The 65,123-nt window shown below is 47.7% G+C and overlaps 2 protein-coding genes across 2 annotated transcripts in view; both read left to right on the forward strand.

The window, feature by feature from the left end:
* P4HTM (prolyl 4-hydroxylase, transmembrane) overlaps positions 1–11,736 on the forward strand; it is a 54,491-nt gene extending 42,755 nt beyond the window's left edge. The window contains exons 6-9 of the mRNA XM_075321497.1: positions 4,773–4,958; positions 5,100–5,190; positions 5,686–5,809; positions 7,712–11,736. Coding sequence (XP_075177612.1) covers positions 4,773–4,958; positions 5,100–5,190; positions 5,686–5,809; positions 7,712–7,929 — 619 coding nt within the window. The 3' untranslated portion in view covers positions 7,930–11,736. The remainder of the gene's footprint in view (positions 1–4,772; positions 4,959–5,099; positions 5,191–5,685; positions 5,810–7,711) is intronic.
* Positions 11,737–21,623: 9,887 nt separating this feature from the next.
* UQCRC1 (ubiquinol-cytochrome c reductase core protein 1) lies at positions 21,624–50,994 on the forward strand. The gene is made up of 13 exons (XM_075321498.1): positions 21,624–21,710; positions 24,913–25,053; positions 26,305–26,391; positions 34,234–34,363; positions 34,567–34,765; positions 40,713–40,792; positions 40,898–41,013; positions 41,291–41,434; positions 46,755–46,915; positions 49,888–49,973; positions 50,054–50,142; positions 50,541–50,616; positions 50,760–50,994. Exons 1-13 carry the CDS (start codon positions 21,648–21,650, stop codon positions 50,822–50,824), a joined length of 1,437 nt encoding a protein of 478 aa, XP_075177613.1. The 5' UTR covers positions 21,624–21,647; the 3' UTR covers positions 50,825–50,994.
* Positions 50,995–65,123: the final 14,129 nt, after the last annotated feature.

A 65,123-nucleotide genomic window follows, 5' to 3' on the forward strand; every position in this document is an offset into this window, starting at 1 on the left:
GAAATACTTTGGCGTAGTGTTGGGGCTCTATTGCATTGATCAATTCAGTAGCTAAATTTCTCTTGATTCATATGTTCATGGCAGTAATGCAGATTCCATTTTTCACATTTTCACTCTACATATAGCTATTGGATTTTTCAAGTCAGTATTCACACAGCAGTTTCTGCTATTCCATGTATTCCCCTTACATAGTCACTGGTGTGCATACCTTATCTCCCCATACAGACAAAGAGACAGACTGACAGGAAAAGAGACAGACTGACAGGGAAAGAGACAGACTGACAGGGAAAGAGACGGACAGGGAAAGAGGGAAAGAGAGAGACAAGTTAAGAGACAGACACAGACAGGTAAAGAGACAGACACAGACAAAGAGACAGAGACAGACACAGGGAAACAGACAGGAAAAGAGAGGGAAAGAGACAGACAGGGGAAGAGACAGACAGGGGAAGAGGCGGACAGACAGGGGAAGAGGCGGACAGACAGGGGAAGAGGCGGACAGACAGGGGAAGAGGCGGACAGACAGGGGAAGAGGCGGACAGACAGGGGAAGAGGCGGACAGACAGGGGAAGAGGCGGACAGACAGGGGAAGAGGCGGACAGACAGGGGAAGAGGCGGACAGACAGGGGAAGAGGCGGACAGACAGGGGAAGAGGCGGACAGACAGGGGAAGAGGCGGACAGACAGGGGAAGAGGCGGACAGACAGGGGAAGAGGCGGACAGACAGGGGAAGAGGCGGACAGACAGGGGAAGAGGCGGACAGACAGGGGAAGAGGCGGACAGACAGGGGAAGAGGCGGACAGACAGGGGAAGAGGCGGACAGACAGGGGAAGAGGCGGACAGACAGGGGAAGAGGCGGACAGACAGGGGAAGAGGCGGACAGACAGGGGAAGAGGCGGACAGACAGGGGAAGAGGCGGACAGACAGGGGAAGAGGCGGACAGACAGGGGAAGAGGCGGACAGACAGGGGAAGAGGCGGACAGACAGGGGAAGAGGCGGACAGACAGGGGAAGAGGCGGACAGACAGGGGAAGAGGCGGACAGACAGGGGAAGAGGCGGACAGACAGGGGAAGAGGCGGACAGACAGGGGAAGAGGCGGACAGACAGGGGAAGAGGCGGACAGACAGAGGGGGAGAATGGGAGAGAAACAGAGAGACAGTTACTATCCCGGACATTAATAATACATTCTATTTATATATTCTATCCTGGGAATGTTAATACATTCTATTTTGTTAACAGCAGTTATTAACCCGGGCGAAGCCGGGTAGTACAGCTAGTAGTATAATAATAATATAATATAATCATTTATATAGCGCTGTTAATTCCACAGCGCTTTGCATACATTGGCAACACTGTCCCCTTTGGGGCTCACAATCTAGGTTCCCTATCAGTATGTTTTTTGGAGTATAATGAAGTCTCACTTCTTGCTTTACGTGGTAGCAATTAATGGCCGCCCATAATGTGTGTTAAATCTCCAATCCGCTCCCGATCGCCCCCCGTCAGGCTCCGACCAGTGATTCTATCCGTTAGTAATTAATGGAGGCACATCCCGCACTGGGGATCGCAGAGCCGGTGAAATCTGTCCTCTGCATAATCCGCTCAGAGCGTCTGTTTACTGAGCCTAATGTAGTGTTAATTGAGGGACACCGAGGAAATGACAATCCGGCCTTTAATTATCCGCAAACACGGCCGCCCCTCTGTTTACTTTCATTCACTTTGTCCTAATTAATACGATGCTTCGAGGAGAGGGATTTATTAGGGTCAAATTCACACAAGCAGTTAATAATGCAGAAAACCTAAAAAATGCCACAAAGCAAAATGCTGCACTTGGAGATATTTTATCACTCGTTATCATAAGAATCTGAGGAAACTGCAAGTGCTGAGAAAAAAAGCTATATCACATCTGCTGGGGGCATCCAAATCCTGGGACCCCCACCGAGACCGGGGCTCTGGAGATGTAATTGGCCTCGGCTTTCTCCGGGGATTCCATAGAAAATTAATGCGTTGGTGGGTCTCCGCTCAATTTAGAAGCGGCTGCGCAGAGCCCCGATCTTCGGATCTATGGGGTTCCCAGTGGTCAGCGATTATTAAGCCTATCCAAGAGTAGGGGGATGACTTAATGACTTGCTACAAATCCCTTTAAGTGCCAATTTGCACAATCTGGGGGATTAAAGTGCATTTTTGGGGGGGAGGGGGATTTTCTGCACATTTCACCGCTTGCGTTGCAAAGTGTGACGTTTCTTGAAATGCAACAGTTAAAGGGATTCTGTCACCAGGCTTTTGCCACCTAATCTGAGAGCAGCATAATGTAGGGGCAGAGATCCTGATTCCAGTGATGTGTCACTTACTGGGCTGCTTTGTGTAGTTTTGATAAAATCACAGTTTAGTCAGCAGTAGATTATCATTACAGGACTACTTGGCGTGCTGCAGGTAGCCCAGCATATTCATGAGCTCTGTATAACTGCTAGATCTGAAGCAGAGAAAACATTAATGTTATCAAAAATGACAGCACACAGCTCAGTAAGTGACACATCGCAGGAATCAGGGTCTCTGCCCCTACATTATGCTGCTCTCAGATGGGGGAGCAAAACCCCGGTGACAGATTCCCTTTAATTGAATGGTGCTAAGCTGCAATATCGGGCATGACCACAATAGTGGCGCTGTTTTTGGGAAAACTTAAAAAAAAAAAAAAAAAAAAACCACGTCCAAACTCTTAAGGCCCTGTGCACACTAGGCCGTTTTTACCCGCGGTTTTACCCGTGGTTTTGCTGCGGAAATTTCTTGAGAAATGTTTAAAATCTTTCTGCAGACATTTCCCAGCAAAACCAATGGGAAAAAAATATCTGTGCGCACGCTGCGTTTTTTTCTCAAGAAAATTCCTTCTGAAGATTTTCTTGAGAAAATTTCTTGAGAAAATGTGCATGTCACTTCTTTTCCGCAGGTACCTGCGGTATTTCACTCCATTCACTGTAATGCAATCGCGAAATACCGGGGGTATACCGCAGGTAGCAAATGATGTGCGGTATACCCCCGGTATAGCCGCGATTTACCTGCGGTAATGCTCATCACTGCCTGCGGTTTTGCAGGAAGTGATGTCATTATGACAGAAGAGGAGAAGCGGAGCAGAGTAAACACACACGTCACACTCCCTGGACGCCGCACAGAAGCGCTTCCGTGTGATGTCCGGCGGGTGCCCGTACAGTCTGTGTCCCGCTCCAGCCCCGCGGCTGCCTGCCCTGCAGTGTGTCAGTGTCTGCCCGCAGTATCAGCAGCTTGTCACCCTGCAGTGCGTGCAGCCGCGGGGATGACAGGCGCTGCTGTCAGGAGGTGAGATGAGATCATTACCTGCTGTGAGGATCTCCTGCCTCCTGACGTCACCGCTGTCACTGGCGTCTATGCCCGTGGCCCGAGACTGTCGCTAGCGGTGACGTCACGGGCTCTCGCGATACTGATGAGAACGCGGCGGGCATAGAAGGCAGTGACAGCGCTGATGGCAGGACTGCAGGAGATCATCACAGCAGGTAATGATCTCATCTAACCTCCTGACAGCTGCGCTTGTCATCCCCTGCAGTGACCTGGGCTGACCTATTGATGTTAGCTCAGGTCACTGCATTACTCTCCCAGCCAATGGGGAACCTTCTGTTCTTCATTGACTGGGACAGTGACTATGGTATGGATCGCCATGGGACCCTCTTATTGGATTACACCAGACCCGGATTTGATTGTTCTTGTCAATAAATTGGTGAAAGAGGGAATGTGGGGAGTGTTTTTTCAAATAAAACTTTTTTTGTTGTCTATTTTATATTTCTTACTGACTGGGTTGGTGATGTCGGGTATCTGATAGACGCGTGACATCACTAACCCTCGGGCCTGATGCCAGGTGACATTACACATCTGGCATCAACCCCATATATTACCCCGTTTGCCACCGCACCAGGGCAACGGGATGAGTTGGGGCGACGCGCCAGGATTGGCACGTCTAATGGATGCGCCACTTCTGGGGCGGCTGCAGCCTGCTATTTTTAGGCTGGGGAGTGTCCAATAACAGTGGACCTCCCTAGTCTGAGAATATCAGACCCCAGCTGTCCGCTTTACCTTGGCTGGTGATCCAATTTGGGGGGGACCCAACGTTTTTTGTTTTAAATTATTTATTTAATGTAAAATAACAGCGTGGGGTGCCCTCTGTTTTGGATTACCAGCCAAGGTGAAGCTGCCAGCTGTGGTTTGCAGGCTGCAGCCGTCTGCTTTACCCTAGCTGGCTACAAAAGATGGGGGGACCTCACGTCATTTTTTTTTTTATTTATTTATTTTTTGGCTAAATACAAGGCTAGGCACCCTTTAGTGCCATATGAAAGTCACTAAAGGGTGCCAGCTTAGAATATGCAGGGGGGTGGGACATTATATAGGTCTTTCTCATCTATCTATCTATCTATCTATCTATCTATCTAATCTATCTATCCATCTTTCCCTCTATCCATTATCTGTCTATCGATTATCTATTTATTATCTATATTATTTATTGCAGTTCAGCATAAAAAAACCGCAAGGACCAACCTGTGGAAAATCCGCGGCAATAACGCAGCAAAATCGCGGCAAAAACGCATGCGTTTTTCCCGCGGTTTTGGTGCTTTTTTTACCGCAGGTGCGGTAATCTTCAACTCCCAGAAGTTTCTCAAGAAATTTCCTTGAGAAAAATCACTTTTCTAGTGCGCACATAGCCTAAAAGGGCTTATTCACATGACAATATTACTTATCTTTGGTTTATTCGCTCTCTAGTGTCATCAGGTTAACCCATCTGCCCCCTGACGTGGTGGAGAACAGTGAGCCCCTGCAGGTAGTGCGGTACAACACCGGCGGCCATTACCATGCCCACATGGACAGCGGGCCAGTGTTTCCGGAGACGGCGTGCGCCCACACCAAGCTAACAACCAATGAAAGCTCGCCCTTTGAAACCTCATGTCGGTAAGAGCCCCCTGATACCCCTGACACCCGCCCTGTAAGGAGGAACTCTGCATTTACTGATGTAGTAATACTTCCCCCTGCTGGGCATATACACGTATGACATGTTTGTGCCCAGGCTCACCCTCCATGCTTTCTTCTCAGGTACGTCACCGTTCTCTTCTATCTAAACAACGTCACCGGTGGCGGAGAGACCACATTCCCCATTGCAGATAACAGGACCTACGAGGAGCTGGTGAGCAGCCGCCCTGCTATCCATCGCCCAAAAACCTCCGCTAATAGTGCCCCCCTCCACTAGCGCTGTGTCCCCTTCATTCTCAGAGGTTGGCTCTCCACCAATTGTAAAGTGATGGCGTCCTAGCCATGTGTGACCGCTCTGTAAAATCTGACTACCTGATATAAAAGGGTTTTCCCAAAATCATAGGTTACCTCCAGCAACCGTCCTGAAAGGAGCAGGGACTCTGCCTCTGTTCATTGTCTATAGGATGGATGGATATAGCAGCCTATCAGTACCATAGACAATGAATGGAGCGGAGGCCGAGCATGTACCCATGCTCCATTTAGGATGGGGTTCTCTAGAATCTCTGTAGAGCTTGGGGGTCCCAGCGACACATCCCAAGGATAGGGGATAATTTGCAATTTTGGGGAACCCCTTTAATTTTCTTATTAAATGCCCATTTCATATACACGTCATATCTTTTTTTGATGTTTTTTGTCGCTTTTCTTACAGTCCTTAATCCAGAATGACATTGATCTGAGAGACACGCGGAAGCATTGCGACAAGGGGAACCTGAGAATAAAGCCGCGGCAGGGCACAGCCGTCTTCTGGTACAATTACTTGTCCAATGGCAAAGGTACGCAGGTTACATTACCATCACCAGCATCGGAGCCCAGGAACTGGTGACTGGATGTATCGCGTCTCGTCAAACCCCATGTTGTAATGATTGGTTTCCACCAAGGGTTAGGGAGGCGGAAAAAGATGGAAGTTTTTGCATTTATGTCTCATGCAAAAGTGATCCAATAGTTGTGGTACCTGGCCCTTCATAGAGTGCACTAATAAAACTGCCACCACTAGAGGGAGCCTAGGAGCTCTCTGCATACAGCGAACCCCAGCCTCACCTCACTATTTGTGTCTATACTGGTCGGTTTGGTTCACACTTAAAATCAGTTTATTTTTACATTTTCCAAAGAAAATGTGTGAACCCAACCCTGGAAGTAGTTCTGCTTTATTCTGTGCTTTATATATTTTTAGCGTGCTCAGAACACCATTTTGTTTTGTTAATAAAGAGTTATAAATACCCTATATAGTCACAGTCGAACATTTTACAATCATGGCTGCCTGCAGTCACCACTAGAGGGCGCCAATGAATTTCCTATATACTGTCAGCTCTTAGGCTCCTCCTAGTGGTGGCTGCAGGCAGACAGAATGTTATATTTAAAGGGGTTATCCACTACTTTTACATTAAAGGCCTATCCTTGGGGTAGGTCATCAATGTCTAATCTGCCGGGGTGCAACACCCCGCAACCCCGTCGATCAGCTGTATTCGGTCCCAGCGGTGGCAGCCGGAAATGCTCAGTTCCGGAGTTGCTCCGTCATCTGATAGCGACCGCGGCTGGGTACTGCACATCCTCCTCCTATTGTTTAGAATGGGAGGTGGATGTGCAGTAACCGGCTGTGGTCGCTATCAGGAGATGGAGAAGCTCCGGAACTGAGCACTTCCGGCTGCCGCCGCTGTGACTGAGCACAGCTGATCGGCGGGGGTGCGGGGTGTCGAACCCTGGCTGATCACACATTGATGACCTATCCTAAGGATAGACCATCAATGTAAAAGTAGTGGACAACCCCTTTAATTATAAAATTCTGCCTGCCTGCAGCCACCAGTAGGGGGAGCCTAAGAACTGACTGTTGCGACTTATGCAGGAGATTTGGAGCTCTGTGTCAGACAGCTAAGACTAAGATATCTCTGCCTTATTGTTACTGGACACTTGCACCTCTTAGTTCATAACTGGTGCTGTGGATGTTGGAAGTTCACAGTGTAAGGAGCTGGTGCTGTGGATGTTGGAAGTTCACAGTGTAAGGAGCTGGTGCTGTGGATGTTGGAAGTTCACAGTGTAAGGAGCTGGTGCTGTGGATGTTGGAAGCTCACAGTGTAAGGAGCTGGTGCTGTGGATGTTGGAAGCTCACAGTGTAAGGAGCTGGTGCTGTGGATGTTGGAAGTTCACAGTGTAAGGAGCTGGTGCTGTGGATGTTGGAAGCTCACAGTGTAAGGAGCTGGTGCTGTGGATGTTGGAAGCTCACAGTGTAAGGAGCTGGTGCTGTGGATGTTGAAGTTCACAGTGTAAGGAGCTGGTGCTGTGGATGTTGAAGTTCACAGTGTAAGGAGCTGGTGCTGTGGATGTTGAAGTTCACAGTGTAAGGAGCTGGTGCTGTGGATGTTGGAAGCTCACAGTGTAAGGAGCTGGTGCTGTGGATGTTGGAAGTTCACAGTGTAAGGAGTTGGAATACTCCAGGTCTGTACTGTTCATTCTCAGATACTGTAGCTCAGCTCCTGTTGAAGTGAATGTGATCTGCGCTGCGGTACCTAAGAATAAGGACGACAGTATATGGAGCTCAAGCACCAGATATCAGGTGATCCATGGGGGAACCGGGTGTTGGACCCCCACCAATCTGATATTAATGACTTATCTTATGAATAATCCCATCAGCATCTTACTTCTGAACATCCCCTTTAAGCTTTATTTTTTCCCATTATTAGGCTGGGTCGGTGACGTGGATGAGTTTGCTCTCCACGGCGGCTGCCTCGTGACAGAGGGAACCAAATGGATTGCAAACAACTGGATCAACGTGGATCCCAACAAGTCGCGGCAGCTGTGGTTCCAGCAGGAGATGGCCCGATACGCCAAAGACGAGCTAGAAAGCCAGAAGGAGTGGACGGTGGACAAGTCGTACAAGGACATCCATGTGGACTTATAGGATGGGGAGAGCATGGCTAGAGGCTGACGTGGGGACGGAGCACAGGCATCCTTCCTCCGTCCTCTACACGCCCCGTCCTTCTTGCTCCACGTCCTGGCCTTCGAGCTGCGAGCTTTCAGTGGGGGGGGCTGCCATCAGGGCCCCAGTATGGAGGCGATGGTGAAAGTCTGCATGGCTGGTTACACAGGGAGGATAGTACAGACGGGCTCATCAGACAGGGCAGCCGGATACGTCGCGCTGAGCTGGAGCCACTGGCTTCTCGTTACACGCAGCCAGGTTCCATTTTTCCGTAAAATTTCCAATATTGCATGTCTAGAGACCCCCAATCACCACCGAACACCCTTCGTGAGTCACCGCTGCCATGAGTGTGTCATATCTGGATGACCAGGGGTTAAAAAGAAAATAGCTGCCTTGCAGATGCATGTCTACGGCTGATCCCTATGACAACACTTCCAGTCCTGCGCTCTTAAAGGGGACTTTTTTATAGATGCAAATCAGGATTCACATCAGTGTCCACATCAGAAGGGTGCGGACTTTGGTGTAAATTGTGATCTCCATCCCAAAAGCTGAAGTCCAAGAGGGTCAAAATAGAGACAGGCTATTACAAGGTAGTGTGGATCATCAGTATTTATTAGGAAGCTATAAAATATCTTCACAGAACATATTAAAGTCATTTTAGACCCATTATTTTAGCAGATACAACAGTCCAAATCCCCCACATTGAGAGAAGCGATGCAATTCTGTCTGCCTGCAGCCACCACTAGAGGGAGCTCACTGCTTTATGTACTTTGTGCAGGGAGCTCCATCTAGTGGTGGTTGCAGGGAAACACAATTTTATCATTTAATTCTATGTCTACGCAGGGGATTTGGTTCTTTGTAAACGGAGAGTACGGTATACAGATAAAAATATATAAGAAATGTCATCACAGAATGATGGATCTATTACGACAAGCTTTTGTCTTGTACTCAGGAGTTGAGGAAAGAACAATCTCATCAGTGCATGTGTAAAAAATGCTTTATCATCAGACGGGGGTCACTTTTTTTTGCATTTGCACCCAAAGAACAACAGATTTATTTATTTATTGAACATAATCAGGGTTTAATTAAGGATGAATGTTGATGAGGAGTTTTCCGTATTCAGCGGGGTTCCACTTTATTGGAAAAAAAAGGCAAAAGCGCTGAAACAAAACCCACCCTCTTTTCTATTTATTTTTCTATTTATTCATAATTGTACTTTTTTTGAGATCTGTAGCTTTAATATGTTATCATAAAGGAGGAATGGTGAGAAGATTACATATCCCGAAAACGGAGATCCCATGGGAATCATTGCAATGAAGGATCGGATATGATCGTGCAAGCTGCTGTAATCACAGTGTTATTCATTATGTCTGGCTTTTATGTTCATATCAATATTTACGGTGATGATTAATTTATTAATATTTCTAAAGATTAAAGCTTCATATTTTTTCTGATACAGGGCTCCAAATCCCCAGCATAGAAGAAAAGAGTTATAGGAAACTTCCTTCTTTCAATAAATGTTCACTACCTTCAGCCACCACTAGAGGGAGCTCACTACAGGCAGTTTCATGATTGCGTTCAACGTGTAACTCTCAATGCCGTAATCTTGAGCTCCCCCTAGTGGTGACTGCAAGTAGCAAAATTATAATCTTAGGTTTTACATTTTTTGTTTTTATCTACCCTTCTTCTAATAGATTTTTAGTTTTCCTTTGAAATGGCTTTATATGGACTTTTCAATATATGAGGACCTTTTTCAGTTTATTTTTGTTTGTTTTTTTTTAAATCAGAGGAAACAATCTGATTTTTTTAAAAGGATCTGTCACAAGTGTTTTGTCATTTTCTGAAAGCCATATTTTTTTTTATTTTTCCGTTGCTGGTGTGTGCAAAATACTTTGCTTCTATGCCCTTGGAACTCCAAACTAATAAGATTTGTTTTACAAGCGCTTGGAGAAATCAACGCAGCACAGGGTAGCATAATATACTGAGAGTTTCTGGGTTTTTTTACATCATGTGACCAGTTTATTTAGTACCTCAAACAAAGAAATTACTATGCACCAATAATAGCCACATATGTGATAAGTTTATATAGTACCTTAAACAAAAAATTACCATGCACCAATAAGAGCCGCATATGTGACCAGTTTATACAGTACCTCAAACAAAGAAATTACCATGCACCAATAAGAGCCGCATATGTGACCAGTTTATACAGTACCTCAAACAAAGAAATTACCATGCACCAATAATAGCCACATATGTGATAAGTTTATATAGTACCTTAAACAAAAAATTACCATGCATCAATAAGAACCGCATATGTGACCAGTTTATATAGTACCTCAAACAAAGAAATTACCATGCACCAATAAGAGCCACACATGTGACCAGTTTATATAGTACCTCAAACAAAGAAATTACCATGCACCAATAATAGCCACATATGTGACCAGTTTATATAGTACCTCAAACAAAGAAATTACCATGCACCAATAATAGCCACATATGTGATAAGTTTATATAGTACCTTAAACAAAAAATTACCATGCACCAATAAGAGCCGCATATGTGACCAGTTTATACAGTACCTCAAAGAAATTACCATGCACCAATAATAGCCACATATGTGATAAGTTTATATAGTACCTTAAACAAAAAATTACCATGCACCAATAAGAGCCGCATATGTGACCAGTTTATACAGTACCTCAAAGAAATTACCATGCACCAATAATAGCCACATATGTGATAAGTTTATATAGTACCTTAAACAAAAAATTACCATGCACCAATAAGAGCCGCATATGTGACCAGTTTATACAGTACCTCAAAGAAATTACCATGCACCAATAATAGCCACATATGTGATAAGTTTATATAGTAACTTAAACAAAAATTACCATGCATCAATAAGAACCGCACATATGACCAGTTTATATAGTACCTCAAACAAAGAAATGACCATGCACCAATAAGAGCCACACATGTGACCAGTTTATATAGTACCTCAAACAAAGAATTTACCATGCACCAATAAGAGTAGCAGGGGTGTGTGCAGAAATGTGAAAGTTCCCCGCCCATCAGTGTTATCTGAGCTCTATGACATCATTCAGTTATGAGACAAGATGGTTTCTATAGAATACAACATGGCTTGTATTCTCTCACACTGGACTTTTTTTTTTTTTTCATGGCAAGCTGTAGTTTCTTTTTTTTAAGTAGATGAGGCATTTTTATCACTTTTTATTGTATTTTTGGGGGAGACTTAGTGAACGAAAAAGGCTTTTCAGCTTTTTAGCTGTTGAAAAGAGAGGTACATTGTGTTGTGGCCCTGAGCAGTACAGCCGCTTTTAAGAGGAGCGAGTCTGCAGTACCATTCACGGCCACTAGTAGTCACTGATCCGCTTCTAATCCGCAAATCTGGGACCAGTGGAAAAGGTGCTGGGAGTCCGAATACCAGTGATGAGGGGACGTCAGTGATTTTATTAACCCCATCAGCTTTTGTCTGCAGGGGATTTGGAGCTAGAAAGCTAAAAACTGCTTTAATATTGGAAATGTTTCAATTCTGCTCTAGTTTACTGATTTATGTCTCTGTCACTTTGTCTGCGAAGCCTGAAACGCGTGGGGAGACTGCACATCTACACTGTTTACACCTCGGAGCAGGAGAGATCATAAGAGCCATCTCACTTGTTATTTATTTGCACGTTTCACTTTGTCGTTGTTTCCTCCGTTCATGATGTTGTTTGTTCTGCTGTTTAAATTATTAAAAAATAAATAAACTATTTATATGGTAAATGTCCTGCGCCTGTCATTGTACACCGCAAAATATTCCACCTGCTACAAAGTGACGGACACCACTAAAGTCAGGTCTTATTTATTTATTTTTTTGGGACAAAGCGATTTGAGGAAAGAGAAATAAAAATATTTAAAAAAAAAAAAATCTAATGCTCATTCTTCTTCATCCAGTTTGATCTCCGTCAATTATTTTGCAAAAGAAACTGCACCTGATAAAGAGAACATAACACCAAGTATATCACATAGAGCAAGAAGAGAAACCATAGGGGACAAGAACAGAAGAGAGAGAGCGATCGACAGTCAAGTGATGTCCCATCAACTCCATATAATATTACAAGAGATGCAGCAAAAGTCGCCATTACTAATATCCTGTATGTGATAATATCAGAGTATAGGGGAAGAAGGAGATCATTGCTCCTACAGTGCTGGCCAAAAGTATTGGCACCCCTGCAATTCTGTCAGATAACACTCAGTTTCTTCTTGAAAATGATTGCAATCACAAATTCTTTGGTATTATTATCTTCATTTAATTTGTCTTCAATGAAAAAAAACAACACATTTGTCATAAAGCCAAATTGGATATACAGTGCCTACAAGTAGTATTCAAGCCCCTGCAGATTTAGCAGGTTTACACATTCGGAATTGACTTGGCATTGTGACATTTGGACTGTAGATCAGCCTGGAAGTGTGAAATGCACTGCAGCAAAAAAGAATGTTTATTTCTTTTTTTTTAAAATTGTGAAAAGTTTATTCAGAGGGTCATTTATTATTCAACCCCTCAAACCACCAGAATTCTGTTTGGTTCCCCTAATGTATTAAGAAGTATTTCAGGCACAAAGAACAATGAGCTTCACATGTTTGGATTAATTATCTCTTTTTCCAGCCTTTTCTGACTAATTAAGACCCTCCCCAAACTTGTGAACAGCACTCATACTTGGTCAACATGGGAAAGACAAAGGAGCATTCCAAGGCCATCAGAGACAAGATCGTGGAGGGTCACAAGGCTGGCAAGGGGTACAAAACCCTTACCAAGGAGTTGGGCCTACCTGTCTCCACTGTTGGGAGCATCATCCGGAAGTGGAAGGCTTATGGAACTACTGTTAGCCTTCCACGGCCTGGACAGCCTTTGAAAGTGTCCACCCGTGCCGAGGCCAGGCTTGTCCGAAGAGTCAAGGCTAACCCAAGGACAACAAGGAAGGAGCTCCGGGAAGAGCTCATGGCAGTGGGGACATTGGTTTCAGTCAATACCATAAGTAACGTACTCCACCGCAATGGTCTCCGTTCCAGAAGAGCCCGTAAGGTACCTTTTACTTTCAAAGCGTCATGTCAAGGCTCGTCTACAGTTTGCTCATGATCACTTGGAGGACTCTGAGACAGACTGGTTCAAGGTTCTCTGGTCTGATGAGACCAAGATCGAGATCTTTGGTGCCAACCACACACGTGACGTTTGGAGACTGGATGGCACTGCATACGACCCCAAGAATACCATCCCTACAGTCAAGCATGGTGGTGGCAGCATCATGCTGTGGGGCTGTTTCTCAGCCAAGGGGCCTGGCCATCTGGTCCGCATCCATGAGAAGATGGATAGCACGGCCTACCTGGAGATTTTGGCCAAGAACCTCCGCTCCTCCATCAAGGATCTTAAGATGGGTCGTCATTTCATCTTCCAACAAGACAACGACCCAAAGCACACAGCCAAGAAAACCAAGGCCTGGTTCAAGAGGGAAAAAATCAAGGTGTTGCAGTGGCCTAGTCAGTCTCCTGACCTTAACCCAATTGAAAACTTGTGGAAGGAGCTCAAGATTAAAGTCCACATGAGACACCCAAAGAACCTAGATAATTTGGAGAAGATCTGCATGGAGGAGTTGGCCAAGATAACTCCAGAGACCTGTGCCGGCCTGATCAGGTCTTATAAAAGACGATTATTAGCTGTAATTGCAAACAAGGGTTATTCCACAAAATATTAAACCTAGGGGTTGAATAATAATTGATCCACACTTTTATGTTGAAAATGTATTAAAATTTAACTGAGCAACATAACTTGTTGGTTTGTAAGATTTATGCATCTGTTAATAAATCCTGCTCTTGTTTGAAGTTTGCAGGCTCTAACTTATTTGCATCTTATCAAACCTGCTAAATCTGCAGGGGGTTGAATACTAGGCACTGTAATTGTACACCAAACATAAAAAAGGGGGTGGACAAAAGTATTGGCACTGTTTGAAAAATCATGTGCTGCTTCTGTAATTTGTGTAATTAACAGCACCTGTAACTTACCTGTGGCACCTAACAGGTGTTGGCAATAACTAAATCACACTTGCAGCCAGTTGACATGGATTAAAGTTGACTCAACCTCTGTCCTGTGTCCTTGTGTGCACCACATTGAGCATGGAGAAAAGAAAGACCAAAGAACTGTCTGAGGACTTGAGAATCCAAATTGTGAGGAAGCATGAGCAATCTCAAGGCTACAAGTCCATCTCCAAAGACCTGAAAGTTCCTGTGTCTACGGTGCGCAGTGTCATCAAGAAGTGTAAAGCCCATGGCACTGTGGCTAACCTCCCTAGATGTGGAAGGAAAAGAAAAATTGATGAGAGATTTCAACGCCAGATTGTGCGGATGGTGGATAAAGAACCTCGACTAACATCCAAACAAGTTCAAGCTGCCCTGCAGTCCGAGGGTACAACAGTGTCAACCCGTACTATCCGTTGGCGTCTGAATGAAAAGGGGCTGTATGGTAGGATACCCAGGAAGACCCCACTTCTTACCCTGAGACATAAAAAAAGCCAGGCTGGAGTTTGCCAAAACTTACCTCAGAAAGCCTAAAACGTTTTGGAAGAATGTTCTCTGGTCAGATGAGACAAAAGTAAAGCTTTTTGGGAAAAGCCATCAACATAGAGTTTACAGGAAAAAAAAAAAAGAAGCATTCAAAAAAAAGAACACTGTCCCTACAGTCAAACATGGCGGCGGTTCCCTGATGTTTTTGGGTTGCTTTGCTGCCTCTGGCACTGGACTGCTTGACTGTGTGCATGGGATTATGAAGTCTGAAGACTACCAACAAATTTTGCAGCATAATGTAGGGCCCAGTGTGACAAAGCTGGGTCTCCCTCAGAGGTCATGGGTCTTCCAGCAGGACAATGACCCAAAACACACTTCAAAAAGCACTAGAAAATGGTTTGAGAGAAAGCACTGGAGACTACTAAAGTGGCCAGCAATGAGTCCAGACCTGAACCCCATAGAACACCTGTGGAGAGATCTCAAAATGGCAGAGAAGGCCCCCTTCAAATCTCAGGGACCTGGAGCCGTTTGCCAAAGAAGAATGGTCTAAAATTCCTGCAGAGCATTGTAAGAAACTCATTGATGGTTACCGGAAGCGGTTGTTCGCAGTTATTTTGGCTAATGGTTGTGCAACCAAGTATTAGGCTAAGGGTGCCAATACTTTTGTCTGGCCCATTTTTGGAGTTTTGTATGAAACGATCAATGATTTGATTTTTGTTTCATTCTCTTTTGTGTTTTTTTCATTGAAGACAAATTAAAGGAAGATAATAGCAAAGAATTTGTGATTGCAATTATTTTCAGGAAGAAACTGAGTATTCTCTGACAGAATTGCAGGGGTGCCAATACTTTTGGCCAGCACTGTATATCTTACCTGTAAGGCACTTTGTATGTAGTTACAAGTGCAGCTCAATAAATTAGAATATCATCAAAAAGTTAATTTTAGTAATTCAATAAAAAAAGGGAAACATTATATAGAGTCATTACACACAGAGGGATCTATTCCTATATATTATATAGAGTCATTACACACAGAGGGATCTATTCCTATATATTATATAGAGTCATTACACACAGAGGGATCTATTCCTATATATTATATAGAGTCATTACACACAGAGGGATCTATTCCTATATATTATATAGAGTCATTACACACAGAGGGATCTATTCCTATATATTATATAGAGTCATTACACACAGAGGGATCTATTTCTAAATATTATATAGAGTCATTACACACAGAGGGATCTATTCCAAGTGTTTATTTCTGTTAATGTTGATGATTATGGCTTACAGCCAATGAAAAGCCAAAATTCATTATCTCAGAAAATTAGAATATTATATAAGACCAACTGAAGAAATTATGTTACACTCAGAAATGTTGGCGCCTACTGAAAAGTCTGTACAGTAAATGCCTCAATACTTGGTCGCGGCTCCTTTTGCATGAATTCCTGCATCAATGCGGCAATGTGGCAGGAGGCGATCAGTCTGTGGCACTTCTGAGGGGTTATGGAAGCCCAGGTTGCTTTGATAGCCGCCTTCAGCTCGTCTGCACTGTTGGCTCTGGTGTCTCTCATAGATTCTCTATGGGGTTTAGGTCAGACGAGTTTGGTGGCCAATCAAACACAGTGATACTGTGGTTGGTAAACCAGGTATTGGTACTTTTGTCAGTCTGGACAGGGGCCGAGTCCTGCTGGAAAATGACATTTCCATCTCCATAAAGCTTGTCAGCAGAGGGAAGCATGAAGTGCTGTAAAATTTCCTGGTAGACGGCTGCGCTGACTTTGTTTTTGATAACACACAGTGGATCTACACCAGCAGATGACATGGCTCCCCAAACCATCACTGTCTGTGGAGACTTCACACTAGACCTCAGCAGCTTGGATTGTGGCCTCTCCACTCTTCCTCCAGACTTTGGGACCGCGATTTCCAAATGAAATGTAAAATTTACTTTCATCTGAAAACACCACCTTGGACACTGAGAACAGTCCAGATCTTTTCCTCCTTGGCCCAGGTAAGATGCTTCTGGCGTTGTCTTTTGGTCATGAGTGGCCTGACACAAGGAATGTGACATTTGTAGCCCATGTCCTGGACACGTCTGTGTGTGGTGCCTCTTGACACACTGACTCCAGCAGCGTCCACTCCTTGTCCACTCCCCCAAATCTTTGAATGGCCTTTTAACAATCCTATCAAGGCTGCAGTTATCCCAGTTACTTGTGCACCTTTTTCTACCACACTGTTTCCTTCCACTCAACTTTCCAGTAATATGCTTGGATACAGCCAGGGCTGCCACTAGGAATTTTAGGGCCCCATACTGGCAATTTTTGGGCCCCCCTACATAGGGAGCAGTATTGTACTAGTTATATTCTTGTACATAGGGGCAGTATTATAGTAGGTATATTCTTGTACATAGTGGCAGTATTATAGTAGGTATATTCTTGTACATAGGGGCAGTATTATAGTAGGTATATTCTTGTACATAGGGGCAGTATTATAGTAGGTATATTCTTGTGCATAGAGGCAGTATTATAGTAGTTATATTCTTGTACATAGGGGCAGTATTATAGTAGTTATATTCTTGTACATAGGAGCAGTATTATAGTAGGTATATTCTTGTACATAGGGGCAGTATTATAGTAGTTATATTCTTGTACATAGGAGCAGTATTATAGTAGGTATATTCTTGTACATAGGAGCAGTATTATAGTAGGTACAGTTAGGTCCAGAAATATTTGGACAGTGACACAAGTTTTGTTATTTTAGCTGTTTACAAAAACATGTTCAGAAATACAATTATATATATAATATGGGCTGAAAGTGCACTCTCCCAGCTGCAATATGAGAGTTTTCACATCCAAATCGGAGAAAGGGTTTAGGAATCATAGCTCTGTAATGCATAGCCTCCTCTTTTTCAAGGGACCAAAAGTAATTGGACAAGGGACTCTAAGGGCTGCAATTAACTCTGAAGGCGTCTCCCCCGTTAACCTGTAATCAATGAAGTAGTTAAAAGGTCTGGGGTTGATTACAGGTGTGTGGTTTTGCATTTGGAAGCTGTTGCTGTGACCAGACAACATGCGGTCTAAGGAACTCTCAATTGAGGTGAAGCAGAACATCCTGAGGCTGAAAAAAAAGAAAAAATCCATCAGAGAGATAGCAGACATGCTTGGAGTAGCAAAATCAACAGTCGGGTACATTCTGAGAAAAAAGGAATTGACTGGTGAGCTTGGGAACTCAAAAAGGCCTGGGCGTCCACGGATGACAACAGTGGTGGATGATCGCCGCATACTTTCTTTGGTGAAGAAGAACCCGTTCACAACATCAACTGAAGTCCAGAACACTCTCAGTGAAGTAGGTGTATCTGTCTCTAAGTCAACAGTAAAGAGAAGACTCCATGAAAGTAAATACAAAGGGTTCACATCTAGATGCAAACCATTCATCAATTCCAAAAATAGACAGGCCAGAGTTAAATTTGCTGAAAAACACCTCATGAAGCCAGCTCAGTTCTGGAAAAGTATTCTATGGACAGATGAGACAAAGATCAACCTGTACCAGAATGATGGGAAGAAAAAAGTTTGGAGAAGAAAGGGAACGGCACATGATCCAAGGCACACCACATCCTCTGTAAAACATGGTGGAGGCAACGTGATGGCATGGGCATGCATGGCTTTCAATGGCACTGGGTCACTTGTGTTTATTGATGACATAACAGCAGACAAGAGTAGCCGGATGAATTCTGAAGTGTACAGGGATATACTTTCAGCCCAGATTCAGCCAAATGCCGCAAAGTTGATCGGACGGCGCTTCATAGTACAGATGGACAATGACCCCAAGCATACATCCAAAGCTACCCAGGAGTTCATGAGTGCAAAAAAGTGGAACATTCTGCAATGGCCAAGTCAATCACCAGATCTTAACCCAATTGAGCATGCATTTCACTTGCTCAAATCCAGACTTAAGACGGAAAGACCCACAAACAAGCAAGACCTGAAGGCTGCGGCTGTAAAGGCCTGGCAAAGCATTAAGAAGGAGGAAACCCAGCGTTTGGTGATGTCCATGGGTTCCAGACTTAAGGCAGTGATTGCCTCCAAAGGATTCGCAACAAAATATTGAAAATAAAAATATTTTGTTTGGGTTTGGTTTATTTGTCCAATTACTTTTGACCTCCTAAAATGTGGAGTGTTTGTAAAGAAATGTGACAATTCCTACAATTTCTATCAGATATTTTTGTTCAAACCTTCAAATTAAACGTTACAATCTGCACTTGAATTCTGTTGTAGAGGTTTCATTTCAAATCCAATGTGGTGGCATGCAGAGCCCAACTCGCGAAAATTGTGTCACTGTCCAAATATTTCTGGACCTAACTGTATATTCTTGTACATAGGGGCAGTATTATAGTAGGTATATTCTTGTACATAGGGGCAGTATTATGGTAGTTATATTCATGTACATAGGAGCAGTATTATAGTAGTTATATTCTTGTACATAGTGGGCAGTATTATGGTAGTTATATTCATGTACATAGGGGCAGTATTATAGTAGGTATATTCTTGTACATAGGGGGCAGTATTATAGTAGGTATATTCTTGTACATAGGGGCAGTATTATAGTAGGTATATTCTTGTACATAGGGGTAGTATTATAGTAGTTATATTCTTGTACACAGGAACAGTATTATAGTAGTTATCTTCTTGTACATAGGAGGTTGTATTATAGTAATTATAGTCTTGTAAATAGGGGCAGTATTATAGTAGTTATATTCTTGTACATAGGGGGCAGTATTATAGTAGTTCTATTCTTGTACATAGGGGCAGTATTATAGTAGTTATATTCTTGTACATAGGGGGCAGTATTATAGTAGTTCTATTCTTGTACATAGGGGCAGTATTATTGTAGTTATATTCTTGTACATAGGAGCAGTATTATAGTAGTTATATTCTTGTACATAGGGGCAGTATTATAGTAGTTATCTTCTTGTACATAGGAGGCAGTATTATAGTAATTATCTTCTTGTATATAGGAGACAGTATTATAGTAATTATATTCTTGTACATAGGGGCAGTATTATAGTAGCTATATTCTTGTACATAGGGGCAGTATTATAGTAGTTATATTCTTGTACATAGGAGCAGTATTATAGTAGTTATATTCTTGTACATAGGGGCAGTATTATAGTAGTTATATTCTTGTACATAGGGGCAGTATTATAGTAATTGTACATAGGGGACAGTATTATAGCAGTTATATTCTTGTACATAGGGGGAAGTATTATAGTAGTTATATTATTGTACATAGGGGGCAGTATTATAGTAGTTATATTCCTGTACATAGGGGGAAGTATTATAGTAGTTATATTCTTGTACATAGGGGCAGTATTATAGTAGTTATATTCTTGTACATAGGGGCAGTATTATAGTAGTTATATTCCTGTACATAGGGGCAGTATTATAGTAGTTATATTCTTGTACATAGGGGCAGTATTATAGTAGTTATATTCTTGTACATAATAGCAGTATTATAGTAGTTATATTCTTGTACATAATAGCAGTATTATAGTAGTTATATTCTTGTACATAGGGGCAGTATTATAGTAGTTATCTTCTTGTACATAGGAGGCAGTATTATAGTAATTATCTTCTTGTATATAGAAGACAGTATTATAGTAATTATATTCTTGTACATAGGGGCAGTATTACAGGAGTTATATCCTTGCACAGAGGAGGCAGTATTATAGTAATTGTTCATAGGGGACAGTATTATAGCAGTTATATTCTTGTATATAGGGGGAAGTATTATAGTAGTTATATTCTTGTACATAGGGGCAGTATTATAGTAATTCTATTTTTGTACATAGGAGCAGTATTATAGTAGCTATATTCATGTACATAGGGGCTGTATTATAGTATATTCCTGCACAGAGGAGGCAGTAATTTAGTAATTATATTCTTGTACATAGGAGCAGTATTATAGTAGTTATATTCTTGTACATATGATGTAGTATTATAGTAGTTATATTATTGTATATAGGAGACAGTATTATAGTGGTTATATTCTTGTACATAGGGGCAGTATTATAGTAGTTGTATTCTTGTACATAGGAGCAGTATTATAGTAGTTATATTCTTGTACATAGGAGCAGTATTATAGTAATTATATTCTTGTACATAGGGGGCAGTATTATAGTAGTTATATTCTTGTACATAGGAGCAGTATTATAGTAGTTATATTCTTGTACATAGGAGCAGTATTATAGTAATTATATTCTTGTACATAGGGGGCAGTATTATAGTAGTTATATTCTTGTACATAGGGGGCAGTATTATTGTAGTTATATTCTTGTACATAGGGGGCAGTATTATAGTAGTTATATTCTTGTACATAGGGAGCAGTATTATAGTAATTATATTCTTGTACATAGGGAGCAGTAGTATAGTAATTATATTCTTGTACATAGGGGGCAGTATTATAGTAGTTATATTCTTGTACATAGGAGCAGTATTATAGTAATTATATTCTTGTACATAGGGGGCAGTATTATAGTAGTTATATTCTTGTACATAGGGGGCAGTATTATTGTAGTTATATTCTTGTACATAGGGGGCAGTATTATAGTAGTTGTATTCTTGTACATAGGAGCAGTATTATAGTAGTTATATTCTTGTACATAGGAGCAGTATTATAGTAATTATATTCTTGTACATAGGGGGCAGTATTATTGTAGTTATATTCTTGTACATAGGGAGCAGTATTATAGTAGTTATATTCTTGTACATAGGAGCAGTATTACAGTAGTTATATTCTTGTACATAGGAGCAGTATTATAGTAGTTATATTCCTGCACAGAGGAGGCAGTATTATAGTAGTTATATTCTTGTACATAGGGGCAGTATTATAGTAGTTATATTCTTGTACATAGGGGGCAGTATTATATGCTCTGGTTCCCCATTGACTTGCATTAGATTCATTACTTGTGACGAATATTGGAATAGTAGAAGATTTTCGGTACGAATTTGCTCAAATTCCTCCTCTCCACTAGTGACCTCCTGGCAGCAGAGGGCGCTGTTTCTGGCATAATCTTGTATCCATGCCTTTTCCTGTGTCTTTCTGCGCATGCGTCTTTGTGTCTCACTGTCACCGGGAAGATGGCGGCGTCCGTGTGCAGAGCCGGCAGTGCTGCGGGACGAGCCCTGTTCTCCACCCGCTCGGTGGGTTTCGCTCGGTTCCGGGATGCAGGGGGAGGCCGGGTGGGCTCTGGGGTCGGGTGTCTCTGATTCCGCGGCGCTCGGGCGGCTGTGTGGAGAGGACGCCGCTGTGTGCGGTGAAGGTCACCCAGTCCCAGGACGCCGCGGCCTCTGTGATCGCTGTGTCCGGTCCCCGCGGCCTCGGTGATCGCTGTGTCCGGTCCCCGCGGCCTCGGTGATCGTTGTATCCGGTTATCTGGTGTCAGACACTGGGAATGAAGACCTTTACTAATTGCTGTGATGTCTCCGCTGTTAACCCCTGATTATCCTTCTGGTGTTGGGGTCATGTGACTGTCCATAGTCTGAGGCTTTTCTGTATATTATCAAAGATTAGAAATAATGGTGTAGACCAGGTAGCGCCCCCCTGTCCCTCAGGTCGTGTCCGGTACTGCGGCATTGCAGCAGTCGCCTTAGTGCTGCGGAGCTGTAATCCCAGACACAAGCCGTGGCCAGGGAAGGGCACTGTTCCGTTAAGTTTTTTTTTTTTATTCATTCTGGACAATCCCTTTAAGACCTCTTACAGGAATATGAATCGATGGCTTATGATTATGATTTGTGATTGCGGTGCAGGGACTCCTGGGCTGCAGCCCCATCCAGATGCGGAGAACCTCTCCTGGTCATGTCCATGTGACACAGCTGCCGGGTTTGTTACGGTGTATTGATCAGCAGCAGCGTGGACTGTGTACTACCGTACTGACTAGGGCAGCTGTGAGTCCAGATAACCTCTATAAGGCAGCAGTATGGAGAATGTGATAGAGCAGTGCATCTGTGTATCCAGGTAACACCTGGCGTAAAGCAACAGCATAGAGAATATGAGAGGAGCACTGTGCAGCTTTTTTTAATTAATTCTGGACAATCCCTTTAAGACCTCTTAGGCTACATTCACACTTCCGTTGTTTTGCATCAGTCACAATTTGTCGCCTTGAGGAATTACGGTATCCTGCAAAATATTTTGCAGTAATCTGTTTTTTTCCCCATAGACTTCTATTAGCGACGGATTGTGAGTGATGGCCCTGCGTTGCATCCGCCGCGTGATGGATCAGTCATGGAATAACTGACCATCAGGTGGGAGCATCGCTGAATGTAACGTTTTTTTGGAGCGGCAAAAAACGCAGTCCGCAGGATTCCGTCGTAATCCATCAAGAGCTGTAATGGATGTCTATGGTGCTGGATTGTGTTCTACTGAGCATGCTCAGCATGTCTGGCACACCCATTGGGCTGTCCCAAACACAAGCGGATCACGACGGATCCGTTGACAAACCGATGCACATTGGATGTAACGGATCAGTTTTTTCCACAGGATTCCTGTGGCTGGAATCCTGTGAAATAGCATATTCCTTGCGTCAGTTGACATCTAAAAAACGATGGACCCGTCGTTGTGTTGCAACAACGGACCTGACGGATTGAAAGCAACGGAAGTGTGAATGTAGCCTAACAGGAATATGAAATGATGGCTTATATTTATGATTTGTGATTGCGGTGCAGGGACTCCTGGGTTGCAGCCCCGTCCAGATGCGGAGAACTTCTCCTGGTCATGCCCATGTGACACAGTTGTCGGGTTTGTTACATTGTATTGATCTGCAGCAGCGTGGACTGTGTACTGCCGTACTGAGCAGTGAAGCTACGAGTCCAGATAACACCTGGCATAAAGCAGCAGCATGGAGAATATGATAGAGCAGCACTGCGCAGTGCAGCTGCGAGTCCAGAGAACACCTGCTATAAAGCAGCAGCATGGAGAATATGATAGAGCAGCACTGCGCAGTGCAGCTGCGAGTCCAGAGAACACCTGCTATAAAGCAGCAGCATGGAGAACATGATAGAGCAGCACTGCGCAGTGCAGCTGCGAGTCCAGAGAACACCTGCTATAAAGCAGCAGTATGGAGAATGTGATAAATACTGAGCAGTGCAGCTGCGAGTCCAGAGAACACCTGCTATAAAGCAGCAGCATGGAGAACATGATAGAGCAGCACTGTGCAGTGCAGCTGCGAGTCCAGAGAACACCTGCTATAAAGCAGCAGAATGGAGAATGTGATAAATACTGAGCAGTGCAGCTGTGAATCCACATAACCTCTATAAAGTAGCAGCATGGAGAACTAGAGCAGTACTGGGCAGTTCAGCTGTGAATCCAGATAACCTCTATTAGGCCTCTTTCACACGTCCGTGCCTCCGGTACGTGTATGGTCAGTTTTCTCACGTACCGGAGACACGGGCACACGTAGACCCATTAAAATGAATGGGTCTGCGTTCACGTGCGTATTCTGCCATGGACCGTGTGTACGTGTGGAGCATACGTGTGCCCATGTGCTCCACACATAGACATGTCCCCGTTTTCTCCGGCATCACTGTGTCACACGGAATGCAAACAGGTCACACGTAACACAAACAGACCACACGGATGTGTTCCGAGTGACACGCGCCGGAGAAAACACATGTATCCGCGAGAAAAAAAAACAAAAACTTTACTCACGTTCTCCAGCCCTCCTGTCTCTGCCGCTGCTGTCACTTGCTTCCGACCGCCGCTCATTATGCTCATTGAATATTCACTTCACTGCGGCCGGAAGCAGCAGCAGCGGGGAGTCGGCAGGACCGAAGATCAGCACCACGGACAGCAAAGCCAGGGATAGGTGAGTAGAAAGTTTCCGTTCTCCGTGTGTTATCACGGATAACACACGAACACACGTGAGCCATAAACACGGCACACGGAGGGCAAAACGCACCTTTGACATGTTTGTGAAAAACATGCGTTGTTTTTCAAGGGCGTGAGAAAGAGGCCTAAAGCAGTAGCATGGTGAACATGATGGAGCAGTACTGGGCAGGTCAGTTGTGAATCCAGATAACCTCTATAAAGCAGTAACATGGTGAACATGATGGAGCAGTGAAGCTGTGAATGCAGATAACCTCTGACGTAAAGCAGCCGCATGGAGAATATGATAGAGCAGCACTGCGCAGTGCAGCTGCGAGTCCAGAGAACACCTGGCGTAAAGCAGCAGCAGCATGGAGAATGTGATAGAGAAATACTGAGCAGTGCAGCTGCGAGTCCAGCACTGAGGGGGAATATCACTAGACCCATGCACAGTATGCATCGTATGTGCCTCTTTTTTTCACCCCCTGACAGCAGTCAGTCACAGTGTCAGGTTTTTTAATGTTCTTGTCTTTCTTCCTGCAGTCCACACTGTTAGGTCTGAAGAGGAGTCGCAGCGCCGTGTCCTATGCCCAAACATTAAACAACATTCCCGAGACCCAGGTCAGCGCTCTGGACAACGGACTCCGCGTCGCTTCCGAAGAGTCTGAACAACCCACATGCACCGTAAGTCCCGCCAGCGATAGGACTAATCTGTGTTTAACCCCTTCCTGCCACAGATAATTTATTTGTTCTTACAGTGGTGTCCAGTCTAAAAGCCACAAGTCTGCAGTCACATAGAGCGACACATAGGTCTGCAGACTGGTGGCTTTAGACCAGGCAGCCCCTTTAAGCTTTCATTTTCTTCCTTCTGCTCCAAAAAAGCCGTATGAGGGCTGGTTTTCTGCAACATGAGCTGTAGTTAGGCTACTTTCACACATCCGGTTTGAGCTCTGCGGCTCAATCCAGCTGTGACACCTATGCAACGGATGCGGCGAAAACACCGCATCCTTTGCATAAGTTTTTACATGCGGCACGTCCGTTTTTTTCCGGTTGCGGCATGCTACTGAGCATGCGCAGTGGAAAAAACCGCATGCGGCGAGCGGATGTGTTTTTTTCCGCATCGCGCCGCATCCAGCCTCCATAGGTATGCATTGAAAAATGCGCCGCAGCGGCCGGATGCGGCGCGATGCGGTGTTTTTTGCCGGAGCAAAAAACGTTGCAGGGAACGTTCGATCCGGCCGCGGCATCGGCTAAATCTGCCGCATGCGGCAAAAACCGGACCGAACGCAAGCCCCTGCTGCACAATACGGCACTAATGTAAGTCTATGCAAAAAAAAAACGCAACCGGCGTTACAAAAGCCGGTTGCGGTTTTTCTGCAGAACGCCGTATTGTGCCGCAGAGCAAAAATCCGGATGTGTGAAAGTAGCCTTAGAGGGTCGATAACATGGCTTCCTAGAATGACCCCCGTGATACTGCACGCCTTCAGTGCTGCTATCAGAGATTTACAAAGGCCTTTAATGGGTCAACTGGAGCTGGGAGTCAGTCTCTGCTGTGACAGGCGGGTGACGGCGGTGTAATTCAGGATCGGTGCAGGCTCAGGACTTGTGCCCGTTCCATGCACCCACACCTCATATGATGCACATCCTCAGCAGATGTTGGGAAAGGGGTAAAATTATTGATTACCCATCTGTAGGATAAGTCATCAATATCAGATCAGTGGAGGGCCGATACTCCGTGCCCCGACTGTTATCGGCTCCAGCAGGCCGGATGAGCTCAGCTCCGTACACCTCATAGTGGCCGCTCCGCTCTTATTCACTGTTTTACTCCTTTGGATAGAATCATGCGTTCACTGACAACAAGCAGAGATCTCGTAATAGTTACAGGTACCAGAATGTATTTTGGACCCTCCAGCTTATTTCTGCCTCTGTCTTTAGGTCGGGGTATGGATTGCAGCCGGAAGCCGCTATGAAAATGAAAAGAACAACGGAGCGGGATATTTCCTGGAGCATCTGGCCTTCAAGGTGAGAGACGATTAGAAGGGTCACTATCCACATCAGAGCGAGGAACACGTCCGCCACTGACCCGCCTAGTACAATAGTGATGACAGCCGAGGGTCTCCAGCAGGTCTGTAGCAGTGAAGATACCGGCTCCTTCAGGAGTGCGGAGATCCAGGGTGGTCACCTAGGAGTCACCATATCATGTACAAGGCTGACGGGCAACCCACATAGTGAGCGGTGACCATTAAAAATGACCAGCCCCTTCCCATTGGAGAGTTTAGAGTTCTGTATTTTTTTTCCTTCCCCTGTAATGTTTTTTTTATTTACGGTCATCGCCCTATGAGGGTCTCTTAATAATAATAATAATAATAATAATAATAATAATAATAATAATAATAATATTATTCTATGGCTCGAGTTGTAATTTTGATCGACACCAATCACTGTCATCTGATGTACCGAAAAATGGGAAAAAAAATCATTGTGTGAAAATTTGAAAAAATCCTGAGACTTGATTTTTTTTTTTTCATTCTTATAAATGTCCATAGTTTCCGTTTTTTTTGTTTTTTTTTGGTTTTCTTTCAGTTCAAAGCTCAAAAAATTTGGATTATGTGGCTGTAACTTTTTATTTTTCATTGATGAGGACGTTTGTGTGCCGAGCCGCAGTTTTTATGATACTATTTTGGGCTAAATTCAGCATTTTGATTGCATTATATTGCATTCTTTGAGGTGGTGCCACAAAGCCTCATTCAGGTGTTTTGATTTTTTTTTTGTTTATGGCATTTACTGTACGTGCTTTAATAGTTTTATATTTTTGATCAGACTTTTATGAACATTTTTAGTTATTTTCAGCAAAAGGAGTGAGGGCGTTTAATTTACCGTATTTTTTCGGATTATAAAATGCACTTTTCCTCCCAAAAAGTTGGGAGGAATATGAGGGGTGCGTCTTTTAATCCGAATGTAGCTTACCCGGGAGGTGCTGGAGAGGGGTCACAGGAGGCAGGGGTGATGCTGAATGCTGGGTTGGGCTGGGCTGCGGCCGGTGCGCTGTGGGCTCTGCTGCGCTGCAGGCGGTGAGGCAGGCGGTGCGCTATGGGCTCTGCTGTGCTGCGGGTGGTGAGGCAGGCGGTGCGCTGTGGGCTCTGCTGTGCTGCTGGCGGTGAAGCAGGCGGTGCGCTGTGGGCTCTGCTGTGCTGCTGGCGGTGAGGCAGGCGGTGCGCTGTGGGCTCTGCTGTGCTGCTGGCGGTGAGGCAGGCGGTGCGCTGTGGGCTCTGCTGTGCTGCTGGCGGTGAGGTAGGCGGTGCGCTGTGGGCTCTGCTGCACTGCAAGTGGTCAGGCAGGCAGTGCGCTGTGGGCTCTGCTGTGCGCTGTGGGCTCTGCTGTGCGCTGTGGGCTCTGCTGTGCGCTGTGGGCTCTGCTGTGCGCTGTGGGCTCTGCTGTGCGCTGTGGGCTCTGCTGTGCGCTGTGGGCTCTGCTGTGCGCTGTGGGCTCTGCTGTGCGCTTTGGGCTCTGCTGTGCGCTGTGGGCTCTGCTGTGCGCTGTGGGCTCTGCTGTGCGCTGTGGGCTCTGCTGTGCGCTGTGGGCTCTGCTGTGCGCTGTGGGCTCTGCTGTGCGCTGTGGGCTCTGCTGTGCGCTGTGGGCTCTGCTGTGCGCTGTGGGCTCTGCTGTGCGCTGTGGGCTCTGCTGTGCGCTGTGGGCTCTGCTGTGCGCTGTGGGCTCTGCTGTGCGCTGTGGGCTCTGCTGTGCGCTGTGGGCTCTGCTGTGCGCTGTGGGCTCTGCTGTGCGCTGTGGGCTCTGCTGTGCGCTGTGGGCTCTGCTGTGCGCTGTGGGCTCTGCTGTGCGCTGTGGGCTCTGCTGTGCGCTGTGGGCTCTGCTGTGCGCTGTGGGCTCTGCTGTGCGCTGTGGGCTCTGCTGTGCGCTGTGGGCGGTGAGGCAGGAGCCATCCTAAATGTCGGTGGTGCGGGCTTCAAATAATGGCGCCCAGAGTCAGCATCTGTGCCGTTGGAGCTCTTAGCTCAAGATCTCATCTGCACAAGCGCCACCTCCGGTCCAATAATCTCCCAGCAGCGGACTTAAGGAAAATGGCGCCCAGAGGTGGCGAATGTGCAGATTAGATCTCTGCTTGTGATCTGCACACACACCGACTGGGCGCCATTTCTTTGAAGCCCGAACCGCCGACAGTTCCTGGATGTTCCTCCTACTCCACAGCATTGCCATCCGCAGGGAGTATCTGGGACACCCAGTGCACCAACAGCAGCATTGCCCTGCTTCAGCACAGCCTTCTTCCTCTGACCCCACTCCACCACCACTGCCGTCCCCCTCTGGTAAGACGCTGCCGCATTATAAGGGTATGTGCGCACGTTGCGTAAATACATGCAGTTACGCTGCGCTTTGTAGCGCAACGTAACTGCATGCGTCCTGCGTCCCCTGCACAATCTATGGAGATTGTGCAGGGGCCGTGCGGACGTGGCGTCTTAGAGCGCAGCGCTTCGGCTGCTGCCGAAGCGCTGCGTTCTAAGAAGTGACATGTCACTTCTTCCGTGCGCTTTGCCGGCAGCTCCTGCTCTGTCTATGGGAGGAGCTGCAGGCAGAGCGCATGGAATCGGCTTTTTTTTTTTCACTACGGACATTTCTGCAGCGATTTAAAGCACACATGTGCTCTTCAGATCGCTGCAGAAATTTCTGCAGTGACTGTACGCAACGTGCGCACATAGCCTAAGACTGACCCCCTTTTTTTTCTTTTTCTCTAAATTTGGGGTGCGTCTTATAAAACGAAAAATTCTTGCAAAGTGAAGCTACAAAGATGGAGGTGACTGGGACCTCCAGTTCTGGTCTTGCCAGGCATGATCGCCACCGCGGCTCAGGGAGAGACAATGGATCTCCACACTAACACCGGTTAGAGCCATGTAAAGAGATAGACAGCCGAATCTTATACGTGATCATAGAATCACAGAATATTAGAGTTGGAATGGACCTCCTGGGTCATCTGGTCCAACCCCCTGCTCAAAGCAGGATTCACTAAATCACCCCAGACAGATGTCCGTCCAACCTTTTTTTAAAGACTACCATTGAAGGAGACCTCACCACCTCTTGTGGCAGCATGTTCCACTCATTGATCACCCTCACTGTCAAAAAGTTTTTTTTTCTAATATCTAATCTGTGTCTCCTCCCCATCAGTTTCATCCCATTGCTTCTAGTCTTTCCTTGTGAAAATGAGAATAAAACTGATCCTCTACAGTGTGACAGCCTTTAAGATATTTGTAGACAGCTATTAAGTCTCCTCTCAGTCTTCTCTTTTGCAAGCTAAACAATCCTAAATCCTGTAACCGTTCCTCATAGGACATGGTTTGCAGACCAGTCACCATTCTGGTTCAATCTTCTCTGAACTTGCTCCAGTTTGTTGATGTCTTTTTTTAAAATGTGGTGCCCAGAACTGGACACAATATTCCAGATGAGGTCTGACCAAAGAGGAGTAAAGGGGGATAATGACTTCACGTGATCTAGACTGTATGCTTCTGTTAATACATCCTAGAATGATGTTTGCCTTTTTTGCTGCTGCGTCACACTGTTGACTCATGTTGAGTCTGTGATCTATTAGTATACCTAAATCTTTCTTCATCGTTCCTTATGGGAGACCCAGACCATGGGTGTATAGCTTCTGCCTCCGGAGGACACACAAAGTACTACACTAAAAAGTGTAGCTCCTCCCTCCGAGCATATACACCCCCTGGAAGACCACATCTAGCCAGTTCAATGCTTTGTGTTCAGGAGGTCACACACACACACATGCATTCTCATCTGATTTTTGATTTTTGATTTCAAAGAGTTGGAGGAACTTACATACCTAGGGATGCAATTCGAGACTCTGCCGGCACTTGTGAAGCTGCCCTTAGTCAAACAGCAGTCCCTTCATCTGGCGGTACGCTCTCTGCTGAGGCCCCGCCGTCATTCCATCAGGCACCTCATGCAGGTGCTGGGTCAGATGGTGCGTACTGCCTGAACCGAGCACATATCCACATTGTGATGCCTGCTCTAACATGGTGGTGCCTCAGCCTGGAGTCTCCCCAGGGGTCCCTCCGGCTGCTCCGGCCCCGGTGGCTGAACCCCCGGCTTGGGTAGCATCGTTTTCTAAAGCTATCTCCCAGTCCTTTGCCGACTCCATGGGACAGCTGTCCCGGACTCTGCTGACCATGCATCAGCCCCCTTCTCAGGGCGCTTCTGCTGCTCCGACTCGCTCTGCAGAGCTCACAGAGGATTTTTCATCTGTTCCCGGACCCCGTCCTCCTAAACGGAGACACAGGGACTCTTCTCCTTCCTCGTCCCACGGCTCTGATTCACGAGCTGAATTGTAGGGTGAGGAGGATGCCTTTATTGTGGGCTCGGACGCTACCTTTATGTACCCCATTGATTTATCTGAAGGGGATGCGGATGTTAGTGACTTGATTGCGTCCATTAATTCCGTACTGGACCTCAATCCGCCGGTATCAGAGGTGCAAGCCTCTCTGGTAGAAAAACACCAGTTTACCTCACCTAAGAGAGCAAGGAGTATGTTTTTTAACCACTCCAGTTTTCAGGCCACTGTGACCAAGCCCAGGGCCTGTCCTGACAAACGCTTCCCAAAGCGTAGTTCTAATGACCGTTTTCCTTTTCCACCAGAGGTGGTCAAGGAGTGGGCTCATTCACCAAAGGTAGATCCTCCGGTGTCCAGATTCTCAGCCCGGACAGTTGTATCTGTGGCCGATGGCACCTCACTTAAGGATCCCACTGACCGCCAGGTTGACCTTCTGGCCAAATCTGTATATGAGGCGGCAGGGGCCTCGTTCTCCCCGTCTTTTGCAGCGGTGTGGGCTCTCAAAGCCATCTCTGCTTCTCTGGAGGAGATGCATTCCCTCACCAGGGACTCTATGCCCGAAATGGTTGCCTTAACTTCCCTCGGCTTTTTCATCCTATGCCATGTCTGCCATCCTGGAGGCTTCTCACCGCACGGCGGTGGCTTCCGCTAATTCCCTCGCGATCCGCAGGATCTTGTGGCTTCGAGAGTGGAAAGCAGACGCTTCTTCTAAGAAGTACCTTGCTGGGCTCCCCTTTGCTGGGTCCCGGCTGTTCGGTGAACAACTGGATGAAATTATTAAGGAAGCTACTGGCGGGAAGAGTACTTCCATGCCACAAACTAAAACCAGGAAACCTGTCCAGGGCAGGAACCAGTCGAGGTTTCGCTCGCCACAGACCAGGAGCTCTCTTCAGTGGTGGCTTCGGCCCCTCTCTCTGTCCCAGGGACGCTCCTTTCTGGCCCCGTCCTGGGTGATTCTCACCACGGATGCCAGTCTATCCGGCTGGGGAGCAGTGTTTCTCCACCACCGAGCACAGGGCACTTGGACTCCGTCCGAATCAGCCCTCTCGATCAATGTGCTGGAAATCAGAGCTGTGCTCCTAGCTCTCGTAGCCTTTCACCACCTGTTGGCGGGCAGGCACATTCGAGTCCAGTCAGACAACGCGACAGCAGTTGCCTACATCAATCACCAAGGCGGGACTCGCAGCCGCCTGGCAATGTTGGAAGTTCAACGCATCCTTCAGTGGGCGGAGGACTCCAAGTCCACCATATCCGCAGTCCACATCCCAGGCGTAGAAAACTGGGAGGCAGATTATCTCAGCCGTCACACCGTGGACAGCGGCGAGTGGGCCCTGCATCCGGCAGTGTTCCGGTCAATCTGCCGCAAGTGGGGCACTCCGGAAGTGGATCTAATGGCATCCCGGCACAACAACTAGGTCCCGGTTTACGTGGCTCGCTCCCACGATCCTCAGGCCTTGGCGGCGGACGCGCTGGTTCAGGATTGGTCCCAGTTCCGTCTGGCTTACGTGTTTCCCCCTCTAGCTCTCTTGCCCAGAGTCCTGCGCAAGATCAGAATGGAGGGCCGTCGGGTCATAATCATTGCTCCAGACTGGCCCAGGCGAGCTTGGTACCCAGACCTGCTCCGTCTGTCCGTAGAGGTGCCGTGGCATCTCCCGGACCGCCCAGACATTCTCTCACAAGGTCCGTTTTTCCGCCAGAATTCTGCGGCTCTCAGATTGACGGCGTGGCTCTTGAGTCCTGGATCCTGACGGCTTCAGGCATTCCTTCCGAGGTCATCTCCACTATGACTCAGGCTCGGAAGTCTTCCTCGGCCAGGATTTACCACAGGACTTGGAGAATTTTCCTGTCCTGGTGTCGCTCTTCCGGCCATGCTCCTTGGCCGTTTTCCTTGCCGACCATCCTGTCCTTTCTACAGTCCGGTCTGCAGCTAGGACTATCCCTCAATTCCCTCAAGGGACAGGTCTCGGCTCTGTCAGTGTTGTTCCAGCGGCGTATCGCCCGACTGGCCAAGGTGCGCACCTTCATGCAGGGCGCATCTCACATCATTCCGCCTTACCGGCGGCCTCTGGATCCCTGGGGCCTCAATCTGGTCCTCACGGCCTTACAGAAACCCCCCTTTGAGCCTCTTAGGGAGGTTTCTTTGTTTCGTCTTTCACAGAAAGTGGTCTTTCTGGTGGCCATAACTTCTCTCAGGAGAGTCTCTGATTTGGCTACACTCTCTTCGGAGTCACCCTTTTTGGTTTTTCACCAAGACAAGGTGGTTCTCCGTCCGACTCCGGACTTTCTCCCTAAGGTGGTGTCTCCTTTCCACCTTAACCAGGACATTTCATTGCCTTCCCTTTGTCCGGCCCCTGTGCATCGCTTTGAGAAAGCGTTGCATACTTTAGATTTGGTGCGGGCGCTCCGGATCTATGTGTCACGCACCGCTGTTCTTAGGCGGTGCACCTCTCTTTTTGTGCTGACCACAGGTCAGCGCAAGGGTCTCTCGGCGTCTAAACCGACCCTAGCTCGTTGGATTAGGTCGGCCATATCTGATGCCTACCAATGTTCTCAGATGCCCCCCCCCCCCGCCGGGGATTAGGGCGCACTCGACCAGAGCTGTCGGTGCCTCTTGGGCTTTCAGGCACCAGGCTACGGCTCAGCAGGTCTGTCAGGCTGCCACTTGGTCTAGTCTGCACACCTTTTCAAAGCACTACCAAGTGCATGCTCATGCTTCGGCAGATGCGAGCTTGGGCAGACGCGTCCTTCGGGCGGCTGTCGCCCATTTGTGAAGTTAGGTTTTGCCTACTTCTCAGTTTCTGTTTATTTCCCATCCATGGACTGCTTTGAGACGTCTCATGGTCTGGGTCTCCCATAAGGAACGATGAAGAAAAAGAGAATTTTGTTACTTACCGTAAATTCTTTTTCTTATAGTTCCGACATGGGAGACCCAGCACCCTCCCTGTTGCCTGTTGGCAGTTCTTGTTCCGTGTGTTTTCACCGGCTGTTGTTGTAGACAGAGGTTCCGGTTATTCCGGGTTTTACTCTATCTCTACTTATGGGTGGATGTCCTCCTTCAGCTTTTGCACTAAACTGGTTGGATTTGTCATCCGGGGAGTGTATATGCTCGGAGGGAGGAGCTACACTTTTTAGTGTAGTACTTTGTGTGGCCTCCGGAGGCAGAAGCTATACACCCATGGTCTGGGTCTCCCATGTCGGAACTATAAGAAAAAGAATTTACGGTAAGTAACAAAATTCTCTTTTTTTCACACATGCTGTTGGATAGCTCTATTCCTCCCATGCTGTATATGCTCTTTTCATTGTTCTTGCCAAGATGTATGACTTTGGTTTTTAACAGGGAGAAATGCATTCTATTAGTTGCTGCCCAGTGTTCCAGCCTGTTTAGATCTTGTTGAATCCACTCTCTCTTCTCTAGTATTAGCTATTCCTCCTAGCTTTGTGTCATCAGCAAATTTAATCAGTTGATTGTTCCCAACACATAATAAACTTCTCTCTATGAAATCTTTTTCATCCAGGGAACAAAGAAGCGCCCGCAGGCCGCCCTGGAGCAGGAGGTGGAGAGCATGGGAGCCCACCTGAGTACATACACCACCCGGGAGCAGACGGCTTTCTACATAAAGGCTCAGTCCAAGGATCTGCCTAAAGGTGAGGGCCTCATTGTGGACATCATGAATGTAATGAACGGTCTCTGGCTGGAGGACTTGACATAGTTAGGTCATACGTGTCGAATATCCTGATCACTCGATCGTACAAATCGACCAAGCTTCATCTTTAAATCCTAACTCATTTCTTGGATCCCCTCTCCCAGGACTGTAAATCCAATGTCTGATGTTTTCCTCTGTCCTCAGCTATTGAGATCTTGGCCGACGTGGTTCAGAATAAGAGCCTGGAGGACTCTCAGATCGAGAAGACTCGAGAGGTGGTGCTGAGGGAGATGCAGGAGCTCGACTCTAACCTCGAGGAAGTGACGTTCGATTATCTCCATGCCACCGCGTTTCAAGGAACTCCCCTTGGGAAAACCATCGTGGGCCCATCAGAAAATATCAAGTAAGCAACACTGGAAATTATCTTTGCGGTGTATACGTGCCGTCGTGGATCTCTAGGACACATTCTGACATCTATAATCTTTTTTTTCTTTATCGTTCCTTATGGGAGACCCAAACCATGGGGTGTATAGCTTCTGCCTCCGGAGGACACACAAAGTACTACACTCAAACGTGTAGCTCCTCCCTCCGGGCTATATACACCCCCTGGATGACAATCTACCCAGTTCAATGCTTTGTGTTCAGGAGTACACACACACTTGCATTCTCTGATATTTTTTTATTTTAATTTTAAAGATTTGGAAGAAAAGCGGGTCCAGTCTGGACTCCCGGCATGTCCCTTCACACCCCACTCTGTCGGGTGCTGTTAAGGTTGACTTTATAAGGCTGGAGCCTTCACATGCCGCGCTCCTTCACACCCTCTGTCGAGGCTCTGTTTGAAGTGGGAGCCTCCACGGTCCTCTCTGCTTGCAGAAGGCCGGTCTCCATCCGCAGCCCTGTCTGGTCCCTGCTGGAAGGAGCGTTACCCCCATTCAGGGACATGGCCCTGCGTCTCAAGAGCTAAGTATTGAGACGTTTTTCAGGGGTCCCGGGTACTTTTATGTGGGGGACAGTATGTGCTTTAGCGTTACTGTTAATTCCGGCCGGTTCTGGGGATTTCCCCTGAGAACCGCGCCGAAGGTGCCTGCTCGTCGGCCGCGTTTTAAAATCTAGGCCCCGGCTTCTGTTTGGGCCTAGTTTCGTTTTCGGTTCTCTGCATGTTTTGCATACAGCACCGCCCGACCAGCAGAAGGGAGGGCACTCCTCTCTGGGGAGATGTTCCCTCCCCTGTATTTCTTCCTGTATCTCTCTGCCCTCCGTGTTTTCCCGCTCTTGGGGCTTATACACGCCCCCCCTCTTCTCCCAGCGCCATTTTTTCAGCGTTCTTGCACTGTAAGACGCTGGATGCTGCAGCTGCATACTGTTAGAAGGCTGACGCTTCACAGAGGAGCGGTGGAATCCGGAGGGCACACAGAGAGCACGGGCTGGTAAGCCACAACCTCTGGTTGTGGTCTTTTATTACACTCTCAGGCATTCTACAGGAGTGTATTCTGGCTGCAGAGCTTCCACCTCAGCAGCATGTCTGTCACTAGGAGCAAGGCTGCAAACATGTACGCTATATGCACTGCATGTAAGCTCATTCTGCCAGAGCCAAGCACATACCCACACTAAGATGCCTGTGCTAACATGTTTGTGTCTCAGCCTGGAGCCGCCTCAGGGGTTCCTCCGGCTGCTCCGGCCCCGGTGGCTGAACCCCCGGCTTGGGTAGCTTCTTTTTCACAAGCTATTTCCCAGTCTTTTGCCGACTCCATGGGGCAGCTGTCCCGGACACTGCTGTCCATGCATCAGCCCCCCTCTCAGGGTGTCTCTGCGGCTCCGAGCTCTGCAGAGCCCTCAGAGCATGTCCTAGGACCCCGTCCCCCTAAACGGAGACGCAGGGATCCTTCTCCTTCCTCATCCCACGGCTCTGATTCTCAAGCCGAGGTGCAGGGCGAGGAGGATTCGTTTACTGTGGGCTCAGACGCTGCCTCTATGTACCCCATCGACTTGTCTGAGGGTGATGCGGATGTTAGTGACTTGATTGCATCCATTAACTCCGTACTGAACCTCAACCCACCAGAGTCAGAGGAACAACCCTCTCTGGTAGAGGTACACCAGTTTACCTCTCCTAAGAAACCTAGGAGTATGTTTTTTAACCACTCCAGCTTTCACACCACTGTTAGCAAGCCCAGGGCCTGTCCTGACAAACGTTTTCCGAAGCGTAGTTCAGATGACCGTTTTCCCTTTCCACCGGAGGTGGTTAAGGACTGGGCCCAGTCTCCAAAGGTGGACCCTCCGGTGTCCAGAATCTCAGCCCGCACAGTCGTAGCTGTGGCTGATGGCACTTCTCTTAAGGATCCCACTGACCGCCAGGTTGACCTTCTGGCCAAGTCTGTATATGAGGCGACAGGAGCCTCGTTCTCCCCGTCTTTTGCGGCAGTGTGGGCTCTTAAGGCAGTCTCTGCCTCTCTGGCGGAGATTCATTCCCTCTCTAGGGACTCTATTCCTGAGACGGATGCCTTAACTTCTCAAGCTTCGGCTTTTACATCCTACGCCATGTCTGCCATCCTGGAGGCTTCTCACCGCACGGCGGTGGCCTCCGCTATCTCCCTCGCGATCCGCAGGATCTTGTGGCTTCGAGAGTGGAAAGCAGACGCTTCCTCTAAGAAGTACCTTGCGAGTCTCCCTTTTGCTGGGTCCCGGCTGTTTGGGGAACAGCTGGATGACATAATTAAGGAAGCTACTGGCGGGAAGAGTACTTCCTTGCCACAAGCTAAAGCCAAGAAACCTGTCCAGGGCAGGAACCAATCGAGGTTTCGTTCCTTTCGTTCCTCTAACTGGTCATCCTCTAAGCCCTCGACCTCGTCCACTACCGCAGCCAAGGATCGTAAACCCAACTGGCGCGCAAAGCCGCGTCCTCAAAAGACCGGAGGAGCCGCTGCCACTAAGGCAGCCTCCTCGTGACTATCTGGCCGCGCCAGCAACGTCCTTGGTCGGTGGCAGGCTCTCCCACTTTGGCGACGTGTGGTTGCAACACGTCTCCGATCAGTGGGTGCGGGATATCATCTCCCACGGCTACAGGATAGAATTTTCTTCCAGCCCGCCAAACAGATTTTTTCTGTCCACCCCCCCCTGCTCCAAAGCCGCCGCCTTCTCTCAGGCCGTGGCATCCCTGCAGGCCAACGGTGTAATTGTTCCGGTTCCCGCCCGGGAACGGTTCAGCGGTTTCTACTCAAACCTCTTTCTAGTCCCCAAAAAGGACGGTTCCTTCCGACCCATCCTGGATCTCAAGCTTCTCAACAAGCATGTTCAGGTGCGGCACTTTCGCATGGAATCTCTGAGATCGGTCATTGCTTCAATGACCCAAGATGATTTTCTGGCATCCATCGACATCAGAGATGCCTATCTGCATGTGCCTATTGCGGTTTCACACCAGCGTTGGCTACGCTTTGTGATCGGAGAGGAACATTTCCAATTCGTGGCTCTCCCCTTCGGCTTAGCCACGGCCCCTCGAGTATTCACCAAGGTCATGGCAGCAGTGGTTGCGGTCCTGCACCTCCAGGGGTTGGCAGTGATTCCTTACCTGGACGACCTTCTAGTCAAGGCCTCATCCAGTGCAGACTGCCAGCGGAGTGTCTCTCTCACTCTCGCCACGCTAGTTCAGTTCGGGTGGCTTGTCAACCTGCCCAAGTCCACTCTGACCCCGACCCAGGTGCTTTTGTACCTAGGGATGCAATTCGAGACTCTGCCGGCACTTGTCAAGTTGCCCTTAGTCAAACAGCAGTCCCTCCGTCTAGCGGTGCGCTCTCTGCTGAGGCACCGCCGTCATTCCATCAGACACCTCATGCAGGTGTTGGGTCAGATGGTGGCGTCCATGGAAGCGGTCCCCTTTGCTCAGTTCCATCTGCGTCCCCTGCAGCTGGACATTCTCCGCTGTTGGGACAAGCGGATCTCTTCCTTACACAAGCAGGTGGCTCTGTCGTCACAGACCAGGAGCTCCCTTCAATGGTGGCTTCGGCCTCTCTCTCTGTCTCAGGGACGCTCCTTCCTGACTCCGTCCTGGGTGATCCTCACCACGGATTCAGCCTCTCCGGTTGGGGAGCAGTATTTCTCCATCACCGAGCTCAGGGCACTTGGACTCCGTCCGAATCAGCCCTCTCGATCAATGTGCTGGAGATCAGAGCTGTGTTTCTAGCTCTCCTAGCCTTTCACCACCTGTTGGCGGGCAAGCACATTCGGGTTCAGTCGGACAACGCGACAGCGGTTGCCTACATCAATCACCAGGGCGGGACTCACAGCCGTCTGGCGATGTTGGAGGTTCAACGAATCCTCCAGTGGACAGAGGACTCCAAGTCCACCATGTCTGCAGTCCACATCCCAGGCGTGGAAAACTGGGAGGCCGATTACCTCAGCCGTCAAACCGTGGACAGCGGCGAGTGGGCCCTGCACCCGTCAGTGTTCAAATCAATCTGCCGCAAGTGGGGCACTCCGGAAGTGGACCTAATGGCATCCCGGCACAACAACAAGGTTCCGGTTTACGTGGCTCGCTCCCACGATCCTCAAGCTTTCGCAGCAGACGCACTGGTTCAAGATTGGTCTCAGTTCCGTCTAGCCTACGTGTTTCCCCCTCTAGCGCTCTTGCCCAGGGTTCTGCGCAAGATCGGAATGGAGGGCCGTCGAGTCATACTCATTGCTCCGGACTGGCCCAGGCGAGCTTGGTACCCAGACCTGCTCCGTCTGTCCGTAGAGGTGCCGTGGCATCTCCCGGACCGCCCAGACCTTCTCTCTCAAGGTCCGTTCTTCCGCCAGAATTCTGCGGCTCTCAGATTGACGGCGTGGCTCTTGAGTCCTGGATCCTGACGGCTTCAGGCATTCCCTCTGAGGTCATCTCCACCATGACTCAGGCTCGGAAGTCTTCCTCGGCCAAGATTTACCACAGGACTTGGAAGATTTTCCTGTCCTGGTGTCGCTCTTCCGACCATGCTCCTTGGCCGTTCTCCTTGCCGACCATCCTGTCTTTTCTACAGTCCGGTCTACAGCTAGGACTATCCCTCAATTCCCTCAAGGGACAGGTGTCGGCTCTGTCGGTATTGTTTCAGAGGCGTATCGCCCGACTGGCTCAGGTGCGCACTTTCATGCAGGGCGCATCTCACATCATTCCTCCTTACCGGCGGCCCTTGGATCCCTGGGACCTTAATCTGGTCCTCACGGCCTTACAGAAACCCCCCTTTGAGCCTCTCAGGGAGGTTCCCTTGTCTCGACTTTCACAGAAAGTTGTTTTTCTAGTAGCCATAACTTCTCTCAGGAGAGTTTCTGATTTGGCTGCGCTCTCTTCGGAATCCCCCTTTTTGGTGTTTCACCAAGACAAGGTGGTTCTTCGTCCGTCTCCGGACTTTCTCCCTAAGGTGGTGTCTCCTTTCCACCTTAACCAGGACATTTCATTACCTTCTCTTTGTCCGGCCCCTGTGCATCGCTTTGAAAAGGCGTTGCATACCTTGGATTTGGTGCGGGCGCTCCGAATCTATGTGTCACGCACTGCCGTTTTTAGGCGGTGCACCTCACTTTTTGTGCTAACCACAGGTCAGCGCAAGGGTCTCGCTGCTTCTAAACCGACCCTAGCTCGTTGGATCAGGTCGGCTATCACCGATGCCTACCAGTGTTCTCAGGTGCCTCCCCCGCCGGGGATTAGGGCGCACTCGACCAGAGCTGTCGGTGCCTCCTGGGCTTTCAGGCACCAGGCTACGGCTCAGCAGGTTTGTCAGGCTGCCACGTGGTCCAGTCTGCACACCTTTTCGAAGCACTACCAAGTGCATGCTCATGCTTCGGCAGATGCGAGCTTGGGCAGACGCATTCTTCAGGCGGCTGTCGCCCATTTGTAAAGTTAGGTTTTGCCTACTTCTCAGTTTGGTTTATTTCCCACCCATGGACTGCTTTGGAACGTCCCATGGTTTGGGTCTCCCATAAGGAACGATAAAGAAAAAGAGAATTTTGTTTACTTACCGTAAATTCTTTTTCTTATAGTTCCGACATGGGAGACCCAGCACCCTCCCTGTTGCCTGTTGGCAGTTTTTTTGTTCCGTGTGTTTCACCGCCTGTTGTTAGTAGACAGAGTTCCGGTTATTCCGAGTTTTACTCTATCTCTACTTATGGGTGGATGTCCTCCTTCAGCTTTTGCACTGAACTGGGTAGATTGTCATCCAGGGGGTGTATATAGCCCGGAGGGAGGAGCTACACGTTTGAGTGTAGTACTTTGTGTGTCCTCCGGAGGCAGAAGCTATACACCCATGGTTTGGGTCTCCCATGTCGGAACTATAAGAAAAAGAATTTACGGTAAGTAAACAAAATTCTCTTTTTTTTTTTTTTCTTTCCAGGAGGTTCACACGGGCCGATCTTCTTGAGTACATCAACCTTCACTACAAGGCTCCTCGTGTTGTCCTTGCCGCAGCAGGAGGTAACACTGCACTCATCCTATAACCCCGTCCTCCATTCTATCCTAACGGTCCCATAGTTCAGCAATAATGAATTTAGATCATTTCTACAATGTGCATATTTTCAGGAATCAATCACAAGGAGCTGTGTGACCTCGCCCAAAGACACTTTGGCGGACTTTCTTCAGAATATGAGGACGGTATCATCCCTGTGCTCTCTCCGTGCAGGTTTACCGGAAGTGCAGTGAGTATTTGGACCAGAACTTACTGAATTGTGAGAATTTTATACAACCATCGCTTCTGAAATATAATCACAAGATGATGCACCGTTCTTTGTATACAGCTCCTATGCACACAGATGTCTTTCTCCACCGGTGATTTTGTGGGTGCCCCATTACAGATCTTCCAGTATGAGCAGCTCCATTTTCTCCAATATGACCCCAATTATTGTCTTTTTACGTAATTTGTTGATATTTATCATTATTTTTCCATTTTTGTATCCTTTTTTTTTTTTTTTTTAGCTTTCCGCTCGCAACGACGACCTGCCCTTGGCTCACGTTGCTATTGCAGTAGACGGCCCTGGATGGAACAGCACTGATAATGTCGCTTTGGCCTTAGCGAACACCATCCTTAGCAACTACGACTCTACCTATGTAGGCGGGAAGGTAAGGAGAATAAAATCAGCGCGCTTTGCTACCGAGAACGCATGTGACCCTTCAGTAATGCACGTATATTTCGCTTAAGCGAATGTGAACTCTGCAGCTGATCAGCGCTGTCTGATTGGCAGCAGTGTTCCTCTGACACCTCCACTATGTGTTAGTGTCAGGAAACTATGTAACCATGAGTATTGCTTCTTCTTCGCCTTTTATTGAGGGGTTGTCCACTAGTGGACCATCCCTTTAACCCCTTAACGACCGCGGGCAGTAATATTTCGTCCTAGCGGTCATAGTGTTACTGCCCGCGGTCTGCTGCCGGCAGCAGGCCGCAATCGGCGCACATCTGAGCTGATATTCACAGCTGAGATTTGTGCCTGCCAGGCACGAGCAGAATCGTTATCTACTCGTGCCGTTTAACCCCTTAAATATCGCTGTTAATATGTGACAGCGCCATTATAATGGCATCAGTGGTAAACATTTACTTACCAGCCGATACCGGAAGTCATGTGACGTGATCACGTGACTTCCGGTGGTTGTCATCATGTGATGACTCCTGTAGCTCACTTGAATTACTTTCAGTTTCACTCAGCCCGGTGCTGAGTGAGGCAGAAAATTAGCATATCTGCTTTTTATAGCTGTGATCAGCAGATATGGCAGAGCAATCAGATTGTTGATTCATATAGCCCCCTAGGGGGACTAGTAAAATAAAAAAAAGTACAACCTAAAAGTTCAAATTACCCCCCCCTTTCGTCCCATTGAAAATTTAAGGGTTAAAAAAAATAAAAAATATACACATTTGGTATCACCGCGTTCAGAAATGCCCGATCTATCAAAATATAAAATCAATTAATCTGATTGGTAAACTGCGTAGCGGCAAAAAAAAATTCCAAACGCCAAAATTACGTTTTTTGGTCACAAATTTTGCGCAAAATGCAATAACAGGCGATCAAAACGTAGCATCTTTGCAAAAATGGTACCGTTAAAATCATCAGCTCGAGACGCAAAAAATAAGCGGTCACTGAGCCATAGATCCCAAAAAATGAGAACGCTACAGGTCACGAAATATGGCGTAAAACGTGCACCACTTTTTTCGGACAAACTTCTAATTTTGTTTTTTAACCCCTCATATAAAAGTAAACCTATACATGTTTGGTGTCTACGAACTCGCAGTGACCTGAGGCATCACACCCACACATCAGTTTTACCATATAGGGAACACAGTGAATAAAATATCTCAAAAACAATGGTGCTATCGCACTTTTTTTTTGCAATTTTTCTGCATTTGGAATTTTTTTGCCGTTTTCCAGTACACTATATGGTAAAACTTATGGCTTCATTTAAAAGTACAGCTCGTTCCGCAAAAAAATGAGCCCTCACATGACCAGATTGACTGAAAAATAAAAAAGGTACGTCTCTCGGAAGAAGAATGACGGAGAAAAGAAGGGAATTTTGTTACTTACCGTAAATTCCTTTTCTTCTAGCTCTTATTGGGAGACCCAGACGATTGGGGTATAGCTACTGCCCTCCGGAGGCCACACAAAGCACTACACTAAAAAGTGCAAGGCCCCTCCCCTTCTGGCTATACCCCCCCGTGGTATCACGGGTTCTCCAGTTTTAGTGCCAAAGCAAGAAGGAGGAAGCCAATAACTGGTTTAAACAAATTAACTCCGAGAAACATCGGAGAACTGAAAAAACCGTTCAACATGAACAACATGTGTACCCGCAAACAACAAAAAAATCCCGAAGGACAACAGGGCGGGTGCTGGGTCTCCCAATAAGAGCTAGAAGAAAAGGAATTTACGGTAAGTAACAAAATTCCCTTCTTCTTCAGCGCTCTATTGGGAGACCCAGACGATTGGGACGTCCAAAAGCTGTCCCTGGGTGGGTAAAGAAATACCTCATGTTAGAGCTGCAAAAAACAGCCCTCCCCTACGGGGATGTCACTGCCGCCTGCAGGACTCTTCTACCTAAGCTGGCATCCGCCGAAGCATAGGTATGCACCTGATAATGCTTGGTGAAAGTGTGCAGACTGGACCAGGTTGCTGCCTGGCACACCTGTTGAGCCGAAGCCTGGTGACGTAATGCCCAGGACGCACCCACGGCTCTGGTTGAGTGGGCTTTTAGCCCTGAAGGAACCGGAAGCCCCGCAGAGCGGTAGGCCTCTAGAATTGGTTCTTTGATCCATCGAGCCAGGGTGGCTTTAGAAGCCTGCAATCCCTTGCGCGGACCAGCGACAAGGACAAAAAGTGCATCGGAACGGCGTATGGGCGCCGTTCGGGAGATGTAGATTCTGAGTGCTCTCACCAGATCTAGCAAACGTAAGTCCTTTTCATACCGGTGAACCGGATGAGGGTAAAAGGAAGGCAAGGATATATCCTGATTAAGATGAAACGAGGATACGACCTTAGGGAGAAACTCCGGAATGGGGCGCAGCACTACCTTGTCCTGGTGGAACACCAGGAAAGGAGCCTTGGATGACAAAGCTGCCAGCTCAGACACTCGCCGAAGCGATGTGATCGCGACAAGAAACGCCACTTTCTGTGACAGTCGAGAAAAGGAAACGTCCTTTAGAGGCTCGAAGGGCGGCTTTTGCAGAGCAACAAGTACTCTGTTCAGATCCCATGGATCTAACAGCCGCTTGTACGGGGGCACAATATGACAGACCCCCTGTAGGAACGTGCGCACCTTAGGAAGACGTGCTAGACGCTTCTGAAAAAACACAGACAGTGCCGAGACTTGCCCTTTAAGGGAACTGAGCGACAAGCCCTTTTCCAACCCCGATTGCAGGAAAGAAAGAAAGGTGGGCAATGCAAATGGCCAAGGGGATACTCTCTGTGCAGAGCACCAAGATAAGAAAATCTTCCACGTCCTGTGGTAGATCTTAGCAGACGTTGACTTCCTAGCCTGTCTCATTGTGGCTACGACTCCTTGAGATAATCCTGCAGACGCTAGGATCCAGGACTCAATGGCCACACAGTCAGGTTCAGGGCCGCAGAATTCTGATGGAAAAACGGCCCTTGGGACAGTAAGTCTGGTCGGTCTGGCAGTGACCACGGTCGACCGACCGTGAGATGCCACAGATCCGGATACCACGATCTCCTCGGCCAGTCTGGGGCGACGAGTATGACGCGGCTGCAATCGGATCTGATCTTGCGTAACACTCTGGGCAAGAGTGCCAGAGGTGGGAAGACGTATGGGAGCCGGAACTGCGACCAATCTTGAACTAATGCGTCTGCCGCCAGAGCTCTTTGATCGCGCGACCTCGCCATGAATGCCGGGACCTTGTTGTTGTGCCGGGACGCCATTAGGTCGACGTCCGGCACTCCCCATCGGCGACAGATTTCCTGAAACACGTCCGGGTGAAGGGACCATTCTCAGCCTGGGTCACTATCTCTCCTGACTCCGGCTGGCGAAGCAGCACCGGATCTGAGCATTGCACACAATGGGGGTCCTTGGAGCCTGCTGGTAGAGCAGCCCCACATGCAGCACACGCAGTGTACACAGCCCTAGCCTTGGCAGCCTTGCGTTTTGCGGATGACATGTTGCTGCCTCCTCAGAGTGATCTGGGTATACAGCCAGGAAGCGACCTCACAGTGCAAGCAATAAGGAAATATATATATGTCCAGTGACACAGTACACTAATACACACTGAGGCACTAGAGGGGCCAGCTGAAAAGCCGCTTACCGCCCGCTTAAGAGCGGGTGTGTGATCTCCAAAGCCCCCTAGTCCAGGTCTCCCAGAGCCTTGCGTCCTTCCTCCAGCCAGACATGCATGTAATGGCTGCCGGCGTCCTGAGAGAGGAGGGGGGGGCGGGCCCTGGGCGTTCCTGGCCAAGAGCGGGAAGCCTGCTTCCCTCTGTGCCTAGTGAGAGGGCTGGAGCATGTAAATCAGGCTCCAGCCCTCGTCGCTGCCGTGAAACAGCGTCTCTCCCCTACCCTGATTGACAGGGTGGGGGCGGGAACGAATCGGAGCTGCCGGCGTCCTAGGCCGCAAAAGCCGGGGACTAGATTTATAAACGCCACCGTCGTAAAAGCGCGGTCGGCGTGTCCCCGGCGAACTAAAAGTCACAGCAGCGCCGCCGGTCCAGCTGGGGTCGGCGCTGCGTTCCCACACACAGAAAAAAGTCCCCCAGTTAAACTGTAGGAACACTAGCTCTAGCGTTACGGTCCCCGGCGCACTACAACACCCAGCCAGCCCGGAGTGTGTCTGTGCCTGCCGGGGACACAGAGTACCTGTATGATGCAGGGCCATGTCCCTGATGGTACTCCTGCTCGGCATCCACCAGGTTCTATGGGTCTGTGGATGGAGCCCGGCGTCAGAGCTTTGAGGCCGGCAGGATCCCACTTCCACAGAGCCCTACAAGGGGATGTGGAAGGAAAACAGCATGTGGGGCTCCAGCCTCTGTACCAGCAATAGGTACCTCAACCTTACAACACCATCAACGGGTGAGAAGGGAGCATGCTGGGGGCCCTATATGGGCCCTCTTTTCTTCCATCCGAAATAGTCAGCAGCTACTGCTGACTAAAATCTGTGGAGCTATGCATGGAATGTCTGACCTCCTTCGCACAAAGCTTGAAAACTGGAGTACCCGTGATACCACGGGGGGGGAATAGCCAGAAGGGGAGGGGCCTTGCACTTTTTAGTGTAGTGCTTTGTGTGGCCTCCGGAGGGCAGTAGCTATACCCCAATCGTCTGGGTCTCCCAATAGAGCGCTGAAGAAAACCAGAAAGCGAAAAATCGGCCGGTCGTGAAGGGGTTAACAACCAGTTAAGAAAGAAGCGTGCCCTTCTTTTTTTTTTTTTTTTTTTTTTTTTCTTTTTTCAGGATGTGCCTTTTTCAGTGGCCTCTTTTTTTTTTTGATACATATAGAATTTTTCTTCATTTTTTTGTTTTTCCTAATTTGTGGTGCAGGCAAAATAACAACTTGAGTTTAGACATGGCATTGAAAGCGTTGGTGCCCGAAAGACTGCCTCATAAATGCTTATGGCAGGCGGAGGGGCCTTTGTTGGTCATTGGTTGCCATAGTGGAGTATTGGTTTTCCCCACAATCTCGTGACAGTTTGAGCCGCTTGTCAGATGCCATAGTCAGTAGTGAGTTCAGTATCTAGCGGAGCCCAACTCATTGATGCCCCAAGTTGCTATATCGGGGGCCCGGGATTTAGGCCTGAGTAGTGCACATCACTTCAATTTTCTAGGGCACCAAGTCAGAGAGCAAATCCTTAACTGATGGCAAAAAAGCACTGCGGTCAGTAAGGGGTTAAAAATGATGGCACATGATATTGAACAAAGACTGCAGAAATGCTAATATTTTTTTGTTATTATTTGTAGAATCTGTCCAGCAATGTTGCGAGAGCCGCAGCTGAGTACAATCTGTGCCAGAGCTTCCAGTCCTTCAATATCCGTTACTCCGACACCGGACTCTTCGGACTCCACTTCGTCACCGATAAACACAGTATTGAGGACATGCTCCATGTGGCTCAGGGAGAGTGGTAAGGACAAGGACGGAGAGGGCTGGAAGGGTTTGTCCTGGGGTCTAGCATGTGATCCGATAGTTTTGGTTTTTTTTTTAACCCCTTCACAACCTTGGACGTATTGATATGTCCAAGGTCGTGTCCCTGCCTTTGATGCAGGCTTGCACGCAGATCCCACGTCTTTCCCTTCACGTCGGCTGATCTGATTAGCCGACGTGCAGGTTGATTGGAGATCCACCTGCAGCTCGTAACCAGTTAAATCCTCTGACTGCAGGATTTAACACACATCGGCATGGAGCACGCCATTTCCACTCCCTTTGGTGGTCTTGTGATATGATTGTGGGGCACTGATGTGTTTTCCAGACAGCTGGGGGTCTGTCACGATGAACGTCGGCTGCGAGCGACATTCATAGAAAGTCATTGTTTCTGCTGTACAGTGCCATGCTCATGCACCGCTCTGCATAGTACAAGCAATCGGACGACTGCAGCTTCAGGTCCCCTAAGAAAACAAGTAAATACAATAAAAAGTTTTAAAATATCTGAAGAAATTTAAAAAACAAATTCAAATCACCCCCTTTTGCCCCATTGAAATTAAAACACTAAAAAAACCACATACCGTATTTTTCATTTTATAAGACGCACCCCAAATTTGGAGAAAAAAAGGTAAAAAAAAATAAAATATATGGGTCAGTTTTATAATCCGATGGTGTCTTACTAGGGAGAGGGGGCAGCAGTGGTGCGGGGGTTACAGGAGGCCAGGGAGGTACTGGAGTACTGCGATGCTGCGAGTGGTACAGAGGTGGGCGCAGACACTCACTGTGGGCGCTGCTCTGTGCGGGGCTGGTGACGCGGCGATGCTCTGGGTGGGAGTCGGTGAGGCATCGGCCATTCTGAAGATGTCGGCGGTGAGAGCTTCAAATAATTGCGGCCGGATTCGGCACATGCGCAGATGAGAGCTTGAGAGCTCCATCTGCGCACACATTGACTCTAGGCACCATTATTTGAGGCCCTGACCGCCAACATCTTCAGGATGACCGCCTGTCGCACAGAGCAGCCCTGTGCAGAGCATTGCAGCCTCGCACAGAGCCGGGCAGAGCTGTGCTACCTGACGCACAGAGCTACGCCCGCAGCACACCGCATAGCATTACCCCTGCCTCCTTTGACCCTTCTTCACCACCCCAAGGTAAGCTACATTCGGATTTTAAGACTCACACCTCATTTTCCTCCCAAATTTTTGGGAGGAAAAGTGCGTCTTATAATCCGAAAAATACGGTACTTGGTATCACTGCATTCATAAATATCCGATTTTAATAAAAATATAAAATTAATGCAATGGCCAAATCAGTGCAACGAGAAAAAAATTAACACCAGAATTATGGGGTTTTTTTTTTTTTTTGTGCCGCGACAGTATTCCAATAAAAGGCCAATGAAAGGCGATCAAAACATTGCATCTACTAAAAAATGGTATCAGTAAAAACGGCAGCTTAGGGCGCAAAAAAAATAAGCTGTCACCCAGCCCCAGATCCCGAAAAATGAACATGGAAATAAAAAAAAATCCAAAAACAATTGTGGAATTGCACTTTTTTTTTTTTTTTTTTGCAATTTCACTGCACTTGGAATTGTGTCCCCAGTTTCCAGTACAATATGGGGCAGAATGAATGGTGTCGTTCAAAAGTACAACTCATCTAAAACAAGCCCTCATATTGCAATTTTGACGGAAAATAAATAAAGTTATGGCCCTTGAAAGGATGGAAAATCGCCGTGTGGTGAAGGGGTGAATGTTAGGCTAAGTTCACATTTCCGCTAAAATGTATCAGTCACAATCCGCTGCTCTGGTAAACAACGGAATCCGTTTAGCGGATTCCGTTGTTCCCATAGACTTGTATGAGCAGCGGATTGTGACTGATGATGCTGCGTTGCACCCTCCGCCCGACTAATCAGTCGTGGAACGACTAACCGCCGGGCGGGAGGAACGCAGCCTGTAACGTTTTTTGAGCAGCGCGATCCGTCTGATTTCGCTGCGCATGCTCTGGCTCCCTGCACACGTCACCAGCTTTGGTTGGTTACCCGATATTTACCCTGGTTACGGTGCAAGGAGCCAGCGCTAAGCGGTGTACGCCCGTAACCAAGGTAAATATCGGGTAACCAAGGTAAACATCGGGTGCTTCGCTGTTACCCGATATTTAGTCTGGTACGTGTGCAGGGAGGCCGACACTTCCCCGCTCTGCCCCGCCCCCTCCCGCACTCCGCACATGTGTGTGTACGCGCACACACACACACACACACACACCTGTCCCCAGCCATGCAGACCAGCACTGCCACTGACACCCTCATCTGGCCCCGCTCGGCTCCGCCCCCCGCTCGGCTCCGCCCCCTCCCGCACTCCGCATGTGCGCACGCAACGCGCGCGCGCACACACTCACTCACTCACAACACTCACTCACACATACACTCACCTGTCCCAACCATGCAGACCGCAGCACTGCCACTGACATCCTCAGCGCCTGGCCCCGCCCCCCCGCTCGGCTCCGCCCCCTCTCGCATTCAGCATGTATGCACACACACTCACTCACACACTCTCTCTCTCACACTCACACACACTCACCTGTCCTGCAGTCCCTGCGGCACTGACGTCCTCGGTGCCATGGCCCCGCTCGGCTCCACTGCCCCCGAACTCCGCCCCCTCGCGTTCCGCCCCCCCCGCACACAACGGAGTCCGACAAAGAATTCTGTTCTTTGTCATCTGTTGTACAACGCATCAGTCACATGCGTCAAGCGACGCATGTGACTGATACAAAACAACGGAAATGTGAACTTAGCCTTAGATACTGAGACTGAAAACCCCTTGAAGAGGTTCCTAGTAATCGTCTGTGGTGGAATTTAGCAGTGGGCGTCTGATCCTACAGGGGTCATGGGGTATTACTCAGAACGCAAGGTACTAATCAGTCACAGTAGTAAAATCCTTTGTGTGTTTCCCGTCTGCTCCACAGGATGCGTCTGTGTACCAGTGCAACAGATGGGGAAGTGGCCCAAGCTAAGAAGGCCCTGAAGACTGCTCTGGTGGCCCAACTGGATGGTAAGTGCGGTATAAAGTCCAGGGAAACCATACGATGGCAGAACCTTCAGCTCATTGCATCTTCTGATTTTACTCTCAAGGTACAACCCCGGTGTGTGAAGACATTGGACGCCAGGTATTGGCTTATGGCCAGCGCGTCTCCTTGGAGGAATGGAATTCCAGGATCGATGTGAGTTTTCAATGCTTAGTCTTCCGGTGGTCACGGAGCCCCCAGATTCGGCTCTCGAGTCCCCAAAGTGGTTTGGGTAGATGGCAGACCAGTATTGGCGATCAGCATGCATCGGTCGGTCTAAGCAGCTTTATTATTTCCTTAGGGGTTGCGTAACTTCGCAGCAAAGACACGCATGCACGCTCCGTTCAGTTGAGCATGCATATCGTTTTAAAAAGAAAAGGATCAGGCTTTAGAAATTCAGCTTCACACAGAGATGACCACGTGGTCCCTCTGAATTTGACAGGGCTCGGTGTTTTTTTTTTTATTTTTTTTTATTTTTGCTAATGTTAATGGAGGTTGCATGCATAACATGTTCCCAAAAGGATGAAATCTCAATCCCTGATGTCTTCCTACAGGCTGTCAATGCGAAGACTCTGAGGGACGTCTGCTCCAAATACCTGTATGATCGGTGTCCAGCCGTGGCTTCAGTCGGTAAGTTTCCGTGAAATTTAAGCTTCAGGGTAGAGAGTCCTCCGGACATGGATGATCTGTGTCTGTGCCGCAGGTGCAGCATTACTCATTGCATCGCGATAATGACGTTTTTATTACAGCGTCGTCCTCTTGTTTTCTCTTAGGTCCCGTTGAGCAGGTTCCAGACTACAACCGTATCCGCAATGCGATGTACTGGCTCCGGTTCTAAACTCCATAAAACCTCATTATTGCTCTTGTGACGAAAGCAGAGTTATTTTTTCTCTTCTATGTAAAGTCTTTGCAGCTGCTGCAGAACCTCTAATAAAAATGTCCGCGCTCATTCATGTCTGCTCCAGGATTGCGGAAAAGAACATGGAATAAAATTAATTTAAAAAATGAGATTGGTCCTGATGACGCGTCCGATGCCGCCTGTATCACAGGTAACGCTGCAGACAATCTTCATTTTCCAAGACTCTGTACAGATGATTGTACTCGTGATTGTTGCAGATTGTATCTACATATCTGTGGTGTCCACAACCTGATGAGCAAAATGTCAGCTTGTTGGGTTTAAAGGGAACCTGTCACCAGTTTTTCAACCTAGAAGCTGCGGCCACCACCAGTGGGCTCTTATATACAACATTATAATATGCTGTATACAAGAGCCCAGGCTGTGTACAACATAAAAAACACTTTATAATACTCGCCTAAACCGATCCCTGCGGTGGATGTGGCTCAGATGGGCGTCTTCGTCCTCCGGTGCCGACACCGCCTCTTTCGGCCATCTTTGTCGCCGCCTCTGTCGTCCTTCTGAAGCCGCGGTGCATGACGGGTCCGACCTCATACACACTCGCTGGCATTCAGGTCCTGAGCAGGGCAGATCAAAGTATTGTAGTGCGCCTGCGCGGAACCTGCGAGTGTGTATGACGTAGGACGCGTCATGCACACAGGCTTCAGGAGGAGGACGAAGATGGCCGAAAGAGCAGGCACCGGAGAAGGAAGACTCCCATCTGAGCCACATCCACCGGTTTAGGTGAGTATTATAAAGTGTTTATGTTCTACACAGCAGCCTGGGCTCTTATATACAGCATTCTAACAGCCATCCTGTATATAAGAGCTCGGTGGTGGTGGCCGCAGCTTATAGGGCAAAAAGCTGGTGACAGGTTCCCTTTAAGGTCATAAGTGACTCTATCCCTGTAAGTGTTAATTGACTCTATCAGGACCTAAACCCAAGGGTATGGCTGTATAGGTTCCCTCCTGGAGTAGAAATCTGCCCCACCGTTACTGAGAAAAATGGCGATTACATTATATGCAAATGAGCCACAAAGTGCATAGGGGTGTGACAAAGCACTTCCAGCTCTCCGCCCTCACTTGTCACCTGACTCCTTTGTCACATCTATCTTGTATTTAAAGTGACACAATCATCCTAGTATACCCAAAGGAGTACTCCAGCTCTGCTCATTTCTGCATCCGGGGCCGTGGGGTCACCTCTACTGTTATCTGCCTGATTGACAGGTATTCTTTTTATTAAAGGGAACCTGTCACCTACTCGCCTGAGGGGCGGTCCGATACTTTCCGGTCCGATGGGCGTTGCTGCTTCCGGGTCCAGTGTTTCCTCTATCCTTGTGATCCCCATCCTTCTTGCTTCATGTGGATAACGTGTCTTATGTCATCCACACAGTGCCCTCCATCGTGCTCCTAATGCGCATGTGCAAGCGGTCTTTAACCTTTCCCAGCACCTGGGCATTACAACACTGCTGAGGGCAGAGCAAAGTGCGCGCGGACGGTGCTGTGTGGTTGACATAGGACGTGTCATCCACACAAGAAGGAGGATGGGGATCGCAAGGATAGAGGAGTAGATTGACGCCAGAGCAGCGGCGTCCATTGGACTGGAATGTATAGGACCGCCCCGCCGGGGAGTAGGTGACATGTTCCCTTTAAGAAAGTATGGACGCAAGATATCGATGGATCCAGCATGTATCAGTAGACGTGGCGTCACCTCTTGATGTAGCAGAGCCGGAATATCCCTTTAACGCTCTCTCCCTTGGTGCAGTCACTGCCGTTCACATTCAGATCTGCTCTCCAGCAGCGCCCTCTGGTGGCCATATTGTCCAATCTCCTGACTATTCATCAGTACCCGGATCCCCTTCTCTCCGATAGCAGTAATGATGCTGCCCCCCGGCTGTGTTCCTGGTTGCTATAGAAAGTCTCGACATGTTAGAAGTGCAGACAATTTTACAAGTATTATCACCTCTGTGTCCTACAGAGCTGAAGATTTATTTTACTGCCTCCATAAATCAGCTGGAAGGTTGATGGATATGTATGAAGACAGGCGGCCGCTGTCAGGGCACGCCTAAGCAGACACAGGGCAGATATGTACCTTTTAGGTCATATTTATGCAGGTTCTTTGCCCCATGATTTATGTATTCATGCTTTTTTTTGTTGCTTTTTTTGCGTGTGCAAACGTTTTTGTTTTTCTTTATTCATTTTTGTGGGAAAAAGTTGTACAAAAAAATGCACTAAAAAGAAAAAAAAAGTCAACGTGTCCTTTAGAAGCCTCTTTGTGGTACATTTAAGGGTCCTATTTGCTAGTTAACAGCGTTAAGGGAGCTTTTCACGCTGCAATATCGCTTTATCGTCGGTCACGATGTTTGTGACGCAGATCCGGCGTCATTAGCGACATCGCAGCATGTAACACCTCTGAGCGACCTAAAACGATCGCGAAAGTGGCAACAATCGTTGGTTTTGGAGAGCTCGTCCAAAAACCAAATATCGTTGTCTGTTTAGTAGCGATGTTGTTCCTCGTTCCTGCGGCACCACACATCGCTGTGTGTGACACCGCAGGAGCGACGAACATCTCCTTACCTCCGTCCACCGGCAATGAGGAAGGAAGGAAGTGGGCGGCATTTCCCAGCTGCTGATCTCCGCCCCTCCTCTGCTATTGGACGGCTGCCGTGTGATGTCGCTATGACGCCGCATGAACCGCCCCCTTAGGAAGGAGACGGATCGCCGGCCAGAGCGACATCGCTGACCAGGTAAGTGCATGTGACGCTGCCGTAGCGATAATGTTTGCTACGGCAGCGTTCACACAATATCGCACACACGACGGGGGCAGGTGTAATCGCGCGCAACATCGCATTGCTAGCGATGTCGCAGCGTGTAAAGCACCCTATGGTGTACTCTGGGTCTCCTAGCCATGTATACAAGGGAGCTGATCTGATCTGCATGGAGCTGATCTGATCTACCAGGAGCTGGTCTGATCTACCTGTAGGTGGTCTACCAGGAGCTGGTCTACCTGGAGGTGGTCTGATTTACCAGGAGCTGGTCTACCTGGAGGTGGTCTGATTTACCAGGAGCTGGTCTACCTGGAGGTGGTCTGATTTACCAGGAGCTGGTCTACCTGGAGGTGGTCTGATTTACCAGGAGCTGGTCTACCTGGAGGTGGTCTGATTTACTAGGAGCTGGTCTACCTGGAGGTGGTCTGATTTACCAGGAGCTGGTCTACCTGGAGGTGGTCTGATTTACTAGGAGCTGGTCTACCTGGAGGTGGTCTGATTTACCAGGAGCTGGTCTACCTGGAGGTAGTGTGGTCTACCTGGAGGTGGTCTGATTTACCAGGAGCTGGTCTGATCTACCTGTAGGTGGTCTACCAGGAGCTGGTCTACCTGGAGGTGGTCTGATTTACCAGGAGCTGGTCTACCTGGAGGTAGTGTGGTCTACCTGGAGGTGGTCTGATTTACCAGGAGCTGGTCTGATCTACCTGTAGGTGGTCTACCAGGAGCTGGTCTACCTGGAGGTGGTCTGATTTACCAGGAGCTGGTCTGATCTACCTGTAGGTGGTCTACCAGGAGCTGGTCTACCTGGAGGTGGTCTGATTTACCAGGAGCTGGTCTACCTGGAGGTAGTCTGATTTACTAGGAGCTGGTCTACCTGGAGGTGGTCTGATTTACCAGGAGCTGGTCTACCTGGAGGTGGTCTGATTTACCAGGAGCTGGTCTACCTGGAGGTGGTCTGATTTACCAGGAGCTGGTCTACCTGGAGGTGGTCTGATTTACCAGGAGCTGGTCTACCTGGAGGTGGTGTGATTTACCAGGAGCTGGTCTACCTGGAGGTGGTCTGATTTACCAGGAGCTGGTCTACCTGGAGGTGGTCTGATTTACCAGGAGCTGGTCTACCTGGAGGTGGTGTGATTTACTAGGAGCTGGTCTACCTGGAGGTGGTGTGATTTACTAGGAGCTGGTCTACCTGGAGGTAGTCTGGTCTACCTGGCGGTGGTCTGATTTACTAGGAGCTGGTCTACCTGGAGGTGGTGTGATTTACTAGGAGCTGGTCTACCTGGAGGTGGTCTGATTTACCAGGAGCTGGTCTACCTGGAGGTGGTCTGATTTACCAGGAGCTGGTCTACCTGGAGGTGGTGTGATTTACTAGGAGCTGGTCTACCTGGAGGTGGTCTGATTTACCAGGAGCTGGTCTACCTGGAGGTGGTCTGATTTACCAGGAGCTGGTCTACCTGGAGGTGGTGTGATTTACTAGGAGCTGGTCTACCTGGAGGTAGTCTGGTCTACCTGGAGGTGGTCTGATTTACCAGGAGCTGGTCTACCTGGAGGTGGTCTGATTTACTAGGAGGTGGTCTACCTGGAGGTGATCCGATCTACCAGGAGCTGGTCTGATCTACCTGGAGGTGGTCTACCTGGAGGTGATCGTTGCTTTCTTGCACCCTCCCTAGAATTTTAATACAATCCCGTTCATTACTACACACCTGCAACAGCCAAAATGCAGCGGGGCGCCGCATGTGCTCGTACCTTGGGGTGTAATTTCGGGCACAAGCCTGGCATTGTAGGAGTGAGATCTGCCGCCCTGCCCGTGGTTTTGCAGAAACACAGGGAACAACACCCTCTCTGCAGGACGCCGCTGGCAGGGCACCAGACATATTAGCTAATTGTAGTGGGTGCTAAAAGGCTCCCCAGGCTACAGACACAGATTTCGGCTATGAGCCTCGCAGGGCAGGGTGGAATCCTGTATTGTTTGGGTTTTTTTTTTCTTTGTATCCACAAATTTTAGGTTGTGGAAAGTTTCCAGGAATTGTGAGGAGCAGAGAAAGGAGCAAGATGAGTCCTGTCGGGTGCAGAAATCCCCTCTGTGAGTAATGGGTGCAGAGACAGAAATCCCCCCTGAGTAACCGGCCAGAGACTAGTGAGCGGCCCGAGGGCAGGAGACGGCCGGGCACAGGTGACTACCAGCATCTTACAGATTTTCACTTTTGGGTGATGGCCCCACTGCATTATAAGGACCACTCACCAATGGAGCAAAACATAGCTCAGACTAGAGACCCCCATACACAGAGATCGGGGGACAGGCTCGTGTATGAAGAATTCAGGGAGTTAGTTGTACGATACAGCCTGAGAGATGAGACGAGTGCAGCTCTGGATGTGACTGCAGTATAAAGCATGGTGTAACACAAGAGAATGTAGAAGTGTGAGCACTTGGCAGTATTTTAGGTCTGCTTTGTTACATGGCAGGGCATAATCGGTAATGATTGTCGCTGATCCCATCGGGGTTACACACAGCCTCACGTCTATTCTTCTGTCCTATGTGCACTCGGGCGTTAAAACATTTTTTTTCTTCTTCTATAAAACTGTTTCAAGAGCTACATGAACAAGTTGTGACCCCCACCGGACGGTCTGTACCTGAGGGAGAGGCGAGCGCCGGGGCAGAATAGCTGAGCCGCTGAATAGAACAGAACCTGATCTCTCCCGATGCAAGGGAGATCCTGCCCTACAGTTACGGGATCGGTGTCATTAAGGTTTCCATTTCTCAGTCCTTTTCCTGGGAAGCAGGTTGTCCATCACTGCAGCTCCTCTCTTCCTAGAGTCAGATATGCAGCCGCGCTGGCTTGATTGCAAGCTCTGCTGCCACGCCGGATTTAAAATTTAAGCTCTGCAGCCGCGCGCCGGCTTTAGATTGCAAGCCCTGCAGCCACACGCCGGCTTTAGATTGCAAGCCCTGCAGCCACACGCCGGCTTTAGATTGCAAGCTCTGCAGCCACAAGCCGGCTTTAGATTGCAAGCTCTGCAGCCACAAGCCGGCTTTAGATTGCAAGCTCTGCAGCCACACGCCGGCTTTAGATTGCAAGCTCTGCAGCTGAACTCTGGTTTTAGATTGCAAGCTCTGCAGCCGCACTCCGGTTTTAGATTGCAAGCCCTGCAGCCACACGCCGGCTTTAGATTGCAAGCCCTGCAGCCACACGCCGGCTTTAGATTGCAAGCTCTGCAGCCACAAGCCGGCTTTAGATTGCAAGCTCTGCAGCCACACGCCGGCTTTAGATTGCAAGCTCTGCAGCTGAACTCTGGTTTTAGATTGGAAGCGCTGCAGCTGAACTCCGGTTTTAGGGTATGTGCGCACGTTGCTTTTTACCTGCTTTTTTGCTGCTTTTTCTTCTGCGCTGTTTAATGCCAAAATGGATGTGTTCTTCTATTCAAGCAAAGTCTATGGGAATTTGGGTTTCTTGTTCACACTATGTTGTTCAAAATGCTGCCTTTTTGTGGCAGAACTTTGGTCAAAAACTCAGCTTTGCAGTGCAAAACCCAAATGGCAAAAACAATTGATATGTTGCTTCTTTGAAAAGCTGAGTTTTTGACCAAAGTTCTGCCTCAAAAAGGCAGCATTTTGAACAACATAGTGTGAACAAGAATCCCAAATTCCCATAGACTTTGCTTGAATAGAAGAACACATCCATTTTGGCATTAAACAGCGCAGAAGAAAAAGCAGCAAAAAAGCAGGTAAAAAGCAACGTGCGCACATACCCTTAGATTGCAAGCTCTGCAGCCGCACTCCGGCTTTAGATTGCAAGCTCTGCAGCCGCACGCCGGCTTTAGATTGCAAGCTCTGCAGCCGCACTACGGCTTTAGATTGCAAGCTCTGGAGCTGCTCTCCGGATTTAGATTGTAAGCTCTGCACCCAGAGATGTGATACAATATTATACAGATTGAAAGAATTGCTATAAAATGTGACTGCAGAGGTAAAAACCCGGTATTTGCACAGGATCCTGGTACATCATCGCCAAAATACACAGATACTGATGCGCTCATTATAGTAGAACCCATGTAGTAGTAACTCTTGGTTTGGCAGCGCGGCTCTGCCTCTGATCAGCATCTTGTGGTTACATAAAATGCAGAGTAACATGGCACCAATCTGTACTTATGTCTTCTACTCCACTCACACCCAAATCTGCATTCAAAAAATAGTCTGAACCAGTAGGGGGCAGCAGGGAGATGTGAGGTCTGACAGCCTACGTCCGACTTTCACTGGGTGAGTGCAGAACGCAATTTCCGCACCAGCCACAGCCACTCATATCCGCATATAAAAGATCAGGTCAGGAGAGCTGCGGCCGGTCCGGACCTTGCGGCCTGTAGTCGCCCCGTGAATCTCATATGTGTGAATCCGACCAATATCCACTTCTGGTGTCAAGACTTTAGACAAGAGCGTCCTTTATGCACCGTGTGATGTTCCTTATTGCACCCATTCACTCCTATTTTTCATGTACAATAATACAAAAACAGACAGATCCTCCTGCCATTCTGAAACGTTTCCAAAATATCTCCTAATAATTGATCCTAGTGAACAGACATCTGAATACTGCTTTACCAATGGATGAATGTGATTCTGGAACAGTCATGAGCGTCAATATTTGAGAAAAATGCTAAGAAAACAGCACAAAATTATAATAGAGGAAACCATCAACAAGTAGGATTACTCACGGCAGCTGTTATTAACACAAATATCTGGAGAGAAGAATATTAAAAAAAAAAAACCCACCATGGACAACATTTAAAATGAGAACCATTATAAATAGTATACATTGAGATCCCCCTAGTGGTGGCTGCAGACAGAATATTATCATGTATCTCTGCATACAGGGAGCTCCCCCTAGTGGTGGCTGCAGACAGAATCTTATCATGTATCTCTGTATACAAAGGAGCTCCTTCTAGTGGTGGCTGCAGACATAATCTTATGTATCTCTGTATATAGGGAGCTCCTCCTAGTGGTGGCTGCAGACAGAATTTTATCATGTATCTCTGTATACACGGAGCACCCCCTAGTGGTGGCTGCAGACAGACTCTTAGGTATCTCTGTATACAGGGAGCTCTCCCTAGTGGTGGCTGCACAAAGGATGTTATTATGTATCTGTATACAGGAAGCTCCCCCTAGTGGTGGCTGCAGACAGAATATGTATCTGTATACAGGGAGCGCCCCTACTGGAGGCTACAGACATGATATTATATATCTCTGTATACAGGGAGCTCCCCCTAGTGGTGGCTGCAGATAGAATCTTTATCATATATCTCTGTATACAGGGAGCTTCACCTAGTGGTGACAACAGACAGAATTTTATGTATCTCTGTATACAGCGAGCTCCCCCTAGTGGTGACAACAGACAGAATATTATCATGTATCTCTGTATACAGGGAGCTCCCCCTAGTGGTGGCTGCAGACAGAATATTATCATGTATCTCTGTATACAGGGAGCTTCTCCTAGTGGTAGATGCAGACAGAATATTATCATGTATCTCTGTATACAGGGAGCTCCCCCTAGTGGTGGCTGCAGACAGAATATTATCATGTATCTCTGTATACAGGGAGCTCCCCCTAGTGGTGGCTGCAGACAGAATATTATCATGTATCTCTGTATACAGGGAGCTTCTCCTAGTGGTAGATGCAGACAGAATATTATCATGTATCTCTGTATACAGGGAGCTCCCCCTAGTGGTGGCTGCAGACAGAATATTATCATGTATCTCTGTACACAGGGAGCTTCTCCTAGTGGTAGATGCAGACAGAATCTTATATTGTATCTCTGTATACAGGGAGCTCCCCCTAGTGGTGGCTGCAGACAGAATATTATCATGTATCTCTGTATACAGGGAGCTTCTAGTGGTAGATGCAGACAGAATATTATCATGTATCTCTGTATACAGGGAGCTTCCCCTAGTGGTGGCTGCAGACAGAATATTATCATGTATCACTGTATACAGGGAGCTTCTCCTAGTGGTAGATGCAGACAGAATCTTATATTGTATCTCTGTATACAGGGAGCTCCCCCTAGTGGTGGCTGCAGACAGAATATTATCATGTATCTCTGTATACAGGGAGCTCCCCCTAGTGGTGGCTGCAGACATAATCTTATCTTGTATCTTTGTATACAGGGAGCTCCCCCTAGTGGTGGCTGCAGACCTAATCTTATCTTGTATCTTTGTATACAGGGAGCTCCCCCCAGTGGTGGCTGCAGACATCATGTATCTCTGTATACAGGGAGCTCCCCCTAGTGGTGGCTGCAGACAGACAGAACTTTGTCATGTGGCTCTGTCCATGCAGGGGATTTGGAGCTCTGTATCAGAAAAGCTGATCTTTGCATTAACAATATATTTGAATATTAACCCGCACAGGATTTGCAGTTAAATACAAAGTTACAGACGTGGCAATTCATGATTAATCAACCAGGATCTTAAAATTGTAATTTCCTATCCAAACAATCCCATTAAATATTTGCTCCTAAGTATTTCAGATGAGCACTCTTCCCTGGGGGTCTGCTATGCAGACCCTGCCCCTGTTTGATCACGAAACACTGAGTCCCAAGCAGTGTGAGCCCTGGAGCGGAGCTGCATTCCTGAGACATTATCATCTTACCGGGGCTCGGAGACACCTCCACATAATCAGCGATTATACAGAAGGAAGACATTACTGTATCATTATCCAGTCCCATTAGTCTGGATCCTCCTCGTGGCTCCGGTACTCATTGAGGGGCAGGCGCTCATCCTCAGAGCACCAGGTTTACATTCCCGGCTGTTACCCTTTAAACTCTTGTAAAGTAGCAATTACTTTTCCACTGCAATTGCATACAATTTAGTGTTAGAGGATCTGTCATAAATATATAACTTCTTACCCAGGGTGAATGCCGCTGTTCTCCTGAATCCGGCGCTGTTTTTCTTTTTTTCCTGCGCCTCTCCATTCCCGAGATACAGCCTCCTCTTCTCTGTTTATAAATCTGGTCTTTTAAACAAGTGGGTGTGGTCCACAACTATGAATTCTTGAAGCCACGCTCAGTTGGCTAAAAAACCCTTAATTTATATACAGAGAATAGGGGGCCATATCTCAGGAACGGAGAGGCGCAGGAACAAAAGAAAGACATCTCCGGATTCAGGAGAACAGTAGCATTTACACTGGGGGATGAAAGTACATCAGTCGTATTGGCTGAATTTGAAGGGACGCATTCACTTTTGCAACTTAATTCAATCTGTGTACAGAAACAGTTGATGGATTTTTTTTTTAGCAGGGCTATTCTATAATTTTTCAATGTAGAGGCATTAGGATAAAGTTTCAAAAGTTTACACACCCTGTGCCATCTGGATCCATCCATTCAAAACCTCAACATGCTCTGATGGCCATTATCCACTTAAAGGAGACTGATTTATCATCACCCTAGGCAGTGTAATAAGATAACTATGGTCTGAAGGCCTCTGACCATCATCCTATTGTGTCCTGCCAGACCAAAAAGTCACTAGCTCGCTATAAAATGCTGGGGTTACCGCGGGGTCACCAGAGAAAAGGTGATCAGTACCGGTGGACATTGACCGCGGATGTATTTAAATTGCAACTCCATTCATAGCTTCTGGGGGGGGATAGTGTTTTTTGGCTCGTTATTGAATACAATGTAAAAAAAAGTCGCACATTTTTGGGTGAAGGTATTCCACTTTATCTACTTGTTGATAGTGTTTTAAAATTATGTAAAGTTGACCCCTCAAAGAGGGACTTAAAACAAAACAAAAACACAGCAATTGATGGATTTTTCTCCATGGGGCAGATTTCCTGCCAGCGAGTGCCGGAGAGAGAAGAAAGGAATCACCAGGTGGAGGTGACACATCGCACCCAGACGAAATGACTAATGCAGGAACATGCCAAAACGTCTTTACCATCATTTAAGTATTTAGCAAGTGCTGCACCCCCTTTACTGGTTAGATAGGTACAGGGGCACGCCAGTATGGGCAGCTCTGCCTGGTCTTGCCGCCTGGTCCTGCTCCCTGGTACTGTCTTCTTGACCTGTCACCTGGTCCTTTCTTCTGATCCTGCAGCTCTGCCCGGTCCTGTCTTCTGGTCCTGCAAGTCTGCCTAGTCCTGACACCTGGTCCTGTGGTCTGGTCCTGTAGCTCTACCTGACCCTACGGCCTAGTCCACCTGCCTGGTCGTGTCTTCTGGTCCTGCGGTCTGATCCTGCAGCTCTACCTGATCGGCCTACTCATGTCGTCTGGTCCTGCAGCTCTGCCTGGTCCTGTATTCTAGTCCTGTGGCCTGGTCCTATCTTCTGGTCCTGCAGCACTGCCTGATCCTGTAGCCTGGTCCTGCAGCTCTGCACACTCCTGTTGTCTGGTCCTGCAGCTCTGCCTGGTCCTGTCATCTGGTCCTGCCACCTGGTCCTGCCACCTGGTCCTGTCTTCTGGTCCTGTGGTCTGGTCCTGCAGCTCTACCTGATACTACGGCCTACTCCTGTCATCTGGTCCTGCAGCTCTGCCTGATTCTGCATTGTGGTCCTGCCGCCTGGTCCTATCTTCTGGTCCTGCAGCTCTGCCTGATCCTGTAGCCTGGTCCTGCAGCTCTGCCTGGTCATGTAGCTCTGCACACTCCTGTTGTCTGGTCCTGCAGCTCTGCCTGGTCCTATGAAAGTGGATAGGCTGAGCCTCTTGTATAACCAGCCTCAGCACATGTATAACTGACCCATATTCCATGCCCGGTGGTTTCATTCCTTGCAGATGTGGAGGAGGTCCAGTTACATCTCCACTGTCCTCCCTCATCCCTGAGGATCTTGATGATCAGTTCCATGTAATGATGTAATTGGTGAATGAACACGATCCTCGCTACGTCCCCCCGCAGCCGCTGTAATCCTGGAGGAAGACCCCACAGTATTGCCTCATACAGCTCTGGCCCGGTTTCACCCCCGGCTGTATGACGGCATTATACAAGCTGTGTGAGTGCAGATGTGGATTAGTCGCGTTTCCCACAGCTGGGCAAAAATAAAAAGTGCCGCCATATCAGGCCTAGTAAATATGGGAAATGTGCCCAAAGCTCCCCAGAGCCTTTCCCCCCTCCCGCCCCCCATGTCCACGCACGAGCCTCAGCTGGAGCACAATGATGGGTGTAGTCGTCATGTCCACGGCCGTCTTCACTAGGTGTTGTCAGACGGTTGTCAGGATTCAGTGACTCAGCAGAGACTGAAACCTTCAAGTATAAATATTTACAGCTGAGCCCCAAAACAGAAGATTTCAGGCCCCAGGAATGTGCGGCTCCCGCCGCCGCCTCCCCATCATTGTTCCTAATCCGCCTCCGAGAAAAGCGATAATTACTGAGCGCGAGGCTCCCGGCGTAAAACCAACAATGACGAGGAATCATGGAGGATCAGGGACGGATTACATCATTACTTCCAATTCTCATTTTAGATGTTTCATTTCTATGGCGCCCCCATATTCCGCAGCGCTGTACAAACATCATCATTCCTGACCGTCCCCATCAATCACACATCGGAAAAGTACTAAAAAGATCCCAAACCCATTAAAAGGGATCAGCCGCCAGATTTCACAAAAATATCAACTGTAAAGAATAGTAAATAGAACTGTGGGACCTGATGAGGCTGGTAAACTTACTATGAAAATCCATTCTAAAATTGTGTTAATCCTTTTTTTAAATTCACACTCAATCTCTGGTGCAGCCTCTATTTAAGAGGGTTTATTTTGGGACCTATTAGTTTATAGGGTCCTGTCTGAGGTCGGAATTTAATTAGGGTTTGGGGTCTGGAGCCTATTTATGGGGTCTGCTCTGGGGTCTTTATTTAGCGGTTCTAGTCTGGGTTCTGTATATGGTGTGTCCACCCATATCCAGTCCACCGCCATTAACTTGAGAACGGCAGCAGCTATAGGCATAGAAGAGGTGTCTAGGTATAGTAAAGAAGCCATGCGCTACGCAATGAAACCACCTATAGCGCCACCTGGTGGAAAACAACGGAGTTAGCATTTTTATTTAAAAAACGGAACGAGATAGAGAAAAAAAAGTGAATTACAAAGTTGTAGAGCATCATCAATTCAATACGAATCTACACCTTTGTCTGTATATTGGGGGCTAGTCTTGGGTCTACATTAAAGGGATCTACTCTGGGGATCTAGCGGGAGATAGCTAGAGGATCTATTTGCACTTTTCGGGTCATTGACACTACTTTGCCGGCTTCTGACCAGTGTACCGGGCATTCTTATCCCAATACTCTGGAAACTGAGCGGCATTTTTATGACCGGATATGTTGCAATAGAACAAAACTGGCTGATAAAGGAGTACAATAGCTCACAGAGAGCTGATGTTTATAATTATAGTAAGAGTTAATGATGAAGAAGTTGGAGGTAATAAGATGAAGTAACCTGACACGGAAGGCAAACACACGGTTACTTTGGAGAGAAGCTTTCCGCAGGCAGGACCCGACACGCAGCACCTGACACATCTGCACCGTGCAAGTTCCATCGGGCCTGGTATCTGCGCAAGAATGAAAGGGGTTCCCTCTAAGACCAGAGCTCTGTCCATCGTCCACCACATCATGTCATACATTGGCGTCGCCTTCAGTTTTGTGCTTGGGATTCAGTTCCAGCTGTTGCAAAACTACAACTCCCAGCATGCTCCAGCCACAGGTTGGCAAACATTCTGCCATACTTGATTTTGGTCTAAAATTCTGCATATAGGCTGGAGCTCACTTTTTCTGATACAGTGCTCCAAATCCCCTGCACAGACTGACTGAATTTACCTGCAGTTAACACTAGAGGGAGCTCACTAGCAAGTTTATTATTGAGTTCAATTGGAGCTCCCTCTGGTGGTGACTTCTGAAAGCCACAATCTTATCAAAAGAGCAGTGGATTTGGAGCTCAGATAAAACTGAGTGGCTACAAAGATATATTAGGAATTTTATCAATGCATAATCTGGTCAGGGTTCTTTATTTGTGAGGTCTGGGGTTATTTATTTAGTAGATAGATCTGGGATCAGTTTATTTAGAGGGTCTGGGCTGGGGTCTATTTAATGACACAATCTGGCCTGGGATGTAGTGTGGGGTCTAAATCTAGAGGGCCTGGCCTGGGGGGCTGTATAATTATGGAGGGTCCGGTCTGGGGTCTAAATCTAGTGGGTTTGGTCTAGGGATTATTAAGTTAAAAAGTCTGACCAGGGGTCTTTTTTTATTCAGAGGACCTGGTCTGGGGTCTGTAGTGATTTAGGAGACCTGTTCTGGTTAAGGTACACTTTAAAGTTAATTTTACCTAAAAAAAAAAAAAAATGATATATATTATTTTATATAATTATATATATTACTAGCTATAGTACCTGGCATTGCCCGGGATAGTAACTAAGTGTCTCTCTGTCTCTCTCCCAATCTCCACCTCCCTGTCTGTCTCCCTCTCTGTATCTCTCTCTATCTCTGTTTCTCTCTCTCTGTCTCTCTCTCTCTCTATCTCTC

Source organism: Anomaloglossus baeobatrachus, chromosome 8 (genome assembly GCF_048569485.1).
Source record: "Anomaloglossus baeobatrachus isolate aAnoBae1 chromosome 8, aAnoBae1.hap1, whole genome shotgun sequence".
Taxonomy (NCBI): domain Eukaryota; kingdom Metazoa; phylum Chordata; class Amphibia; order Anura; family Aromobatidae; genus Anomaloglossus; species Anomaloglossus baeobatrachus.

What these genes read in the sequence shown, in the direction of transcription:
- UQCRC1 (XM_075321498.1), top strand. Translation starts at nt 21,648, where the DNA reads ATGGCGGCGTCCGTGTGCAGAGCCGGCAGTGCTGCGGGACGAGCCCTG. An exon ending in GTCCAAGGATCTGCCTAAAG is followed by an intron (nt 34,364 to 34,566) that starts GTGAGGGCCTCA and finishes CTCTGTCCTCAG; the next exon opens with CTATTGAGATCTTGGCCGAC. An exon ending in TCCAGCCGTGGCTTCAGTCG is followed by an intron (nt 50,617 to 50,759) that starts GTAAGTTTCCGT and finishes GTTTTCTCTTAG; the next exon opens with GTCCCGTTGAGCAGGTTCCA.